Source organism: Zingiber officinale, chromosome 9B (genome assembly GCF_018446385.1).
Source record: "Zingiber officinale cultivar Zhangliang chromosome 9B, Zo_v1.1, whole genome shotgun sequence".
NCBI lineage: Eukaryota > Viridiplantae > Streptophyta > Magnoliopsida > Zingiberales > Zingiberaceae > Zingiber > Zingiber officinale.
This window is the reverse complement of record NC_056003.1, coordinates 105,235,305-105,307,393: the sequence shown is the minus strand read 5'-3', so window position 1 is coordinate 105,307,393 and position 72,089 is coordinate 105,235,305. Positions and strand designations below refer to the sequence as shown.

The 72,089-nt window shown below is 38.5% G+C and overlaps 3 protein-coding genes across 7 annotated transcripts; 1 reads left to right on the top strand and 2 right to left on the bottom strand.

The window, feature by feature from the left end:
* Positions 1-17,458: 17,458 nt before the first annotated feature.
* LOC122022438 lies at positions 17,459-22,529 on the top strand. The gene is made up of 5 exons (XM_042580443.1): positions 17,459-18,045; positions 18,218-18,664; positions 19,518-19,588; positions 19,935-20,444; positions 20,936-22,529. Exons 1-5 carry the CDS (start codon positions 17,934-17,936, stop codon positions 21,659-21,661), a joined length of 1,866 nt encoding a protein of 621 aa, XP_042436377.1. The 5' UTR covers positions 17,459-17,933; the 3' UTR covers positions 21,662-22,529.
* A 191-nt stretch (positions 22,530-22,720) lies between these two features.
* Positions 22,721-40,105, bottom strand: LOC122022437. 5 transcript variants are annotated; one of them, XR_006122975.1, is made up of 6 exons: positions 36,802-40,105; positions 36,084-36,691; positions 35,752-35,961; positions 32,670-32,941; positions 32,384-32,532; positions 22,721-23,015 (listed from the first exon to the last, which is right to left on the bottom strand). XR_006122975.1 is itself a non-coding variant. In XM_042580441.1 (6 exons), the coding sequence occupies exons 1-6, from the start codon at positions 39,938-39,940 to the stop codon at positions 32,469-32,471; spliced, it is 4,224 nt and encodes a 1,407-aa protein (XP_042436375.1). In that variant the 5' UTR covers positions 39,941-40,105; the 3' UTR covers positions 32,178-32,468. The 5 variants fall into 5 exon arrangements, 4 of the variants coding, with proteins under 4 accessions (XP_042436375.1, XP_042436376.1, XP_042436373.1 ...); XM_042580441.1 differs by lacking the exon at positions 22,721-23,015 and having other exon boundaries at positions 32,178-32,532; positions 36,802-37,317; positions 37,387-40,105; XM_042580442.1 differs by lacking the exon at positions 22,721-23,015 and having other exon boundaries at positions 32,178-32,532; positions 36,802-39,568; positions 39,659-40,105.
* Positions 40,106-42,080: 1,975 nt separating this feature from the next.
* LOC122023386 (protein KINESIN LIGHT CHAIN-RELATED 1-like) lies at positions 42,081-46,786 on the bottom strand. The gene is made up of 3 exons (XM_042581461.1): positions 45,941-46,786; positions 44,710-45,618; positions 42,081-42,553 (listed from the first exon to the last, which is right to left on the bottom strand). Exons 1-3 carry the CDS (start codon positions 46,660-46,662, stop codon positions 42,319-42,321), a joined length of 1,866 nt encoding a protein of 621 aa, XP_042437395.1. The 5' UTR covers positions 46,663-46,786; the 3' UTR covers positions 42,081-42,318.
* Positions 46,787-72,089: the final 25,303 nt, after the last annotated feature.

The window sequence follows — 72,089 nt, the reverse complement described above, 5'->3', positions numbered from 1 at the left end:
AAGTACCCTATATTAGTTTTCATGTGATCAACCAAGTTATGTTAGGTCCTGTATTGTTTTGATGTTTTGTGTCTGAGTATGTAGGAACTTAGGACACAAGAAGTCAAGTAAAAAATATAGCTAGCGAGAATGATGACATAGAAAGTGAGTCGACGGGCTCGGTGCATCCAAGAGATGAGATGTTATGGAAGAGTACATCAGTTAACAAGCATGCAGCGCATCTGAGGGACAAGAAGCCGAGGAGGAAGCATGCTCGAAGAGAAGACCGGAGTTGGATTTGAGTGAGCTCAATTCCGAATGGTCGGAGCCAAGCAAGCGGGATATATCTAGCAAAGGCACCTTAGGATCAAGTGAAGGCTCCTCGACCACCATGCGCTAAGGCACCTCAAGCATCAATGAAAGCGCCTTAAGCAGAGGCACAAAGGCACCTTCCAACGTGGCAGAAACATTGGCGATCGTTACACTTAAGATAAAACTTTATCCACACTAGAGGCGCCCTGGATCTCTTTGGAGATGCCTCCAAGCCATGTCAGCCAATGGTAACCTTATCCTAAGTGGCTATTAAAAGCCTCCTAGAGTTAAGAATTATTCAACAACAACTTATTTTCCTAGTTATTTCTAAGCTTGTCAAAGTCTGTAAGAGGCTACTTTGCCTTCATCGAAGGAGTTTTTACTAGTGGAGTTTTTTCATTACCTTGGATTAACAATCATCCCAGTTGTAACCAAGTAAACCTGTTTGCCTTCTTACTCTTTCTTTAAGTTGTTGTTTTTATATTAGTTGTCTATTTTTACTAATATTGTGCCCTTTCTAAGTTCAAAAAGTAAGAGATTTCTAACTTTCTTTTCAGGCTATTCCCCCCCCCCCCCCCTCTATTCAGCCCACTGTCTCAGAAGGACTGACCGTCAACTGAAGCAGCAAAGAGATGCATGGATCTAGCATTCACTCGCCAAAGTTCAAGGGCGAGTTCACGATATGGAAACACCGAATGTAGGTATTTTTTAAAATAGACTCTGATACTTTGTTAATAATCAAGTATGGTTTTGTAGTACCCAAAAATCAACATGGAAAAGAAAAAGAAGAATATCTTTGGAATAAGAATGGGCAAAACGACTTCATAGTGAACGACAGTGTGGAATTCCGCCTACTTAGTGTGCTACCATCTCAAGAAGTCAACAAAATCAACGTCTATGGATCTGCCAAAGAACTCTAGGAGAAGTTCTTGGAGTTACATGAAGGGACCTTAGAGGCCAAACTCGCAAGATGAGATCTGCTCTAGAACTAACTCAACAACCTCCGAATGGAAAAGGAATAATTGGTCGCTCATCTACATGCAAGAATCAAGCAGCTACTCACCAGACTCGTAAACCTTGGAGAACTGGTAATGAATCAGGAGTCGCTAAGGTATGTGTTGAATACTTTTTCGAGAACACCTGAGTGGACATCTATAGTAGACTCATTTTACATCTCCAAGGACCTTGAGGTAAGTACTTTGGAGAATTTATTTTCAATATTTGAACTTCATGAGTCGAGATGTGTAGATTTAAGAAACAAAGAAGAAATGTTAGCTCAGAACTTAGCATTGAAAGTAAACAAAAAGGATGAACTAGAGTCAGATTCTTCACTCAACAACGATGAAGAAGCATTTTTGGTAAGAAAGCTAAATAAGATTTTTAAAACTAATACATTTAATAAGTCAGAGGCCAAGAAGTTTCTTCTGGGAAAGAGGAAAGTCAATGCTATAATTGCCAAGAAGGACACATAAAGGGCAACTGCTCAAAGCTGAAGAAAAGGGAGAAAGAAAAAGACAATGGGCTAAGATAGACGAAGCACAAAAATCTAAAAGCAACGTGGGATGAGTCATCGTTAAAGTCTAAGATCGAGGCCTACGCCGGACTTACACTTATGGCAAATCATCAAGAAGATAAAGATGAAGCAAGCTCATCCAAAATAAGTATCGAGAGCATCGATGAAGGGGGAGCTTCGAATTATGAATCTGATACGGTAAGTGAGGTACAACTCTTATCTCTTGATCAGTTGTATGAAAGTATAAAGATACTATCTACATCATTATGCAAACTATGAAATAAATGTATGGATTTAAAAATAAAAAATAATGAGTTAAAAATAAAATTAGCTAAAGCATGTCCATTAGAACTTTTTGACAAAGTTAAAATGGAAAACTCTAAATTAAAAGATCAAATAGAGATATCGAAAAAGAATGATGCATGCTCAAATTTTTTGACAATTCCAAATGTTAAAAATAATGGAGGACTAAATTGGTATATTATGAATTATAGGAGCTAAATTACAAAAATAACTAAAAATTATGTTTCTAAAAATATTTGATAAATCCAATAGATAAAAACTTATATTGGGTTCCCAAATTATACTTAGTCTGATTTAACTAATTTTTATATGCATGCTCAAAATTTAATTTGCTTTAGTTTTAATATTGTTTGTGAAAATTAATTAATAGACCTTCTATTTACATTTTTCTCTCAAATTTTTTTCTATAAAAAATTAAATTATTATTGGCTAACATACAAATTTTCAAAAAAAAAAATTGCCCTTTATATTATTTTTTATGAATTTTCTAAAATAGTCATGTTTTTAAAATTATAGTTATTTTTAAAATTAACTTTTGAAAGAATTAATTTTTCTGTAACATAACATAAGATTTTCTATTGATAGAAATTATTTCAAAAATATTTCAACCATTATATTAATTTTTATAAATTTTTTACCGACAGAAATGTTTTAACAATTACAAATTCTTGAAAAATTTATTTCTGAAATGTTTATTTTTTTTTATAGATAATCATTATATTTCAAACACTCAGAAAAACTAGCATAATTTTTTGAAGTATAACACTATTTTTAAATATTAAATTTTTAAAAATATCCATTTCTGTCTCAAAATTTTATTTTGATAATAGAAAAAATAATTTGCTCATGAAAATTTTTATGCTGATTTAAAAACTCATATTTAACATTGACAAAAATTTTTAATATTTTTCAAAAAGTTAAAATTATTTTAAAATTAATTTTAAGAAATCTGAAAGTTAATTCTTAAAAATCAATTTATCTACGAATTTATTTCGGTAAAAATCTACAGTTTTGAGATGCTTGTTTATGATCCCTAGAAAAATTATTTAGATTTTCTTTCTAAATCTACCTATTTTTCCCTTAGTTTTTTTTATGTGATCAGAGGGGGAGAATAACTAGATGATTAAATTTAGGGGAGGTTTTATTTATTCATTTCTTTAATTGCTATTTTATTGTCTTCATCTTATTGCTATTTTATTTAACACTTGCACTTAAATGTCACATTTAATTTTTAATTGCATTTTCTTTTATCTATTTAACCCTAATCTTAACTAGGGTTGATGCACATCAAAAAGTGAAAGATTGTGCATGCCCCAAGTTGATTTTGATGTGATCAACTAAGTTAGATTAGGTCTTGTGCTGTTTTGATGCCTTGTGTCAGAGTGTACAGGAACTTAGGAATACATCGAGTGGAAGATGCTGCTAGTGAGAATGATGGCACGGGAAGTGAGTCGATGGGTTTGGTGTATCCGATGGACGAGGTGCTGCGGAAAAGTATACCGGTTGACGAGAAGGAAGCATGTAACGCATCCGAGGGATGAGAAGCTAGGGAGGAAGCCTGCTCGAGGAGAAGACCGGAGTTGGATTCAAGTGAACTCAATTCTTGACGATCGGAGCCAAGCGAGCGAGATCGAAGAAGATCAACTTGAAGGTTGATCTTGAAGACCCAAGGCGCCTCACTTGTATGGAGGCACCTCAGAAGCCCTACTGTTGGAGTTGTCCAGGAAAGACGCGAAGGCACCTTAGGGATGAGAAGGAAGCGTGTGACGCATCCGAGAAATGAGAAGTCGGGGAGGAAGCCTACTCGAGGAGAAAACTAGAGTTGGATTTAGGTGAGCTCAATTCTGGACGACCAGAGCCAAGCGAGCGAGATCAAAGAAGATCAACTTGAAGGTTGATCTTGAAGACCCAAGGTGCCTCACTTGTATGGAGGCACCTCAAAAGCCCTGCTGTTGGAGCTGTCCAGGAAAGATGCGAAGGCACCTTAGGGACAAGAATGAAGCATGTGACGCATCCAAGGGATGAGAAGTCGGGGAGGAAGCCTGCTTGAGGAGAAGACCGGAGTTAGATTCGGGTGAGCACAATTCCGGACGACTGGAGCCAAGCGAGCGAGATCGAAGAAGATCAACTTGAAGGTTGTGTTGGTTGCTACTCGGAAAACCTAGAGGTTCCACTGTACAAAAATTTTGTACAAAGGTCTGAACCTTTTCCTAGCTACCATGTGTTCTTTTAAATTAAATTTTGGATCGCCTGCGAAACTTAACACGTTTGATCCAAAACTTAATCTATTTGTTCTTTTAGGTTTTGACTTGGATCTCCTGCGGAACTTAACACGTTCGACCCAAGTCACCTTAAGTTATTAATTCCATTAAATATTAATTTCCATAATTGGTTCCCAGTACTGGCGTGGCGAGGCACATGACCTTCTTGGATATGGGAGCAACCACCACCGACTAGACAAAACCTTTTATAGAAAGCTAATATTTAATTTCCTAAAATAACTTTAGGTTAACCGAAAAGAACAGTCAAATCACAAGGAAAAGAAAAAACAAAAGAACACAACATCGAAAAACATATTCGAAATTCTAGAATCGTAAACCTCTTGTATTTGGTATTATTTCCATAAATAACTAGTATGATGCGGAAAGGAAAAATTACTAGTTATACCTTTTAGAAAGACCTCTTGATATTCTACCGTATTCCTCTTCTAACCTCGGATGTTGTGTGGGCAACGATCTTCCGAGATGAGAAATCACCAACCACCTTCTTCTCCTCCTAGCTAGGTTCGGCCAACAATAAAGAAGCTTCACCAAGGAAGAAGATCAAAACACCAACCAAGCTCCAAGAGATGCTAGCTTTCCCTTCTTCTTCTTCTTCTCCAAGTAGTATCCGGCCGCCACAAGAGCTCCAAGCCTTTGAAAGTTTCGGCCACCACAAAGAGGGAGAGAGGAAGAGGATGGTCGGCCACTCCAAGGAATAAAAGAGGGAGAGAATTAATAGATGTTGTGTCTCTTGAAGGCACCCTCACCCCTTCTTTTATATTCCTTGGCCTAGGCAAATTAGGAAATTTAATTACAATAAAATTTCCTTAATTCCCTTGACATGATTTAATTGAGAAAAATAAAATAAAATTTCCCCAATTAATCTCTAATGGCCGGCCACATTAAAAGAGGTAAATTAGACAAGTTTTAATCAATAATTAAAACTTCCTAATTTGTTTCCGGAAATTTTAAAAATTAAAATTTCTCTTTAAAAATCTCTTCATGGTTGATAAAAGGAAATTTCTATAATTTTAATTTTACAACATGTGAATAATTTTTAAAGAGAAAATAAAATATCTCACCAATCTACAAATAAGGAAAGAGATCTAATCTCTTTCTTTAATCTTTTGTAGATCTTTTACAAGAGAGATATTTTAATTTTAATTCTCTTTAATAAATTATTTCTTCCACATAATAAAAATCAAAATTAAAATTCCTTTTTAATTTAATTTGGCCGGCCCCCACTAGCTTGGGTTCAAGCTAGGGCCGGCCACCCCAATTTATACCTAGGCCGGCCCTAGCTTGGTTCCCAAGCTAGCTTAGCCGGCCCCCTATTGGTGGGTATAGAAGGTGGGTATAGGTGGGTATAGGTGGGTATAGTACTCTATAAATAAGAGGCTACGATAGGGACCGAGAGGATGAATTTGTTTTGGTCTCCCGATAAAATTAAGCATCCCGTGTTCGCCCCGAACACACAACTTAATTTTATCAATAATAATTCATTCCACTAGAGAATTATTATTGAACTACCGCACCAATCCCAAATTACATTTTTGGGCTCCTTCTTATTATGAGTGTGTTAGTCTCCCTGTATTTAAGATAACAAATGTCCACTAATTTAGTAAGTTACTGACAACTCACTTAATTAATATCTAGCTCCAAGAGTAGTACCACTCAACTTCATCGTCATGTCGGACTAAGTCCACCTGCAAGGTTTAACATGACAATCCTTATGAGCTCCTCTTGAGGACATTATCAACCTAGTATCTCTAGGACACAGTTTCCTTCTATAATCAACAACACACACTATAAGTGATACCGTTTCCCAACTTATCGGGCTTATTGATTCATCGAACTAAATCTCACACATTGATAAATTAAAGAAATAAATATCAAATATATGTGCTTGTTATTATATTAGGATTAAGAGCACACACTTCCATAATAACCGAGGTCTTTGTTCATTTATAAAGTCAGTATAAAAGAAACGACCTCAAATGGTCCTACTCAATACACTCTGAGTGTACTAGTGTAATTATATAGTCAAGATAAACTAATACCTAATTACACTACGACCTTCTAATGGTTTGTTCCTTTCCATTTTGGTCGTGAGCTACTGTTTATAATTTATAAGGTACTGATAACATCATCTTCTGCATGTGACACCACATACTATGTTATCTACAATATAAATTAAATGAACAACTACAAACAAATGTAGACAATTTGACCAAATGTGATTCTTTATTCATAATAAATATTTATACCAAAAGCTAGGCTTTTAGTATACACTCTAACAATCTCCCACTTATACTAAAAGACTAAGCTGCCATATCTGCTGCCATACATCTGATTCCCATGCCTTTCAAAAAGCTCTTGCCTTAAGGACCTTAGGTTATCATCTGATGCAATCTAGGCGACAACAACTTCTCCTCGTTATACAATTTCTCGTATTGGGTAGTACTTGCGCTCTATTGTGTTTACTTGCCTTATAGACTCATGGTTTCTTCGAGTTTGTTACTGCACCATTATTATTACAATAAATTGTAATAATCTTTGGACAAACTAGAAATCATATCTAAGTCTATTTTGAGGTAATTAAGTCATTCAGCTTTTATGACTACCTCAGAGGCTTGCCATATACTCAGCTTCTATGGTGGAGTCCAGAAAAACACCTATGCTTATCACTCTTCCATAGTTATGACTTTTCCTCCTAAAGTAAACACAAATCCCCGAGGTTGACTTATTATTGTCCCTATTCGATTGGAAGTCAAAATCCGTGTGACCCATAGGGACCAAATTAATTGCCTTGTAAGCTAGCATATAGTCTCTAGCGCCTCTAAGGTACTTTAATATATGTTTTACTGCAGTCCAATGTCCTTGTCTAGGGTTACTTTGATATCTGCTAACTATGCCCTTGGCAAAACAGATTTCTGATCTCGTGCATAGCATACATTAGGTTGTCTAACTGCCGAAGCATAAAGAACTGCCTACATATCCTCAATCTCCTTTGATGTCATCGGAGACATCTCTTTAGATAAAGACACTCCATGCTTAAAAGGTAAGAAACCTTTTGAGGAGTTTTGCATGCTTAAAACGAGCAAGGATTTTCTGATGTATCAAACTTGGGATAAATAAAATATATTTTTTCTTTCGATCCCTTATTACTTTGATCTCAAAAATATATACATTCTCCCAAGTCCTTTATATCGAATTATTTGGACAACCATACCCTTACTTCTGACAACATTTTGATATTGTTTCCAACTACCAAAAATGTTATCTACGTATAGTACAAGAAATACCACCACGTTTCCATCACACCTTTTGTATACACAAGACTTATCCGTTTACTCAATAAATCCATAGGTCTGGATTACTTTGATAAATCGAATGTTCCAAGACCTTGAAGCTTTGCCTCAGTCCATAGACTGATTGAGCTTGCACATAAGATCCTCTTAGCTCTTTGCAATGAACCCTTCTGGTTGCTTTATATGGATGCTTTCATCAAGACTTCCATTAAGGAATGCTGTCTTGACATCCACTTGCCAAATAAATAAAAGAATCCGGATAGACTTAAGCATGGCTACCAGTGAAAAAGTTTCCTTTTTCATCAAGCCTTGCTTTGAAAGTTACTACCTTCCTTTCTATTCCTCTTTTCCTATTATAGACCTTTTTACACCCAAAGGCTTTTACACCATTTGGTGGTTCTACAAGTTTCCAGATTTTATTAGAATACATATATTCTAATTCTGATATTCATTACTCTTTGCCAAGATGTTGCATCTTTATCTTGGAGTGTTTCGTCATATGTCCGGAGATCAGGTTCATGTCCTCCAGGGATCGAGTCCAAAAACTCTCCCAAAACATGACTCTTTTTAGGTTGCCTAACAACCCTCCCACTACGACAAGACACTTTCTGTAATTGTGTATCATTTGTGATACGTGTTGCAGTTTCCTTGTGGTATCTCATCTTGTACAGTTGGTACTAGATTAGACATGCCTTTTATTATTTCCTTAAGAACAAATTTTCTTATGGGCACATGGTTACATAGTCCTTTTCTAAAAATCGGTCATTGATACTAACAATGATCTTCTGATTTTTAAGACTATAAACCTACTTTCATTTTACTAAGATAACCCACAAACAAGTGAATTCCTGTTCAACTTATCATTGTCTCTCTTCTGCATATGTGCTGGACTTCTCGAATCCGAATATGCTTCGAAATAGGCTTACGCTTATTCAGCAATTCTATATGAGTAGAGAGTTCTGACTTTAGAAGGTACTATATTCACTCCTGTTTCCAGAGTATATCCTTAAAATGATTTTGATAATATTCTTAATAACTCATCAATCTACTTATTTCCATAAGAGTCCTATACCTTCCTTTTCCTACACCATTCTGTTGGGGTGTACCAGGTGCAGTTAGTTTGGATTGAATCCCTACTTCTGATAAATGACTCCTAAATTCTCCCAAGAGGTACTTGCCACTACGATCTTACCGTAGTGTCTTGATACTTTTACTTTGTCATTTCTCCACATCAGTCTCGTACTCTTTGAACTAATCAAAGCACTTAGACTTGCGGCACATCAAGTAAATATATCCGTAACTCAAATAGTTGTCTATAAAATAGATGAAATATTTGAAACAACCTCTTGCCTGGATGCTCATAGGATCACACAAATCAGAATGAACCAATTCCAATATATCTTTGACTCCATACCCCTTAGACTTAAAAGCTTCTTGATTATTTTTCCTTCCAAGTAAGACTCGTAGGTTGGAAAGATTTCCACTGCTAATGAACCCAAAAGTTCATCAGCTACCAATGAATCCTACTTAAGTTAATATAACCTAGCTTTAGATGCCAAAGATATAATTGGTTCATTTCCGAAGGTTGCTTTCTCTTAAAGTTAGAAGATGTGTTACTAATTTCTATTTGTTGCATCGTGGGAGTTATTGGATTATAAATTTTCAACCAACATACCAGAATAGATAACTTCCCTATTTTTCTTGATAACAACTTTGTTATCAAAATAGACACAATGTCTATTCTATAATAGTTTAGAAACTGAAATCAGGTTCTTTCTAAACTTAGTATGTAAAGACAATTCTAATAATCCATATTTTATTCCTATTAGAGAATAAACCTCTCCCACTGCAACATACAGCAATGCCCATGTGGACGGTGTTTTTATTTTCATTTAGTTGTCGGGTTTCTGGAACCCTGCAATAAATTACGGACATGATTAATGGTATCTACACTCCAGGTTCTGGTAGATAACACCACTAGACATGTTTCAACTAATGAATTAAATACACCTAAATTGTTCTTAGTTCTAAGAGGACAGTCTACCTTAATGTCCAAATCCTATTTCCAATCAATTATTATTGGGACCACTAAGTCTATCCTAAAGTATATCAGCTAGGGATTGACCATCATCCTAAGAATCACAAAAATATTTGGTTAAGACCAACTCCTTAAAAATCCCCATGAATTTTGTATGCCACGTTAGTGTGGACGTATACAAATTCAAAGTGGAAATTTTATCATTTAATTTTATTATCTCGTCAACCTTACTTTATGACGAATAAAATTAATAGTTGGTCTATCTTTAATCAAATATTTGGTCAAGACTCTAAATTTAAAATAATATTGATTCCTCTAACAATACTATTTAAATTTACCAACACCTCAAAACACCATGAATTTTGCATGCCACGTTAGTGTGGACGTATACAAAATCAACATTTGTAAGAGGAGGGTTTTACCCATTAACTATCTTGTCAACGTAACTTTATGACAAATAAAATTATCTCAAACACCGTTAATTTTGTATGCCACGTTAGTGTGGACGTATACAAAATCAATCATTTGTAAGAGGGGTTTTAACCCTTTAATTTTATTATTTTGTCAACCTAGTTTTATGACAAATTAATAGTTGGTTTCATTTGGTCACACAAATAATAGCAGTGACTCCGATGGGGAGGATACTATTAGATGTGTCTAAGTGTATACCATTACTTGACACTAAGTCCATTAATAAGATTATGCCCCTTCCGTTGGGGAAGATCACACGCTCTTAATTAACTTCCTATAGTCATCCAAAAATGGAAGTCTGTTCTAGTGATCCACAAACAAGCTCATCCGTTATGGAGGAAGGCTCTCAGAAAAACGCGCAAGCTTGTTTGCATCACTTACAAACCAGTAATGGAGACCATGGGATTTACTTAAAAATCCCTCTCCCACTTAGTTATTTATAAATGAGGAATTTTAACTATGCTAGCCTACTAAACTTGTAAACTAACATGCACACACAACACAATATAAAAGCAATAAATAGAAAAATCTAATTTTCAACTATTATGACTTTTATCTCTGGTTGTCCTCCGTGTGTTGTCATCCCAAGCTGCTGCCATATTTGGCCAACGCCACCGGGTCTAGCTGTCGCATCCATTTTGCTCCTAGTTCCGCTGCGCCTTTGGTCCTTAGAAGGTTCCACGCTTTGCAAGATTCGATCCGCGATATAAATAGAATTTTACATTTTTGATCCTATATTCCATAAAAGGAATGTACATGTATCTAGATCAAAAATAAAATCCTAATAAAATTAAATACAGCTCCTGCTGTATTTTAATACAATCATGCACACACAGATAAATGCCCTTGACATGTCCATGGGTCCAATCACACACATAATAACTAAAAGCCATAATAGTTGGATCCTGCATCCACAAAGTTAGCACATCCTACTATTAACCTGCCTAAATTATGTATGACATGTGCATAATTAAACTAATACCAAATACACAGAGGCAAAACCCTAGCTTTGATACCAATTGTTGGTTGCTACTCGGAAAACCTAGAGGTTCCACTGTACAAAAATTTTGTACAAAGGTTTGAACCTTTTCCTAGCTACCATGTGTTCTTTTAAATTAAATTTTGGATCGCCTGCGAAACTTAACACGTTTGATCCAAAACTTAATCTATTTGTTCTTTTAGGTTTTGACTTGGATCTCCTGCGGAACTTAACACGTTCGACCCAAGTCACCTTAAGTTATTAATTCCATTAAATATTAATTTCCATAATTGGTTCCCAGTACTGACGTGGCGAGGCACATGGCCTTCTTGGATATGGGAGCAACCACCACCGACTAGACAAAACCTTTTATAGAAAGCTAATATTTAATTTCCTAAAATAACTTTAGGTTAACCGAAAAGAACAATCAAATCACAAGGAAAAGAAAAAACAAAAGAACACAACATCGAAAAACATATTCGAAATTCTAGAATCGTAAACCTCTTGTATTTGGTATTATTTCCATAAATAACTAGTATGATGCGGAAAGGAAAAATTACTAGTTATACCTTTTAGAAAGACCTCTTGATATTCTACCGTATTCCTCTTCTAACCTCGGATGTTGTGTGGGCAACGATCTTCCGAGATGAGAAATCACCAACCACCTTCTTCTCCTCCTAGCTAGGTTCGGCCAACAATAAAGAAGCTTCACCAAGGAAGAAGATCAAAACACCAACCAAGCTCCAAGAGATGCTAGCTTTCCCTCCTTCTTCTTCTTCTTCTTCTTCTCCAAGTAGTATCCGGCCGCCACAAGAGCTCCAAGCCTTTGAAAGTTTCGGCCACCACAAAGAGGGAGAGAGGAAGAGGATGGTCGGCCACTCCAAGGAATAAAAGAGGGAGAGAATTAATAGATGTTGTGTCTCTTGAAGGCACCCTCACCCCTTCTTTTATATTCCTTGGTCTAGGCAAATTAGGAAATTTAATTACAATAAAATTTCCTTAATTCCCTTGACATGATTTAATTGAGAAAAATAAAATAAAATTTCCCCAATTAATCTCTAATGGCCGGCCACATTAAAAGAGGTAAATTAGACAAGTTTTAATCAATAATTAAAACTTCCTAATTTGTTTCCGGAAATTTTAAAAATTAAAATTTCTCTTTAAAAATCTCTTCATGGTTGATAAAAGGAAATTTCTATAATTTTAATTTTACAACATGTGAATAATTTTTAAAGAGAAAATAAAATATCTCACCAATCTACAAATAAGGAAAGAGATCTAATCTCTTTCTTTAATCTTTTGTAGATCTTTTACAAGAGAGATATTTTAATTTTAATTCTCTTTAATAAATTATTTCTTCCACATAATAAAAATCAAAATTAAAATTCCTTTTTAATTTAATTTGGCCGGCCCCCACTAGCTTGGGTTCAAGCTAGGGCCGACCAATTTATACCTAGGCCGGCCCTAGCTTGGTTCCCAAGCTAGCTTGGCCGACCCCCTATTGGTGGGTATAGAAGGTGGGTATAGGTGGGTATAGTACTCTATAAATAAGAGGCTACGATAGGGACCGAGAGGAGGAATTGGTTTTGGTCTCCCGATAAACTTAAGCATCCCGTGTTCGCCCCGAACACACAGCTTAATTTTATCAATAATAATTCATTCCACTAGAGAATTATTATTGAACTACCGCACCAATCCCAAATTACATTTTTGGGCTCCTTCTTATTATGAGTGTGTTAGTCTCCCTGTGTTTAAGATAACAAATGTCCACTAATTTAGTAAGTTACTGACAACTCACTTAATTAATATCTAGCTCCAAGAGTAGTACCACTCAACTTCATCGTCATGTCGGACTAAGTCCACCTACAGGGTTTAACATGACAATCCTTATGAGCTCCTCTTGAGGACATTATCAACCTATTATCTCTAGGACACAGTTTCCTTCTATAATTAACAACACACACTATAAGTGATACAATTTCCCAACTTATCGGGCTTATTGATTCATCGAACTAAATCTCACCCATTGATAAATTAAAGAAATAAATATCAAATATATGTGCTTGTTATTATATTAGGATTAAGAGCACACACTTCCATAATAACCGAGGTCTTTGTTCCTTTATAAAGTCAGTATAAAAGAAACGACCTCAAATGGTCCTACTCAATACACTCTGAGTGTACTAGTGTAATTATATAGTCAAGATAAACTAATACCTAATTACACTACGACCTTCTAATGGTTTGTTCCTTTCCATTTTGGTCGTGAGCTACTGTTTATAATTTATAAGGTACTGATAACATCATCTTCTGCATGTGACACCACATACTATGTTATCTACAATATAAATTAAATGAACAACTACAAACAAATGTAGACAATTTGACCAAATGTGATTCTTTATTCATAATAAATATTTATACCAAAAGCTAGTCTTTTAGTATACACTCTAACAGGTTGATCTTAAATACCAAGGCGCCTCACTTGTATGGAAGCACCTCAGAAGCCCTGTTGTTGGAGCTGTCCAGGAAAGACGCGAAGGCACCTTAGGATCAAGCAAAGGCGCCTCGACCACCAAGCGCTGAGGCACCTCGAGCATCATCGAAGGCGCTTTAAGCAAAGGCTCAAAGGTGCCTTTAGTTCGCATAAAGGCACCTTCCAATGTGGTAAAGACATTGGCGGCCATTACACTTAGGATAAAACTTTATCCACACTGGAGGCGCCCTAGATTCTTTTAGAGGCGCCTCCGAGCCACATTAGCCAATGGTAACCTTATCCCAGGAGGGTATAAAAAGTCGCTTAGAACAAGGAATTATTCAACAACAACTGTACTTATTTTCCTAATCATTTTTAACCTTGTCAAAATGTGTAAGAGGCTACTCAACTTTCATCGAAGGAGTTTTTATTATTAGATCTTTTTCATTGCTTTGGATTAATAATCATCCCAGTTGTAACCAAGTAAACTTATTTGTCTTTTTATTCTTTCTTTAAGTTGTTTTTATGTTAGTTGTCTATTTTTACTAATATTGTGTCTTTGCTAAGTTCGAAAAGTAAGAGATTTCTAACTTTCTTTTCAGGCTATCCACCCCCTCTAGGCGGCCTCACCGAACCTACAATAACCAAGTAAAATTCTTTTATGCACTTACTTATTTGTTTATATTTTTGTGTTTAATTAATATTGTGTCCTTGTTTTATTCAAAAGAAAGAGATTATTCTAACTTTTTTTCAAGGCTATTCACCTCCCTCTAGCTGACTCACTTGGTCCTACGAGGAGTTTGATGTATGCTCAAGTATGTAGGCATCTAGATCTTGCATACATTGTGGAGATGTTGAGCAGATATTTGAGTAACTCTGGACTAGAGCATTGAAAAGCTGTAATGAGGGTTATGCGGTATTTGCAAAGAATCAAGGATTGTATGTTGGTCCCCGTGGGTGTTTTGATGTGATCAACCAAGTTGGTTAGGTCCTGCTGTGTTTGATCCCTGTGTCTGAGTGTGCAGGAGCTTAGGAGTGCAGGAAGTCGAGCGGAAGACGCAGCTAGCGAGAAGGACGGCACGGGAAAGGAGCCGACAGGCTCGGTGCGTCCGAAGGACGAGAGAGCTGCGGAAGAGTACTCCGGTGGGCGTGAAGAGCGTGCGCGGCGTTCGAGGGACGTTAAGCCAGGACGGAAGGCTGCTCGAGGAGAAGGCCGGGAATTGGGTTCGGGTGAGCCCTATTCCGGTTGGCCGTAATCACCCAAAAGAATGGAGCATAGGAAGCCAACGCAAAAGGGTTGGAAAAGAAGCTGTGCCGGATAAACAGCTCAAGGAGCCTTCAAGCTGCCTTGAAGGCGCCTTCAAGGCTGATGAAGGCGCCTTAAGCCTGGTCAAACAGTCCGTTTGCACAGCGGATAAAGTTTTATCCGCTGACCGAGCTAGAGGCGCCTTAAACCTTGTTAAAGGCGCCTTGGACCCTTGGGATAGGATTTCCAGGACCTATATAAAGGTTCCTGGAACTAAGAAATAAAAAATAACTCAAGCAATCAATTGTGTAGCCATTCCTAGCAATAGTTCTAAGCTTCCAAAGTGTAAAAGGCTTCTCCACCTTCAGTAAAGGAGATTCTTTTTAGTGCGCTTCTCATTGCCCTGGATTAACAACCTCCTTGGTTGTAACCAGGTTAAATTCTTGTTTCTTTTCTGTTTACTGCTTTATTTACTATTGCACTAATTGAGTTGAAAGCACAAGGAGGGCATAGTTTATTTTTGTTTTCAGCAATTCACCCCCCTCTTGTCGGCCTCCGCTGCACCTACATTGCATACTTACATATCGGAGATTAAGTGATCTAGAGATGATTAGATATTCAATCTTCAATTTTGTTGAATGCTTAGATAGTTGGAATTCTATCTCAAGTTATGTCTTTATAATGACCGGAGGGACTATATCATGGAAAAGAGCTAAATATATGTTAATAGTCACTTCCACTATAGAGATAGAGTTAATAGGTACTATGAAACTTTCAACCATGGGATATATATACAGAACCTTATCACAGAGTTATATATCATTGGGGGTATTGATAAATCATTAAGGATCAACTGTGATAATAAAGTTACATAATTGTATTATAAGAATAATCATAGTTCGTCGAAATCTAGACACATCGATATAAAATTTCTTGTGGTTAAAGAAAGAGTTTAAAATGATCAAATTATGATAGAATATCTAAGGACAGATTCCATATTAGTGGATACGCTCATCAAGGACTTGTCACCCAAGGTATTTCATCAACATGTGCTGAGTACGAGAGTTCTTCCTTTTGATGAATAGCAATTTTGTATGAATCTGTATCTGTGTGATGCTCTATATTAATGAACACATATATTTTTTAACTTAGTGTATGTACTAAAGTTTTACATGTATATATGGTTTTGACTATCTGAACATGAGGACATCATGATTTGCTATTGTAGTTTTGCATATATTTTGTAAATATTATGTGACTCAATTTTGAGTTATAATGTTGAATTATGATTTACTATTACAGTTAAGTATAAGATTTTAGTAAATATGATTTAGACTTAGTTTGGATCATAAGAAGGACTTATTGAAAATGAGCACGTATAGATTACATTTTGTGTCATTAGTATAGTACATGTTCACATTTGATCTATGTTTTTAACGATATTAATATTGTGATTGTTGTTGGATTTTGTTACAGTTATAGTAACTTTGACTTCTTTACTTCTGTATTAATTGATTTAATGGAACAGATTATTTAAATGAAAACTTAATCTATAAAGCTTTGGCATGTTGAGCTCAACTAATGGGTTGTGTAGTTTATAAGGGATCAAGTATAACCTAAGTGGGAGATTGAAAGATTAAGTCCACATAGATAAACTACATCTAATTAAGTCTACATGGGTGAGCTTAATCTCGATAAGATGGACTTACATTTGATTAACACACATAACTAATTGTTATTAAGGGACTAAATATCAATTAAGTGATCTAATGTTTTATACATGAAGGATGTTTAAGATATTGGATGTAGATTCAATGTGTAGATCCGTTAACCCGGTTTATTAACATTAATGAGTTGTTAATGATGTATAAATTTTATGTGGATGGTCCCTATAGAATGAACTTGATATATAAGTAAAAAAGCTCATTGATTAGAGCATCTTCTTTAACTCTTGGATTCAAGAGAGCTTCTACTTTTCTCCATTGAGAAAGACTGGATTGCCACCCACTCCTATAGAAGATCATTCCATGCTTACAGGAACTCTGACGAATAATAAAATCAATAGTTAATGCGATGAATTTAGGTTAGATTGTTCGTCTATCGTTGTTTTCTGTTTCTATCCAATGTAGAATTATGGATGATGACAACTAGATCCTTAGAAGTATCATATGATTTTGTTTTGATGTATCTATATTGCTTTTACTATGATTCACATTTTAATCGCTATAAGATTACAACTACTTAATATATTGTAACAATTATAAAATTATAATTGTTATAATATTATAATAGTTATGATTTTATAATTACTATGATATAATTTTATCAATAATATTTATAATTGTTACCACATAAATATTTTTATAAAAAGAATTAAAGAAGATCATCATAAAAAACTCATTTTTGAATTCTGCCAAAAACAAATAATTATAGCATTTACAACTCATGTTAATTTAATTTAATTTTATTTTATTATTATTATTTTTCGTACCGAAATTAATTTGTCAATTAGATGTAGTGTGAGAAACCCAACAAGTCGCTATCTACAAAGAAGCCAAAACCTAAACCCGAACGCCAAGCGCACCACGCACTTCCCGATTCCCCATTCTCTTCCTCCTCAAGTCAGACTATAAATTTTGGAGATCTGAGGTTTTCTTCTCCATCCAAAACCCCCCTTTTTCCCCATTTAATGCCCCCAAATCTCTCTCTCCTGGCGCAGCGAGTCAGCGGAGGAGTCGGTCGCCGCCCCCCTCTCCGCAATCCTCTGCAAAATCCTTCCTTTTTTGCCCCCCTCCGATCTCCGCCGCATTAATTGCCCGCTTTCCTCGCGATCATCGTCTCCGCTGATCCGCTGATAATGGTGCTGCGCGTGCCCTCTGCCGACAAGGTGATCTCCGCCCGAGCCCCCCTCGCTGCTGCTGCTGCTGCTGTTGCTGCTGCGCATCATGTCAGCGCGCGCCTTTTGCAGAAGGAAAGGTCGCGGCTTTCGCTCTGCTTGTGCGCCCTTTGAAGCTTCGTTGTGAAATCGGGAGCTGTTGCTCGAGATGGAGGTGGATGGTGAAAAGATGCAAGATGAGGAGGGGCTGCTGTCTTCGGAGATTAAGAAACAACGGAAGAATCCGTCTCAGGTCCAGATCCTTGAGAACGCGTATGCAGGTGAGTGGCTCTCTTGCTTGTCATTCTTTTTTCAGCCACAAAATCTGATTTTTTTTCTTTTCCCCCCTTCTTCTCTTTTTCAATTGGTTGAAGAAGAAGAAGAAGAAGTTTGTCTTCCACTTCAGTCGACTTTTCTGTTTTTTCTGATTCGTACTCTTTTTGATCTGTTTAGCGGCGTCGAATCCATCTGCTGCCGCCAAGGAAGACTTGGCCAAGTTGACTGGGTTGGACTACAAGCAAGTCCAATATTGGTTCGGCAATCGCAGATACATGGACAGACATGGCCCTCGGAGGTACAGATCCAGATTTGAGGGTGAAGAGAGATGCATGAATACGGATGGTTTTTGCAGTCCCAGCTTGAGTTACAACTCAATGTCATTTGCTGACTCCATGGCTGGAACTGAATCCTCAACTTGTAGGAAATCTGAGATGATGCAACCGTTGATGGCCGCAGGTCCAGTGGTGATGTCAGTCGATTTTGGCACACATTTGCCACGAGAGCTGCAAATGATCGTTCTACACGTTGAGAAAAAGCTAGGGCAGCCTGTGAGAAGCGATGGACCAATTCTTGGTGTTGAGTTTAAGCCTTTACCACCTGGTGCTTTTGAAGCTCCATTAGGTATCAAGATTATTCATGATCCTTTTTGTTGTTGACGGTTATTTTACCCATGCAAAGTAGCTAGGACAAAGACAACTACAAATCCCATATTGATCTTGCCAATTCTTTTCATAATAATGGTTCATGTTTGTTATTTGTGTTTGTTTATGAATATTACAGGTGTAGACAAAGCTTATTATTTCCAGCAATGGCAAAATTTGAATTATTGGTTGGAAAGACATGACACTGGCTCTAATATCCTATTTAATATATTCTTTTCGGTGTATTGTAAATAAGTGAAAAAGTTCTTGTATAGAAAATGTTGGCACATGGAGAATTTACAGGAGTGCATGCACTCCTTTCGTGTTCAGTTTGCTTATTGAGTTTTAAATGCCTACAAAGTACATATTAATACTTATGTTTCGCATTGCTGGCTTGATTGCATTATTAGAACCATATCTCTGACTTAGGCTGGTTATAAAAAAAATGCAATCCACATCCCATGTCTGTGGTAAATTTGACTATGATGGCTTTTGAACAATTTCTGAACTTGAAGTTTAATTCCTTTCATGGATTCTCTGTAATTAACTTGGACTCTGGTTTGTTATCCTTTGTTTCCAAGTTTGAAGTTAACACAAACAAGGTGTTATATGCACATTTAAACCCAAATAAACCTTCTTAACTTTATATATGTAGAATATGGAGCCACACTATATTATATGTTATGGATATGCCAGTACTTACTGAAATATCCATTTCTAAATTTCTAGTCCTTTTAACTCTTTTAGTAGCCATAACCTTTACCTATTGCTTCTACAAATCATTTCCATTCTTGTTGCTTTAAGTTTCTGATTTCATCAATTGGAAAATGCAGCACAGCATAGGGTGCCACAGCAGTCTTGTGATGGAAAAGTATCTGAAAGACAAACTATGAAATCAGTCAAGGTCTTCATCTCTCTCTTGGTTTAATAGATTACCTATTTGCAACTTGAATGTTTATTTAGTGCCTTGAATTTGTTGATTGATATACAACAACAACAACAACAATCAACCTTATCCCACTAGGTGGAGTCAGTTATATGAATCTTTTCATGCCATTGAGCTATATCTCCTATTATATCATCATCTATACTTAAATAAATTTTATCTTGAATTTGTTGTTGATTGATATGAAATAGAATTTTCAATCAGATATTAGCTACTACTCCTGGTTGGCTGAAAGCGTTACTTTTAGTTTGGCTTGTTAGACAAGAAATTTAATTGCAAAACGTTTATCTTTTTCCTTCTACAGCCGCACACTTCCTTGCCCACTTCTGATTGTTGTCTAGGGACAAACTTGTCTGATGGTGCAACACTGGTCAGTCAAGATGTTGATGCACTTAACCTTGATGGTTCTCCCAGGGATCTCCAGGAATATCAGTTTTTTCCAATACAACCGAGCTGGATAAATAGTAATGGAAGGGTGAAGAAGGCTTGCCTTTTATCTTCAGTAAATGATTCATTTTGTGAGGTGCCACAACCATCTTCTGGAGGACAGAATTTCACTGAATATGGATATGCATCTTCAGCATCTCCTTGTCAAGGTCAGCAAGTAAATGGTACCAATCAATGTCCAAGAGACAAGAGAATGAGCATTTCTTCAGATTTAAGTGGCAAGCCAAAAGCCCCAAATCTACTGTATGCAACAAGTACTGCTTTTGATCTTCAGTCCAGGAATCATCATTCTATGCAAGTGGACAATCAGCTTCTATCATCTGACAAAATGATTACCTGCCATCCCAATGAGTGCACAAGGGAGAAGGTATCTTGGGCCATGAATATGGTTTACCCTTTTTGGGGTTAACTTTCATTTATTGATAATTTTGATGTTGTATTCCCATAAACAAAGTTAAGCTAAGAGAGATAAATAGGATATGTTTAATAAATAAATACTATTTGGGTCAATTAAGAGATGCAACTTAGCTAGAACGTCAAATTTTCATATGGATACTTATCATTGTTGTCATCATCACTTCGTCATCATCAAGTTATGTTGGCCCCTCCATTTTAGTCGACTAGTGAATCTTATCCCTTCATTGAATTCAATGTGTATGTTAGGAATATTTAAATTAGTTAAATTATCTTTTACTCCCGACAACCAATGTTTTTTTTGGCATCCCTCTGACTCTTACCCTTTCTTCTCTAATAGATTCTACTCTAACTTCATTTTATATGATAACTGTGATGTTTACCTTAGATTATCCTGCCTTTTTTAAAAATATTTCTCTTCTTAAATGTTATCTGTAATTGCAGATACAATTATCGGTATCTACTGGTAGCAATGATAACCTGCAGCATGATTGTACAAAAACTCATACAATGATTGATTCTAAGAAAGAAAGGGATTCAAGTGTTGCTGATGTTGGACTTACCAAGTTAAGACAAGAGGATCATGGTCAAAGTGGAGATGATACTAGTGACCTTCAGAAGGGAAGAAGAGAATATCAAAACTCTACTGTAGTAGTTTTTGAGGAAGCAGACAACGGGAAATGTAAAAAGCGCATGCAGGTTGGTTGTCGACGTGCATATGGTCGTTATTTTGTGAAGCCTCGAGCAACACCAAAAAGCAGTAATATAATTGAAGGAGATTCAAGGATGAGCTATTTCAGCAATAATTGTGCCAGAACTCTCATTGCTGAATGGATTGAACGAGAAAAAAAGGCGGTCTATCTTGAACATGACAATGAGAATGCTCTCTCATGGTCCACTGGATCTGATTCAACTTGTAGTGAAGGATTTGATGATCTGGTAACTGAAATTGGAAACTGTGATGCCCAGATCAAATCTGCTGATCATTGTGTCATGTATACAAAAGGGGATGCTGTACACAAGAATCAGAATGGGCGGGAAGTCATGGATGTTGATCAGAATATCATGGATGATGAGGATGGTACCGATGAGGAAGGCTATAATGAAATGAAAGAGGATGCTGGGTTCAAGAATACGGCTTCACCTCTCTCTTCAGAGCAGACTGTTTAGCATGCACATGCAAATCTGTAAATATGGAAAAACCCATTGCATTGAATTGCTATTGCCTTTGGTCTTTTTCTTGAATTCTTGTTTTCTGGACGGCTATGGTGCTGTCTACTTGCTCGAACTGCTTTATATTGAAGAGGAAGGAAATATAGTTTGGTCAAAGGGACATTCAGCAATTGCTTTGCTCTAGCAGCTGGTTAGTATTCTACCTTGGAAGCTATTTCTGGTATCAGTGTCAAAGTAGCCAAAGGTATTGTAGCTTGTACAGATTACGGTTCTGTTATTCTCATCGCGTGAAACTATTCCGCTATGCTGTTGAATAGCTTTCTTATGGTGCTTCTAACAGCAAGCATTGATAACCTTATGCATAGGCATTGCCTTCTTTGGTCAAGGAAGACACAGCAGCATGTACACAGAAATGTATCCTCATGTGAGGGAAGATCGACCAATTGTGTATGTATCAGGTTTGCATTAAGATTAAGGAAATTCTGACTAAATAAATCTCACATAGCCAGTCAGCAGCTAACTTTTTATATCAAGGATATGCTTCCCATGGTATTATGATTTAATTATTCGGGAAGAGACTCCATCCTTATTAAAGTTAAAATGAGCCTGCAACTTCAACTAGAATGTCTAAGGGGCAGCATTCTCCACTCTCTCCTTGTAAGGCCACGAAGAAGATGAGATTTCAAAATGATATAGTGGTACCACGAGATTGTGATTGCTCAGTGTCTCGGTATGAAAGATTTTAGACACCATGTCACTTTCACGAACACCATGTCAACAATTTGTAATCGGTTGATACATTGTACCAGTAAATTATGCTTACTAACTTGATTTCTTCTTGTGTATGTAATATCAGTTGAGTCGACCATTTTACTTCATTGTTTATACTGTTCCATCTACCACCTTAGTTCAGGTTGAAGCAGGGTAAAAGAGCTTTGCACCTCGATACATTCGAAGAAAAACAAGTGAGGACTTTGTTCTGCATTGCGAATGTCAGTATAATTTCTAACAATTTCTTTCTCTTTCTCAGTACTTGTTCTTGCTCTTAGAAAAAATTCTTTCTTCCACCATATGCTTATGAAATTTCCAAGTTTGCCATCATTTTAATCTTAAGTGCCCTCGTGTACTAGTATCAGTTGCTGTGCCTGTAAGATGCAAATTTTCCCATTAGTGTTGTAAGGATCATGGAAGTTTAGGACCCAAACAGCATCTGAATGTCGTAAAGCACAATCATAAGACTGTTAAAAACAATGCAAACTTGGTCGCAGACAGGCATCCATCTTGTGTGAGTGTTAGTGTTCCTCCCGAGCTCTGCCATGGTTTCGGCTGCTGCCGGCAGCATTGCCATCATCTGTATGTAGATCTAGATGGTTAGGGTTACTAGAATTTAAGGCAATCAGTTGGTGCATAAAATAAGGAGTTACATCAGTATGGAAATCCTTGGACTTTTATATATATATATATATGATATCATACCCGACGATTCTTGTGCGACGAGGGCACGATTTCATTATAGCAGTTCTCCGTCATTTGTTTTTGATAATTTTTTACCTTAGTAGTGCCTCATCAGAATTTATAAAATTACACATCTATCCCACTCATAGTTTGTAGAATCGCGATCCTACGTAGAATCGATTTAAGGTCAGGATCGGATCGGTCAGGATCGGATCGTAGAATCGTACGATCCTACCAAAAACCCTTAAAATCTTATCATACATGATTAATAATTAGAAAAATACTTAAAAAACTCATTTACATATAAATAGATAACTAATTTTGCATATATATGCAATCATTTACACTCAACACCTTAGATTACATTACTACATGTACAAATTTAAATTAACTAGTAATTTAACTACTTTTCTCACATAGTAATAATATTTATATTTTCATATCATAAAATGAAAGAATATAAAATTTCTATTAACACAATAATAATAATACATTCAACGTCAAAAATATTTTCTTGGTTTATAAGATGATCCAATTTAAAGGCCAATAAAGCACCTAACGTACATAACAAAAGTTATTGGATCCTTTGATTCAAATATGAACGTCGAAAATAATCTTCTAAAGATTGGTTGATGTCACACAATACTAGACAATAGACATCCAAAAATTCATCATTTTGGGGGGAAAATGACAGAATATTATTGATAAAAAACTAACTCAAAAATAATTAAATATATGTTTAAATAATTTAAAACCCTAACAAGATGAAAAAATATAATAATAAAAAATAAAATCTTCTAGGCATCCGAAAAGGATTTAAATAATATTTTTTAGGTTTGAAATAGGGTGGTTAAGGATAAACTTTGAAATTTATTAAAGATCTCTGAACGAGCTTTGATTTGATATATTATAGGCCCCGTGGTTCAATCCGAGTCAAGAGTTATGACCTCTCAAAGCTTCCACCGATCCTGCTCCGATTCTGCTCCGATCCTGTTACGATCCTACCGATCCTGTTCCGATCCTACCGATCCTACCGATCCTGCTGCGATCCTGCTGCAAAACTCGATTCTGCACGATCCTGGATCGATTTTGGGTCTTAGGATCGTAGGATCGTACGATCCTACGATCCGGATCGCGATTTTGCAAACTATGATCCCACTAATGCAGTATGCATATATCATATCTCTCTTCCGACACATGCATTGCTTATAGCAACAACATTTTCGTAATTATTATAACTATAATTATTTTTCACGTTGTTTTGTAACTGCTACAACTATCATCTTTTTTATGTTATAATAACTACAGTTGCATAGCTACTACAACTACTATGAATCCGTAGCTGATATAACTATATAGTAAACTTTTGAATGTCACAACTTTTGACTTAGATATAAGAATGAGATAATTTTTTTTTTTTTTTAAAATTATAAATCTCTGAACATCTTATTATATCTTTTATTATAACATCCTAGTAACTATGAGATATAGATGCTTTAACATTAAGCGAAATTATTTTAATTTAATCAAAATTATAACAGATAGAGCACAAGTATAAAGCTTTTTAATATTTCAGAGTGGAATGTCTTAGAGGGATTGCTAAGGTGATAACTTTGCCTTTTGCTCCAAAAAAAAAAAAAAAAAAAAAAAAAAAAACTATTTAACAACTAAGTTAAATTTTTTAAAACTTAAGTTAACAATTACGGTCATAGTTGTGATAATGTTAAAATGATTTTGACTATGCGCGATTTTAATTAAATTTGAGTAATTTTAATCAAAGTGATTAAAGAAATTATAATTATAATGCTTTATTTGTTATAATTTCTGATCCGGTGATGAGGAGGGCCCGGTCAGCAGGGTAGTCAATGATATGGTGGAGGTCAAAGTCAAGTTGGTCAATGCCCCGGTATTATCGTCCGATCGGGTAACCCCCTTTCCCGACTGGGAGGAAGAATCGCCGAGCCTACATGAAGCAGATGTTAGCACAGCTCGGTCATGTACCCAGCTTCCGACGCTCAAACAGACAAGGTATGTGCCGAGCGGCCAGCCCGCTCGGACTCACATCGGCAAAACAGTGACGACCGAGCAGACTACATTCAGACATAGCTTCTCCATTCTGCATAGCAGCGGAGTCCAGACGGTGGGATGTTGGCCGAGCGGCCATTCCGCTCGAGCCGAGGACAAGATCGTCCGGACGACCAATAGCTGGTCGAGCGGCTCTTCCGCTCGGCCGGTAACAGACAAAAGGAGGATCAGAGGATATCCTTCTGGAACCTGTGTCACTGACAGACGGCATGCTTGGCGGCACGGTCAGGCAGAAGATCGTACGACGGAAGATTCCGCTATCTTGTCAGAGATATGCTCGGATCGTTAACGTATAGTGTGAAGGACAGTTTTCTGACACGTCTCTTCAAGGTATGCTTTGAGGAGCATGCGCGCCTCGAGAAGCATGCACACGCTCCCCGAGAGTCCTATATAAAGACTCTTAAGTTTCGACAGAGGTATGCATAATCTCTAATGTAGCTACAGTTACCCTGCCATTTTGCTTCCTCGTTTCTTCTACATCGCCGGTGGTTAACATGAGCGTCGGAGGACCATCGCAGGGGAACCCCTCCCCGGCTCGGCACTGACGTGGCTGTGGTTGCAAGTTTCACTGACGAGAAGTCCACCAACGGTCAACAGGAGCACCACGTCCCCAGCATCCATCGCCTCGACTCTCGGACAGGATCAAATTTGACGCCGTCTGTGGGAACGCATCTGCATCCGAGCCAAGAAAATAGAAGAAGCTGGACGACTTTACACCGCGACGTTCACTCAAGAGGAGCTCGACGTGCTAATACAAGCGCGAGCGGCAAAAATCGTCGAGCGGCGACGTTAAATGAGGGATCATCATCAAATCGTCGAGCGACAACGTTAAACGTGGAATCATCATCAAATCGTTGAGCGGCGACGTTAAACCCCAATCTTCACCAACGGTCGAGTGGCGACCTTAAACCCTGATCTTCACCAACGGTCGAGCAGCGACCTTAAACCCCGGTCTTCACCAACGGTCGAGCAGCGACCTTAAACCCTAGTCTTCGTTAAATCGTCGAGCGGCGACGTTAAACTCGAGTCTTTACCAACGGTCGAGCGGTGACCTTAAACCCCGATCTTCACCAACGGTCGAGCAGTGACCTTAAACCCCAGTTTATGTCAAATCGTCGAGCGGCGACGTTAAACCCCAGTCTTCACCAACGATCGAGCGGCAACCTTAAACCCTGGTCTTCACCAACGATCGAGCGGCGACCTTAAACCTCAGTCTTCACCAACGGTCGAGCGGCGACCTTAAACCACAGTCTTCACCAACAGTCGAGCCACGACCCTAAACCCACGACTTCATCAAATCGTCGAATGACAACAATCAAGCGCAAGTCCTTATAAATGGTCGAGCGGCGACCTTAAACCCGAGAGGTACAACCCTACTGATTTTATCAGCGGTCGAACTACGACCTAAGCTCGAATATACTGTCCGCTCGGGATGATGCAGTCAAAAACTCGCTAATAGCGAAGAGAGCAAGACAGACTGGTAGTTATGTTGATTGGGGGATTAAAAGTGAGCATATGAGCAAGGAAAATTTGCAGAAAATAAGATCTTTCATTAAGAAGAAGTGGAACAGTCGAGCGGTTGGCGTGTAGACATACTTCAAACATTTTCTTACAAACTCTTCGCCTCACTCAAGATAATCGAAGACGTCATCAGGCATCGAGTCATTGAGCTGGCTCCGATTGATGACGCTGCCAGTCAAGGCCTCGGGGAGGTGACCGTTCGCCTTAAGCTGACCGATCGTCCTGTCAACAGCCAATTCAAAGGCTCGGACGATCCGATGGACGACCTTGTCGGTGAATTGGTCCGAGCAGAGGTACTCCTGTTTCATCACTACAAATCGGCTCGGTTCGTCTTGTTAATAGACCGTCAGGGCAAAACGGGAGGCCTCTAGGGCATCTTCGGCATCCTTGAGCTTCTTATTCAAAGACTCCTCTCCAGCTACTCGACAGACGCGCTCAGCGATCAGATAGTCCTTAGCTTCTTTAAGCTTTTGGGCGAGCCGCCAAGCCTCCTGGTTCTTTAGTTCCAGGTCGACGATGGCTCGCTGTTTCCTTGTGGCGGCCAGCTCGAGCTTTTTATCGTAGGTCTTCAATTGTGTCTCGATCTAGCCCAGCCTGATAGTCTGATCGGCAAACTTCTGCTGCTCAACCATAAGGAGTTGTTGGGCCTTCTCCAGATCGGCCTTTAGCTCGGCGACCGATGACCCTTGGGACGAGGACGCTCCGCCAGAGATCTTGAGCTTCTTGAGCTCGTCCTCTACAAAAGCAAGGCACTGATACATGGCCACGCTCTCCACCCAGTACTGCTAGCACAAAAAAATAATAATAAATTAGCCCCGATCGGAGGTAAGGCATAAATTGATTATTGAAAAACGTACTCCCGTGGACATCTGCAGATGGCTGTTGCCGAGCTGCCCGGGAGACATCGTGGTCGCTCGAGCCCTCGCCTCCTCCCAAATACCGAGGACTGGCCCGCGGATCAGAATCTTGTGTTCAGGGATGGTCGGACGGGCGCACTGCTCAAGGTAGTCCTCCGTCGGAAGGTTGAGAGTCGCTGTCACCGATCGTCGGGCGCTCGGGTCAGAAGAGGAGGAGACCGCTAGACCCGGAGGAGCGGCAGTAGACGCCGGATCAATCCTGGACACCAGTGGTCTTCGTAGGGTTTGGGGCGGCGGCAAAAATGAGACCGGGGGAGCAACAATGGCCTCTGACGGTGGCTCGGCTAGAGATGGTGTCCGATCGGACGAAGTGGCTTCCACTGTTGGGGCAGCCACAGGGGAAGAAGTGCCGACCCGCTCGGCGGTACCCACGACCGAGGTGGCGGATCAAGAGGTGTTTTCCGTACGGCGCCTCTTGCGCCTAACGAGTGGCAACCCATCATCTGAAGACCCGGTACCTTCGGTCCGAGCGATGGGTTGTGCCTCTAGAGTTGGGAGCGGCTCAGCAACTTCTTCGATGCTGGCTGTCTGAACGGCAGTGGGGGTCTCCCCGCTCTCGACATGCGTGCCTTCGTGGGAACCGATTGGCGTCAAGCCAAGGCTCGCCATTTCCTTGGCAGTGGTCGCCTCTATCTCAGCATCCTTCAGCTTCATCGGTCGGTCGCACACGCTCGCATCATGATTTTGCCTGCAAAAGGAAAAAAAAGCAAATCAGTTAGACTCTAAAGAAAGGAGCCAAGAAATTTCATACCTAAGCCGCTCGGGAGCCTCGTGCGAATCGGACTCAGCCTGAAGATATACATAACGCCCTCTAGCAGCAGCTTGTGGATATCATATTTCTGACCAGCCAGCAGGTTCGCGGTGTGAAGGTAATCCGGTCGGCTCTTGTACTTCTTTAGGTCAGGCTAAGGTGGTAGTCTGACCTGGCATTGGGTTCGGAAGCTTGGCCGTTTGAGAAGTCGCATGAAGAAGAAATACTCCTTCCAATGTTATTTGAAGTGGGCAACTTATCAAAATATATTATACCGACCTGAGACTGAAAGAGACAGGTCCCCAGCTCGGATTGCTTGGGGTAGTAGAAATAATGAAAGACTTGAAGGGTCAAAGGGATGCCGTGCAACCAGAACAGGACAACAACGCCGCACAGCAAACGAAAAGAATTTGGGACGAGTTGCAGAAGAGGAACACGGAAATAATTACAAACTTTGATGACAAAGGGGTGGATAGGAAATCAAAGATCGGCCGCAAACTGGTCTCGGAACAAGCAGATGTTGTCGTTCGGCGGGTAATTTGCCGATCTGACGAAGAAGCCAAAATGACCTCATCTCATGATCATAAGGGATTCCAAAGGCGTTTCTAAGAATTTCAGCATCGAACCTGGTCTCCATGGTAGAATACCATAACCCAGGCGAGGGGTCCGACGACTGTGAAGAACTGAGCATTGCCGGAAAATAAGAAAACAAAGAGTTCGACGGAGAGACATACAAACAGCAAACACCGTGAGCACGGGAGAAATACAGACAGCTACGAGGGTCGCAACAAATCGAAGATAGGAAGTAGAGAGGATTCGAAGGAGCTTACAGAAGAGTAGCCGATGTTGGGGAGAGCAAGCGGTCGCCGGAGCACTGGTCACGCAGAGGAACGCCGACAGCTATTGCGGAGGAGGCAAAGTAAGAAGATGAAGCCACCGCCGCAACTTTATAAAGCTTGAGCTCGGCCGACCAGGGCCGTCCGATCTAGGTCACAAAAGTCGAAGCATAGATCCAGTCGTTGAATTCAAACCGCCAAACGTCACATCAATGTCTGTCGCTTCGAGCGTGCGGTGACGACGATAATGACACGTGGCACACGCCTACAGGGCAGCATTTAATGAACGTCATTAACAAACGTGGGTGCGTGCTCGGCTTTAATGGAGATGATTCACACGAATTCCGAAGGGAATCGGATGATGTCAGCGTTGACCGCTCTCAGCCAAGGACAGAAACTGCAAATTGCTCCAAGTGCGAGTGTGCGAAGTACCGATCGACCTCAATGAACAATCTCAGGGCTACCCGACACCCTCGGGCAGACCGGTCGGGGTCCAACCAGTACCACGGTCGATCTGCCAACCGATCTCCAGACTAGCTCATCCAGTCAGTCGGACTTGCAGCCTCTTCGACTAGACTTGAGGGGGAGGCATGTGATCCGGTGATGAGGAGGGGTCAGGTCAGTAGGGTGGTCAATGACATGGTGGAGGTCAAAGTCAAGTTGGTCAACACCCCGGTATTATCGTCCGATCGGGCAACCCCCTTTCTCGACTGGGAGGAAGAATCGCCAAGCCTACATGAAGCAGATGTTAGCACAACTCGGTCATGTACCGAGCTTCCGGCGCTCAAACAGACAAGGCATGTGTCGAGCGACCAACCCGCTCGGACTCACATCGGCAAAACAGTGACGACCGAGCAGACTACATTCAGACAGAGCTTCTCCGTTCTGCATAGCAGCGGAGCCCGGCCAGTGGGATGTTGGCCGAGCAACCATTCCGCTCGACCCGAGGACAAGATCGCCAGGACGGCCGATAGCTGGCTGAGCAGCTCTTCCGCTCAGCCTGTAATAGGCAAAAGGAGGATCAAAGGATATCCTTCTGGGAACCTGTGTCGTTGACAGACGACATGCTTGGCGGCACGGTCAGGCAGAAGATCGTACAACGGAAGCCTCCGCTGTCTTGTCAGAGATATGCTCGGGTCATTAAGGTATGGTGTCAGGGACGCTTTTCTGACACGTCTCTTCAGGGTATGCTTTGAGTAGCATGCACACCTCGAGAAGCGTGCATGCACTTCTCGGGAGTCCTATATAAAGACCCCTAAGTTTCGACGGAGATATGCATAATATCTATTATAGCTACAGTTACCCTGTTATTTTGCTTCCCCGTTTCTTCTACAGCGCCGGTGGTTGACTTGAACGTCGGAGGGTCATCGCCAGGGAATCCCTCCCCGGCTCAACACTGACGTTGCTGTGGTTGCAGGTTTCACTGACGAGAAGTCCACCAACGGTCAACAGGAGCACCATGTCCTCAGTATCCATCGCGTCGACTCTCGGACAGGATCAATTTCATTATGATTATAATTGCTACAAAGTAATTATGATCATAATTACTCATTTTAATCAAAGTAATTTTAATAAGTTGAAATGGTTTTAATTAAATTGGATCATTTTTTTAATTTACTTTAATAATTGAAATAGTTAGGATCATAGTTACCACAATAACAACTACCATAAAATTATGGAGCATAACTTTTTTTAGTAAACGAAGATGATATTTAGTTTTAAAAAAATCCAAAAAATCGTTCACTCAGATGATTCGAGTAATAGTTTTGATCCATTAGAAGCTTCAATTTAGAATTGTAAATGTTATTTTTCAAAATTAAGATGAAATTATTATTATTATTATTAATTGGTACAAGTTATTATTATTTAGAACTAATCACCTCCAAAATTATTTGGCTTAACCTAGATAATTGGTGCCAATTAATAATAATAATAATAATAATAATAACATCGACTAATCTTGAAAGCGGTCAGTTCAGTCTCACGAAAATTTCCTACTAGTCATCAGAATAAATCGAGAAACGCTCACAGCGGATAACCCATCGACACAACGTTCTTAGATTAACCACTCATTAAAAAAAAAATCTTCCGTTAATTCACAAGTTGAGACTCGATCCTTAAATATCTAAAAAATTGAAAAAACATCCTATCATTGCACCATTACCCTTGGGGCAACTAAGATGAAATTATTATTATTTTTTAATTGATTCTAAATATCTAACTTATGCCGATTAATTTTAAGAGTAACTGGCACGATCCTACGAAAATTTTCCATAGGCTATAAAAATAAATCAAAAAGCATTTGCAACAAATGACCTATTAACCCAGTGTTCTTAGATCAACCACCTATTAAGAAAAAATCATTCATTAATTCATCGAAATTAAGGCTCCATCCTTAGATGAAATTAAAAAGGCACCTCCCGCTACATCATTGTTCCAAGGCAACTAAGATGAAATTATTGCTTCATGTTGTGGACGTTATGTTAAAATGGAACAATCTTGCATGCCCTATAAGTAGATTATTGCATTCCATAGGTCTGATTCGCCTCATAATAATGATTAATGAGCTCCTCGCCCGCTTTGTTAAGCCATGCTATGCGAAAAACTTAATCTCACTTATGATACGGCATTCGAACTTTTACTGAAAACTACATTTCCGAAACAGAGTGGTGAGGCTGCAGAGAGTCCCCGGCTCATGGAGTACAAAATAGATAAGTCGATAAATCAATGCTCAATTACTCAAACGATCATGAGTGACCAATAAGGGAGTCAATAACATCGATGCTCCAAAGATAAGTAAAAGAAACTCGATTCCTCAATCAAAAGTGAAGATAAAGATACAACCATTTCTTACGAATCTAAAGGCACAATAAGAGAAAAGGATAACAAAGAAACTGTGAAAAAGATGACTAAAACGAAGAACAAACTGTATAAAAGAGAGCTCATCCTTGTTTCAGCAAATTCAATTGTTAATGAAATTTAATATCTATTTAGAGTAGTTTTCTCTCTTAAGAGCAAACTGGTAAATTTCAACTAAGTAGCATGCAGGGTGGTAAAAACAATGGAAATTGAACAAACCTAGACGCTAACGTTTACTCAATGGATGGATCGAAAAGGGCAAGAAAGTGAAGGAATGGGAAATAAAAATGCTTACATTCAACATAAGTGTATCTATGGATGCACTTTCAGTCGGGATTTAAGAACAAGAGCATTCTGCACACGCTTGCGCATTCTACCAATCATGATGACTCGGCTGGATTTGCATGTTTTCTAGTCTTCTTGCGTGTTTTTGTTGACCGTCTGCTAGCAGAAGAAAGAAACCAACTTGAGAAAAAAAAAGTTCACAATCTCTGCCAAAACTCCATTGCAATGCAAGGCGGTATTGTATAGCGGTAACGATATTCAAGCTAAGAGTAAGCATAAATTGGGCAGGGGAATACCTCTTGGTGGATTTTTCAGCAGCAGCAATACCCTTCGTTAATGTGTTTATACTTCCTTTCTTGGTGGATTTTTCAGCAGCAGCAACCCCCTTCATTAATGTGTTTACATCAACTGATCGCTCATGCATGATCTTATCATGATAAAACTTGCTTCCAATCTCTGTTATTTCTTCCTCTACTTCTTCCAGTGTCTGGTCCACGTTGAGCTTGATCTGCCCATTTCTAATAACGGTCACACTAAATCCATTGGCTTTGGCTTCTCTAAAAGCATCCTGCAATGAATTTATCAGTTTCATAAGTGACAACAATACTTCTAAGCATGGTTACAGAAGAATCACTGGGAAGAAAACGCACTGTAAATTTGGCTATCAATTTATATCACAACAACAAGACCTCTTAAGCTGATCAGATCATTTGAACAAGGCTCTTAAAATTGATTTAAAATTTTCATAGTGAGGAACTCAGTCCAATGGTCTCCAGACAGGAGTAGCAGGGAGAAGATGATTTATGTAAGTTTGCTATTAGTGATGTACTAAAAGTGCTTTGGTGCTAACAAGCACTAATGGAACAATTCTAATGCCCACAAGACAGGAGCAAGTCAGGCAGATGGAAAGGTTCGACTCCATCTTTCAGTTATATTTGGTACAAAATATTCGAAACTAGCAACTTGCAGTCTTAAACATTTCGAACAATCACCCAAACATGATCAACACATTCAACATAGGATGTTGCACTGGGTTCTCAGTAACCTATGATTTCTTGACAGACAATTTTCCATGCATATGAGTCTAAATACAAGAAAGCATATAAAATTTAAGAACATAGAACCTATCCAAGAATGAGATGTCATTTTTGGGGATTAGAAAGTCGAGAACTGTGCATCATCTTCCAGGTTCTCATAAGCAAAAAATAGAAAGTAGTGCATCTCAATTTGAGGTTGCCTATAGGAACTGCACTGGTTTCCCATCACAAACAGCAGCAGCCGAAGCTTATTTTCTGAAAAAAAAAAAAATTAGGGTCTATGCATACAGTTCATGAGACTCCAATTTTGGTTCATTCATGCCAGCACCAAGAGGTAGACAATTCTCTTTATAGGTATTGAGAAAAGAAATATTTAATTAGACCCTTTATAGTAGTTTGAGCTATTGAGATACATAATTGATAAATAAAGTTTCACATGTATCAACATCAAAGTCCAATGTTCAAATCTTACCTATCAAAGTAAAGTAAACTCAGTATTAAGGTCTCTCATAACAGCTAGATAGATCTTCCAATTTACACACCAGCTCTTCTGTAGGATTGTCATGCTAGAGAAGATCAGGAAAGAGGTTTGGCCAAGAAGGATTGCAATACGGTATCTCTCTCTACTGCCATTATTCAAGGTTGGCAGGCAAAGATCTCGTTTCTTGATCCCAAGGCCTTATGTATTGCGCTTGAAATTTGCGTTCACATTATCAGATGTTGCCATGTGTCTGAGCCATGACATTAACCATGAGACAGACACAGTTCAACTATGTCAGGTTGGGTCACAAATTGATGACGTGGTGGGTTTGAAGAAGGCAGGCCACTATTACAAAGGCAACGGAACAGGGTCATGGTGGGATATGCATTGAGCTTCCATTGCTCAAAACACAGTGGTGTGACACTTGAGCCGTGCACTGTTTATCTTGTCCTTGCTTCTTCCACAAGGCACCACGAGACTATAAATCTCTTCACAAATGAACTGGGACGATTGGATGGAAAACTTCAAGAATCCCATTGGCACTTTAAAATTTAAGTTGTCCACCTGTCAAGTAGCTTCTACAAAATCTATTCACAAACCTGGTAAGGGACTAGCCACTACCTTGCATGGACGCCATGAGGCTCTTAGCATTGTGTTCTTTCCACCAACTATATAAAGTACACTTCAAAGCTGCAGGTCAGCTTGTCGAATTTGACAATCAGGCCCATGAGTAGGTGCAACTGAACCACTTATGTGTTCTTTCTCATAACATAGTAGGGAAGACCAAGCACATTACTTGTGTTGGTCATCCCATACATGAGCATCCTTGTATGCACCCACATGTTCGGTCAAGTCAAAGCTCCCATCATATGTGTACATACCAAATACTTGGATTTCTTCAAGATAGGCTTCTCCTAGATCCCATATGAGTAAGTTCACTGCAGCCAATGCCTCCACTCTACTGGGTTCAGAGTGGCAGGTCAGGAAGATGTTTGTCTCATCCCTCCAAAGCGGAGTGGGTCATACCCTACAGGGTACCTCGAACTCCTCTTCTAACCTATAGCTGGCCATGCCTTGAGCCTCTTTCCACCATGTTGTTCATCAATCAGAGTTGTGAATTCATGCAGATCCAAAGTTGCCTTGTCTACTGTTCCTTTGAGGTTAATGGCTCGACATGAAATAACCACTCCGAGTTCACTGATCGATGTGGTCCTTCTCTCCAAAATTCCACATCCACTGTGTTCCCCTACCTAGTGCACTAATCTGTTAAGGTCTCGTATAACATAGGTAGACCTTGATTAAGGCACTGGAGTAGGTCTTATATAGGGAGATTAGGATGGCTGAGGAGGGTTATAATGGGGCATCACTATCTACTACCACTATTTATGACAGCAGGTGAAGACCCCATTTGTTATTCCAAAGGTCTAATTATAAGCTTTGGAATTTGTCTTCACACTATGAGATGTTGCTGCATGCTCAGGCCATACCATCACCTAGAGATAGGAAGTAGTTGGGTTGACGTCAGGATGGACCATGGACTTGCAACATAGCAGATTTAAAGGAGGCGAGCCCATTATTATGAAGGTGGCGCAACGGGTTCATGGTGACACTCAAGATTCAATTGCTTGAAATAAAGTTGTGTGATTATCCTGTATCACCCACCTACACTTGGAGGAGTATTAAGAATATAAATAATTGGTTCATGATTAGTCATTCAACTTTAATAATATTTTTGCACAAAACACCATATATAGTGTGCTCATAAGAAAAAGAATGTCAGAACAATTTTATAAAATCAACTACAAAATAAGGGAAATTACAAAAAACATGGTTAAATACAGATACTAGAAATTTTGCTACCTTTGGAGGCCGAGCAACAACAAAAGCTTTACCACTTCCAAGCATATCCATGTGTGCCTGTAAAATATAGCAGAAGTTCTTAGAGTCTCCCGCATCCTCAAAAGCAATCACATGATATTGCTTCGGGTTCAGTTCAAGATCCTCTGCCATTTCGAGTGAATAAAATCCCACTTTTGGAACACCTTCTTCAATAGTATATAGTTCAAGGCACTGTAGACAGTAATTTGAATCAGAAATAAATAGTAAGCAGCTGGCAATGACAGTAAAATCAAAATGACTAGACGAATAGCTTATGAATTCTATGAAACTAACAAGGTCAAATAATCATTTACCAGAACACATGGAAGATCTAACCACCATAAGTAATCTTCTTCTTTTTCTTCAGCATATTCTCTGTATTTGCTGACAACTGCTGGTACACCGAACATTTCAACTTCCCGTTTAACCTTCTCCAATTTCTTTTCAATGTACCTACGCCTTCTTGTGGGCATCTTTTTCATCAAGTCAGCCATATCTTGAGTATCTTTCTCAGTGATCCATCTGTCCAAATCCTTTCCCATCTCTCTCATAATGGCTTTAATCTCCGGATCTTTCTCTGCATTATAAACTTCAAGGAAACCTTGTGACCATTTCTTGGTATGTTGCCAATGTTCTTTTCCATTCTTTTTTCCTGGCCTTATATTACCATCACTGCTCTCAATTACTGATTTAGATTTCATGGAAGATGCATCTAGTGACAACCTTCTGATGCCATCGACTGAAGAACTGGAAACGCCCTCAGAATTAGGCAAATTTTCTGTTTTTTGAAGTTTGATTTCTGCGGCATCCTCCTTAGTAAAGATTGGTTTTTGATATCTAAGAAATTCAGGATTTCTGTCAACTGGAGGGGCTTTCCAGCGGGGAATTATTTTTTCCAGTGGATCATGCAAGCTGATACCATCTGATTTAAAGAAACAAAAAAATAGAAATACAATAAATCCACAATATTTATCTGAACTTAATAAAGTTTAGATTACATGACATGGAATTACAAGAAATGGATATAAACACCTGCTCCATAATCAAGGTTTTCAATTCTGGAGTGTACCCATTCATGGGCACGTAAAAGCTCTCCGTTCACCTTTTCAACTTTGCTTTCTAATCCCTTGAAGAAGAGAATCTTATCTTCAGCATCCATAGAATCAAAAGGATCCTTACCTGCCAGTTCATTGTCTCGAACCTGAAATACAATTCGCTGCAACCTTTCATCATTCATCCATTCAAGTTCATTGTCAATGTCTGTCAACCTCAGTTCACTCATTTGGGCACTCAAATTTGGTTGCTGTTGCATATTCTCTTTCGCTACCATGTAATTTTCCTTGAAGCCAGTCCTTATTTTAGCAATCACTGGCTCCAATTCCTGAAAGTTCTCTTCAATCCAACTCCTTCCAGCATTTAGTTGTTTTCCTTCATCAGCGAAGCCAATCTCACCAGAATTAGTACTTGAATTTCTTGGACTACTGGTGTTCTGACCTTTATTTGAAACATCAAAAGCATTGGTAGCAGACTGTGGTGGTTCTAATTCTCCTAACATATCACCAAATTTAAGATTAGTATCCAGTGTTTCTGTAATGGACTGCAAAGAAGGGTCAAAACCTGATAGAGTAGAACTTTCATCTTGATCCAACTTGGATGTTCCCACCACCTTACTTTCTGTAACTAGAGCAGATTTATCAACTGGAATTTCTGACTCGTTAAATTCAAACTGAAGCCGCTGTGTCTCTTTAGTAAACTTGTTCATGTCCTTCAGACCAACTAGTTCTTGGGGTTGACCTAGTTTATCATCTTTAAGAGGATTCGTACTCAATGTCTTCACCTCATAAGTACTGGTTGCAGGGTATTCTAATTTTAATTTGTCATTCAAAGTGCATCCATCCCTCTGATCCTCCACAACTTTTTGTTCCTCACTCAGATCCCTTATTTCTGGAGTGCTTGAATCAGTTTGCAAATCAACACTGTTTACAGCCTCAATAAACATCTCTCTCGAATTCAATTTGACACCAGTCTTAGAATCAAAAGGTTCAAAAGATCCACTAACACTGCTGTCTGTGACAAACAGTTGATCAGTATCATCAGACAAACCATCAAAAATTCCCCCTCTCATTTTGTAATTCTCCATATCCATAGTTACCTTACTTTTCATAGCATCATTCACATTTCCTTTATTTATGGAAAAATTATCTACAGTAGGTCTTTTAAGAATAGGAGCAGCAATAGAGCCATCATCATAGAGATCCTTGCATGAATCAACATGGAAATTTTCTGATGTTTCAACCAAATTAAGGTCTTCAATGGTTCCAGGACTTTCGTTATTCATACCTTTATCCTTATACAAGTGATTCAATGAACTAACTCCGGCTGATTGCCCCCCATCTTGCACTTCTTTGTCAGACTGTAACATATCATATAGCACAACATCTCTTTTGGCAAGGAATTCCCTAGCTTCCTTAACTGATGTTATGATTCTTGGCTTATTTTCAGATCCACTTCTAGTGCAAACTTCAGTTGAGTTACTACTGTTTATTCTCTCTTCAGCAGCAGAACTATGCAAGGCATTCTCTATGTTTTTGGTGTCAACATTATTTGATCGAGCTCCGCTTGAATATCTTATTGCTTCCTTCTGGCGGTCATCGTCATTGTTAATTCTGTTATCATTATCTTGTAGTGAACTTGATGATTCTTGATAGCTAGTACTGCTTAAACGTTCAGGACTATTATTTCCAGACAAGCCCTTGGTCTTTCTATCCACATGAAACTCAAAGCCAGTATCTTGATGCATATGTGGATTCTTCATGTAAGTTATATCAACATTTGAAGCTTCGCCATTAGATTCAATTTCTAAAACAGCATTCTTCTTATTAACAAGACGTGATTTATAATCATTTGGTGACACAGAATCAACTTCAATTTTCTTAGAAGTTTCAGGTTCAGAAATATCCTGCTGCTCTTGTTCTCTTATCCTCCTTGCCATTTCTCTAATTTCTTTTACTTTCTCATTAAAATCAGGAGTTTGGACATATAAGTCACTAGATGAATTTATCATGAATGATTTCTCTGATGATGTTTTTGCTTCGATAATGCTCTTCATTAGTTCATTCTGATCCAACTGTGGCCTATTGAACACAGGCAACTCAGGTGTATCATCAAGAACTTTGATGCTCCCCTTCTCCATATCCTCCCTCTCCATCCGAAGCTTTATCTTTCTCCTCAGCATTTCCGCCTCTTCCCTAGACAATTCTACTTGCTCATTCTGCACAAACAACTTCATTGTGGCCCACAGAACGCAGAAACCACATAACAATGTGAAAGCCCTATTAGGAAACATCTTCAAAATTGGCTGAACCTGAAGAGAGACTGAACGAAGACCTTCAGAAAAAGATGATTTCTTTTCATGTGGAATAAACTTAACCACTGAACTATTTTTGGGAAGTGCATACTCTCCACTCTCTATCATTCTAGCAATAAGATTTGCACGAAAAATCTTAGAATTTGTAACAGTAGACTCCTCCAACTCATCCTTCTCTTCAAGAGACCATGCATGGACTCTGCTTCTTTTAATGATTTCATCCTCATTCACAAAGACATTAACAACCTTCTTATCCGAATCTAGATAAATCGTGAATATATGACCGGCCCCTACTCCCCAAAACTCTGAATCCACCTTGTACTGGTCAACCCAATTCTCCAATTTATCCTGCAAAGCAGATTTAGTTTCTGGCAAACTCCCACCCTCGAAGCATAGTTCTTTGCTCACTTCATTCTTGCCCTCAGCATCCATCTGTGTGCAAAATCCCTCCGCTTGATGTTTGCCATCCTCGGACGGCTCCAAATCAGTAACTGAATCCAGAGAGTCAGGAACTCTACGCACCTGCTCTACAGGAGAAGGAAGAAGCTTATCCCTCAGCGTGTTGCGCCGCTGCCTCAACGGCCGTTGTAGTCGTGCTGAAATTTTCAGAATTCCACCACTGCTGTTCCTAGCAATGCACGGGCAGGCCCAAGATGGGAATTTTCGGAAAAGAACGGAAGAGCTTCCGCCTTCTGTCAGCTGATTCTTCTTCAACGGAGCCGATGCGGAAGGAACTGACCTGGAGGAAGAGAGTCTGCAGAAAAAGTTGGTACCTTTGAGCCATACCGCGGCGGAGGCATCCATGGGAGGAGGCTTCCAGGCCTTGTGGGAGTTGTCTTGGTGAGGGAAGATTGCGCATGAACGGCGGGAGCGCCGGCGGAGGAGATGCTAAAACCCCGACATAAACACCCGGATTAGGGCGAAGATGGGGCGATCAGATTGGGTCGTGTCAAACCACATTTTCAATGAATTTTGATCATTCATATTCAATTTTCAAGTTATCATTCTTTTATTCGCCCATAAGGGCAAAAATTTTGCTACAATTGATCGTTCTTATATTTTCGCTTCAGCCTAAAGAAAATAGGGAGTATTGTGTAAATAATTGGAATTTTTATGAGATTTAATGAAAAAATATATAAATTTTATAAGAAAAAAATGAAAAGACATGAGCATTCATTAATAAAAAACCATTAAATTAACTCGACTCCGTCATAGATTTAATCTAAAAATATCATTACTTTTGCCCTCAGGCTAAGGACTATATGATTTTCATCTATGTTAGGTGTATTGCGAATTAATTTCCTTTATTAGGAAGATAATTATAGGATATTGCGTCGTTCGTATCAATAATTTTTTTTTATAATATCGAGGCTACTATAACATAACATCTAACACAATATTTTTTAGTATTGTATTAACAATTTATTTTAAAGTTATTTTAATGATGTTTAAATAATTTTGACTAAATTAATAAATAATATTTAAAATTTAAAATTTAATTACAACTATATAGCAGTTACCTAAATAGCTACAACTGTTTAAAGTGATTTTGATAGATTTAAAATTATTTTAATGAAGTTCAAGAAATTTTATTCAAATTTGTAAAAAATATTTTGATATAATAACATTTTATATATAGTAATTTTGATTAAATTGAAAATCTATTTTTTCATATTATAGCAATTACTCATTAGGTGCATATGATATAGAAACTAATTACTATAACGGGAATTTATAATTTAGAGTTTAAAATTTTAAGATATTTTTATAACAACTATCTAAATACCTCCTATAACTATTTGACAATTATTTCAATTAAGATTTTGATAAAGTTTAATAATTTTAATAAGATGATAAATAATATTTTGATATAATATTATTTTATCTATAATAATTTAGATTAAAATGAAATAGTCAACTTTTATGTGTTGTAATAATTTATGAGTAGTTAAATGTTCCGGTAGCTATTGAGTAATTCTCACAATAACATTGAAAGAAAGAGTATTTTTTTATTTAAAAATTTGATAGAAAGTCCTTTTAATTTTATTTTTAAAATGAAACATCCCTTATGACGATTTGTATAATTTGGAATGATGTTTTAATTTTTACTCAATTTTATATATTAAATAAATATTTAATAGAATAATAATATTTATTATTAGTTGAGTTCGATAAAAAAAAATTAAAATTTAAATAGGCTCGTATTAAAAAGTTTAAATATAATTAACATTTTCAATAAAAAAAAATTAAATCAATTCGATAAATATGTAAAAAAATTTAAACACGTTGACTCACCTTATTTAGCGTTCTGGTCAATTCGTTTGACTACGAGCTCACAAGATCCCGACCAGAGCGAAGTCTGCGAAGACCATGAACACAAGCTCACCGTTGCGCTCAAGATTCACCTCTTTATCTATTCTGCAAGTTCCTTGCGGCAACTGAGGTAAAGGAGCGATGGACGATGGTGCCGAATTTCGTATCAGATCCTCATCTGATCGTGTGTTGGTGGGACTCGGTGCCGGTACTCACTCGCCGTCGTGCTACAGGCCGATTTCCCGCATGCCGATCTCGAGGTCCGCTGCAGCGACGAGGAGATCGAAGGCCTGCACCGGCTCCAGGATGCCAACCAGCTCCCGCAGCGTGCGCAGGTGAAGCTCGTCGGCCCTGCCTGCTCATGACGCGCCCCACCGCCGCCACCTTGGCCTCCATCTCTCTCTGAGCCCGACCACAGGAACGGCTCCGCCACGCCCTCCTGCACCGACGCCATCTCCGCCCGGACCTCCACCTCCTCCCGGACCGTCCGCCCCTGGAGCTCGTCGATGCAGGAGGTCCGCCGGCTGCTGCTCAAACCGGAGGCTCGACTCGGAGTAGAGGAGACATTCAGAATTAAACACTGCCAAAATGAACAATTGCATTAAGATGGAAATGAGAAGAGGAAATGACATCTATAAAGAGGAATTTATTTGTTCAACACAACAGACTTCTTTCACAACAAGAGTTTCACACATTCCAAACATAAAACAGTAAATCATCCAAGGATTACAAATGAATTAAACGAGAAAGAAAACAAAGGGAAAAGGTTATAAGGCTCAGAAGCAAGAAATCACCAAATTTCTATACTGAACTCTTTACAGATGCATTTTTATATTACAAAGGAAGGCAGTGAAAGGTTTTGCTCTGTCTCAACTTTTAAAACCCAAGCCAGGCCACCTCCTTGTAACCTCCTTTTTGATTCTTTGTGAATTAGTCACTAAGAGGTTCTCAAGGGACTTTGGTTTCCTGTTCCTCGTTCTGCCTGCTTCCTTTAAGAGCTCGGCTAGCCTTTTCTTCTCATCGTCGACATCAGGGTTTGCTGTTCCAAGCTTCTCTTCCCTTAACTTAAGCACATTCTCCAGAATCTCAATTGCTTCTTCCACCCTATCATCAGCACATTAAAACGAGGAAATATTTACAGATTTATCATACGAATCATTTCCTAAATCGTGGGAGTTAGTAGGTTCTGAAAAAGTAGATAAAGCATTAAAATAGCAACTATATAAATATGATAAACATTAGTCTTGAGCACAAATTCTCTGTTTTCTCATGAATACTTACAGTTAAATAAGACCAAGAGAGAGCCATTAAATCTTTAAATAACTGTTTAAAATCATAACATATAATCCCCAAATTGTTCTGAATCTGTCGTTCACTTGTACCTCTCTTATTGCTAAAACATTATAGGAAAAAATTTACCAATCACATACACAACAAGATATAGAGTCTATAGGGTTGATTGCATGGATTACTCCAGTCACTTAAACCTACTAATTTCAAGGAAGAACTGAGCAAACTAAGATTTACAAATCTCCCACGTTCATCTACTTATTTTGTACAAGTTAACATAAAGTATTTATTTTTAAGTGGCAAATTCTGACTGTGTCAGAATTAGGGGTGTAATCGAGCCGAGCCGAGCCGAACTCTTGGATGTTTGAGTTTGACTCGTTTATAATCGAGCTGAACTCAAGCTTTATTTAACAAATATATTCATGGCTCACGAGCTTATTCGAGCTTTTATCGAGCCTAAACAAGCTTAATAAATATAAATTATAAATTTAAATATTCATTAAAAACTAAATTATATATTTTAAAAAAAATATAATATTCTTGTTAAAATTTATAATTTTATTCTAATAAATAAATTTAATATATTTGTCTATGTTTTTCATAAGTAGAGTGTAAAATCTATAAATTCAATATCAAAACTATTATTTTTTTTATTTAAAAGTTGATTTATAAATTTAACGAACATGCTCACGAGCTAACGAGCTGAATATTGTGAAACTTGAGCTTGGTTTGTTTATCTTAACGAGCCTCATTAAACGAGCTCAAACGAACTTTTATCGAATCGAGATTCGAATAGCTCACGAGCGGCTTGGCTCATTTACACCCCTAGTCAGAATTTACCATTTTTCACTCTAATACTATACTTTTCATAGGATGGCTGAGTTGGGAAACTGACTTCTGAATAAGCTATACACTATGCAACTAAAATTTAAAATTGGAACAGTGGAACATTGGCACAAAAAATGTGGCTGTAGAAATTTCTTGCGATCCACTTTGTTTTGTCATTTGTTGTTGAAGCTTGGAGACTTTATGCCCATTAGTCTCGTGTGAAGAAGTGCATTGATCCATTACATAAATAGAAACTGATCACTTTCCTAACAGTTTGACCTTAAAGTGATTTGCCAAACTTACATTTTGTCTAGTCAGATTGTGCTAACATCAGTGGAGTTAATGACTGGTCCTATCAACAACGAGTGTGGTGAAATACTTAAGGGAGCAAATAAGAGGATTAGAGGGATGAATGTTTTTGAGATGGGCCTCTAAGTGTCCACAAATTATGTTCTGGATTTAGCCAGTAGACAAACTAAGGAGAAGGCCATCTTCCTCTAGGATTAGTCGGGCGAAGTCTGAACATCTAGATTGTAAAAAAAACAAGTGTGATCCAACGACCAGAAGACTTCCTTAGAAAGATGGTTCAACTTTAGAGTTATTGCTTTTAACTTTCAATTGAGTGAAATGGTTATTTTGTATTCATTATTTCTAAAATTACAAATAACTGTAAGAAGGAACTACTAGCACAATAAACTTTTACATTTTTTTTTAATAATCTAAATGTCTGATTGCCTGATTAATCCCGGAGATAGATGGCCTTCCCTCCTAGTTTGCCTATCGAGTAAATTCAGAACACAACTTATGCAAGCTCAGAGACCCATCTCCAAAATATAAGCCAGCCTTTTAGATTTCTACTTTGACCACGCATAGCTCAGCCTTGACCGACAACATGGCATATAGACCAAATATATACAATATGCTAATGAGTGATATGCAAACAAAACGAGATTCTTCTTGGCAGTAATTCAAGATTTAAAGCTGCAGCAGAGAAAGCAAAATCATGATTTGTCTCGTCGTATGCTACCTTATAAGAAAACTTATATTATGCATGTAACTACTACGCTAAGAATTTAAATTAAGGAATGAAGAGAGAATAAATAACAACTGAAACTAGATATTGGAGGCAAAAATCGCCGTACCTTCCCATGGCATCATAAGTTGCAGCGAGATTACTATACACCCCAAGGGTATCGGGGTGAGACATACCGCTTTCCAGCTCAAGAACTGTCCTTGCTTCCTCGAATAGCGCAGCTGCCTCGTCGATCTTAAACAGTTGAACGCACGATAGCCCCATCTGGTTCAGCAAAACTCCAAAGAAAGCAGATTTCCTCTCCCCGCTTGCCCTCAATTTGGACACGGCACTTTCGAATGAGCTCCTTGCTTCCCCGTATCTCCCAACCATGTAGTACATGACACCCATCTGGGCCTCTATCCCGGCCACCGTGCTCCACTGCCCCGGTGAATCCTCCAGAAGTTTGAGCGCCTTCTGCAGCAGCTTCAGCGCATCCTCCGGTTCACTCATTGCCTCATAAATGGCAGCAATCTCCATCATCCCTCCAGCAAGATCCTCATTGGATGACCCAGGCACGGGCTTCGCGTAGATCCTCAGCGCATTCTCGCAGTAGGATTTGGACTCACGGAACTTGCCTGTCTTGAAGTATAGATCTGCAAGGCGGGCGAGGACGGCAGCGACGGACGGGTGGTTGTCGCCCTTAGTGGACTTGAAGACAGTAAGGGCCTTCTGGTAGGAGAAGACGGCCTCGTCAAAGCGGCCAAGGGCGAGGTAGGTGTCGCCAATACCAACATCCACAGCCGCAACGTCTACATCCTGAGAGTTGGCAATGAGGACCATGGAAGCAAGGACGAGGTGCTCAAGGGAAGCTTCATAGTCGCCTTTGGCCTCGCAGATGAGGGCCATTAGGCGGCGATCGGCGGCTTCCTCCAGGGACGCCGGGGGGCTGTGCTCGCGGTGGATCTCAAGAGTCTTGCGGCATAACTTCTCGGCCTCCTCGAACTGCATCGCTTGGACATGGGCTTCTGCCAAGTACCTAACATGGCGATCAATGGACGAGCGATCAGCATTGTGCTTGTCGGAAGGGGTTCGAACTTTAGCAAGTGAATTTATCGAAACGAAATATTTGCAGGTAAAATCCAATGATATTCTCAGTCACTAGCGGCCACAGAGTCAGGTTAGAACGGCGGAGAGACCGTCTCGTGCCAAAATGACGCCAGACAAAGGCATCTACTGATGAAGGCAAAACCCTTCCGATAGATCATTTTGAGAGGGGCGGCGACAGGGTGGAAACGACGCCGACGAATGTTCGAAAAAACGAAGAAGTGACTGTTGAAGTTTAGTATCGGAAGACTCACCTGCAGGTCTCGGCGACCCTCGGGTCGCCTTGCCCAAGCGCCTCCATCTGGATCTCGAGTCCCTTAGTGTAGCACACTATGGACTGCTCCATCCGCCCGGCCACGGCGTGGGTGTCCCCCAGTTGCATGTACCCGGAGAAGGCGGCGAGAGCGTGGTCAGGCCCCCGCGCCGGGTCCGTCGCCCCCACCGCTCTCTCCAGCGCCGCCACCGCCTCCTCGTGCCGCCCCAGCCCGCTATAGATCGCCGACGCAACGTGCAGGCTCATTGCCAGCTCCAGCCGTCGCTCCTCTCCCCCGGATCGCTCCAGCGACCTTGACGCCCGCAACGCGTACTCCAGTGCCTTGCTCGGCCCCTCCCCGGACGCAATCGCCCCCCGCGCCAGCTTCAGCAGGAACGGCCCCAGATCCGGGTTATCCAGCGCCGTCTCATCGATCACGGCAGGGAATAAATCCCTTGCCCCTGCGCCGGCGGCGGATCCTGGCCTCTCGAGAGAGAGCCTCCGCTTCCCAGCGGAAGAGGAGCCGCGCTCCACGGACCTAGCGCGGGCGGAGGAAGGCGTCGGCGACGGCGTTTTCTTGGGAACCGGCGAGGCCGCCCTGGGCTCCCTCCCAGGGTCTTGGTTTTCAGCGGGGAGGAGGATCTGGGCGCGTGCGTCTCCGCCGTCGGGGACGTCGACACGGAGAGGAGGCGGTACTTCCGGCGGAGCGACGAGGCCGGGCATCGTGGCGGCGGCGGCGTCGGAGGAACGGAAACTATGTTTTCTCCGAACACGAAGAAGGAATCGATTCAGCAGAAGGATTGCGGATTACAGATCTGGCCGTCGCCCCCTCTCCCCTGGGGTTGATAGAGGAGCCAAAACAAATAACACTCTTCTCTTCCGGTCTCGATCTCCTTCCGTCAGATCAAGATCCTACGGTCAAATAAAAAAGGTAAAAGATAAAAGGAAGAAGGTGAAACGAAAGTGTTCCAATGCATTAAAAAACACAGAAGTAAAAAAAGGCAATTGATGGCCGGTCCGGGTGGAGCCCAGGCCAACCGGATTGGCGGACTGGCGTAGAAGAAAAGAATAATAATAACGGTGGTTGGGTAGATAAGAATAAGATTTACCCACTATCTTCTCTGCCTGGGTCGCGTAGCGACAGCCAATGGCATACAGGACAAGTCACTCACATGTGTTCGGATATTTCATATTTATATGGCAAAGATGCTGACTGAGCCTATTTGTGCCGTTTGCTAAATTTCTCACCCAACTGGCTACCTTGAATAAAAACGCAGCCTACTGGGTGAGTTTTCTGCTTTTCTTTTCCTCCCGGACCCACCACCCACTGGGTGTGAGTGTGACTGAGAAATAATCATGAAAACTAATTAAATGCAGATAAATATATAAGTCAAAACGCTCATTATTAAAAAAAAATATTTTCTAAACTTTTTTTATTTTATTAAATTAATATTATTGTACTAATTTTAGTAGTTTAAATCATTTTAGTTAATTTTATACTACTATTGGTCCGATTATAACAGTTTTTATTAAAATATTATAATTGCATTAAAATAATCCCACGATCATTTGTAATGGCCTACCTTCGTCGTTGGTCATCTTCCTGTCAATTTTTTTCAAATAATTCTACAAATTAAATTTTCACCCATCTCATTTTCGAATTCCCTTAATACCAAGCATGAGTATCAATTATTCAAATGAATTTTTATAAAGTTATTTTTAAAATAAAAATAGAATAAAATGTTTTTCTTTTAATTTGTTTTCGACATGCATGATTCTGATTTTCTTTTTTGAAAAAAAATACTAATTAAAGAAATTACCCAAACAGAAGATATGTAATTGAAAAAAAAAAGGAAAAAGACGAAAAGATAACCGTTTGTGTATTTTTAAAAACAATTTGGTGCGATTTAAATATTTTCCATCGTAATAATTGTCCAACATTATTAATATCCATATTTAATAATAGTACATAAAAATATTGAAAATATGTCGTTATCTCACTGAAATGACCGCATAACAATAGCTTCTATGGGGCCTCCGGATGTTGGATAAGCGAAGGGGCTACTACCAACATTTATTTTTTTGCCCTGAATACGGATCGGGCCCGCATAAATTTGCAAAGCAATAATTAATGTTATTTAATTTAGTAAAGGCTAGCTACTACTTTTGTTTGCAATTAATATCTTATGGAAATTAATACGGGGAAGAGGTCCGATTTGTGTGTTTGTTATTGTTAGAGATGCAAACGAATCCCCGTTTCTGTTGGATTTTGTTTTATTATGATTAATGGATTCCTTTTACTTGTGTTTGTTTGGTCTCGAAGTCCACATTTTGATGATTAAGCCAAAGAATAAAAAATGATAATTTTTAATATTTATCCTTGAGAGGAAGGGATGAAGGACAGAGAGTACTCTCACAAGTCATAATAATAAATATTAAGGGCTTTTGATATTAATTACTCAATCGAAATCGAAATGATAATGGATTTAATTGAAGGATTAATCATGGAAATTAGTGATTGAATTGTTAGTGCTTGATATAAATATTGGAATAGATTGATGTTGTTTGGTAGTTGGTACGAATGAAAGTATGTAATGGGAATCAGTCAAATTTTCAATTTTACCTTTACCGTTAAACAATACAAGAAAACTGGAAACAATTATGATCAACATAGTTTATTATTGTTTATTTATTTATTATTTATTATTTATTTTTTAAAAAAAGGTAAACAAGTTGTTTTAAAAAAAACTTCTATCGAGTCATATATCTCAAGCATGATAGCCATATATATTTCATATGCATATTAGCCATATATCACAGTACAAGTGAACACAACACATATCTTCAAAATAAATCATTATCAATAAACACGACTTAGTTACTATACTAATTCTTCAACGGACTATAATTCTATTGAATGTCTTACCCTAAACAAAAGATACACCACCATTCTAAAAGTAGAGAAAACATTCAATTAATTGAATGGTAACTAAGCAATCATTCAAAACTCGAATACTAAACAAGATAAGTTGAAGAAATGTTTCTAGAATTTTCAAAACTAGCATATTCAGAATCTATAATTACATGCAACTGAAAATAAAATCTTCTATTTCAGACGAATCTAAGCTGAACAATAACTCAACTTTCATAGTATTTTTATAAATTTCTTGAGCCGTCTTGTACTTGTTCTTCCCACTAAACTCGTGCTTACCCAACATCTCAAGAATCTGTGATATGAGCTAACATTTTGCATAAAACAATCTACATCATTGAGTAATTTGAAGTCATAGTCAATTTTTTGCATAGTTGCATTCCTGGCCTTCTTTGAAGTTTTTTCAACTCTATGGATAATTTCTTTTTCTCCTTAAAATGAGATGCTCTAGATGTAACAAATGGTTATTGATTTGACATTGAATCAACTTCAACTCCATTATCAGTAGTTATATTATCATCTATTCTGCACAAATCGGTATCAACATCAATATTTGTTTTGTGATGTGCAACCATTCTTTTGTAAGATGGCATGTTATTGTGTTTTGCCATATATCATCTCTAACTACTAAAAATCAAAGAAATGATACATTGAAAAGGTCTTTAGCTTTGGAGTGACCTTATAAAAAAAACAGAAAACAAAAAGCACCTCTGGATAATTGAACAATGCTAAATCAAATTATAACCCACAAACAATTTTTATTAATTTAAAAAAAAAAACATAACATTCAAAGGTATAATGAACCAAAATTAGCACAAAAGTTTATGCTCAATATTGAGATATAGGAATTCATCCTGTCTGAAAACGATGAAGACAATTGGCTAGAAATGCAGCTTGATGGTTGACTATATGAAGACTCTATTCCGCCCTATAAAACCAAGGACATCAGTGTCGAACCAAAGAATAGTCCCCGGCGTTGGTCCTCTGACGTTCAAGTCAGTCACCGAAATTCTATAAAAGAATAGTAGAAACTGTAGCAACAAGAGTGTGATCGCAGAATAACGCATACTTCCATGCGTGCATGGACCGTCTTTATATAGTGGTCCTATAGCGTACGTGCATGCCTCTCAAAGTGCGTGCACATTTCCTCATCTTTCTTATGAAAAGACAGACTAAGAAAGTTTCTCTGACATTATTTCTTAACAGGACGTGCAAATTCTTGACATGACAATAGAAGTTTACGTCGTACGATTTGCCTGTTGGTCATGCCTTGCTGTTAGTTGCATCAACTCCGAGAAGGATACAATGAATTAAGCAAGGGGTCCCACTGTTTGGCCGAGCAGAGGAGTACTCGGTCGGGATTCCCCATCCGGTCGCTCTAGATTGTTCTTTTCCACGATCGCTTAGCTCGGAAGATTGTTCCTCGTACGGTCGGACAGACGGACCGGTCGGACTAGCCCTTATAGGGTTGTCATAGTTGCGAACATCTATTCTCCTCTCTTTAGTCGTCTGACTATCCGGTCGCTGCTTATCGCCCGACCGGACGAACAATCCGGTCGAACGAGCCTCCGGGTGGCACTATGATATTGAGCCCACCTTTCATTGAGTGGGCGGCATGCCTAATCGGATTCTTCAGGCCCGATCGGCCCGTTGTCACTCGCCCGACTAACTTTGATGACCCGACCATTCCATACCTTTGACCATCATAATTTTAACCTACTTATTATACTTTGCATCTTACTTTGGACTCCTTTGCAGACATTATAAATACAAATTTATAAAAGGTGTATTAGGACCGAAAAGTAGCTAGAGGGGGGGGGGTGAATAGCTTCGCGTGTGCTCGTCGTGCTTCGTTGCTTGTTTCTTCAAAGTGATGCGCAGCGGAATACAAAGAAACAAACTACAACAATGCTAACAATAGGATTTTACTTGGTATCCACCTCATAAGAGGTGACTAGTCCAAGGATCCACGCACACACACACACCTCCACTAATAAACACTCCTTTTCGGTAACTACCGAAGGCGGAGAAGCCCTACAAGACTCTCAATACAAGTAGAAGAAAGGGTAGTAAAGAATAAGCAAAAGCTTACAAGAGATGCAGTAAAAACCCTAGCTTCTTCTTCTTCTCGTTGCAACTCGCCTATTGACTTGGATGAACTTCCAAGAACCTTCAAGAACTGGCGGTGAGGAGCTTAGAGAGTGCTGGGGAGGAGCTGTGATGAATCTCGAATGAATCGGTGAAGTTCTGCCGAAGGAAATGAACGCCTGCGGCTTAAATCGACGCTAACGGTCAAATCCCGATCGATTGGAATGCTCCCAATCGATCGGGGAGGCTTTGGATCGATCCACGGATCGATCCAGAGCGCCTCTGTGCTCTGGAAAAACTTCTGGATCGATCCACGGATCGATCCAGCACTTATCGCGTGAAGCAGCAGCGTCCCAATCGATCCACTGATCGATTGGGACCTCTGGATCGATCCACCGATCGATCCAGAGGAGTTCTGTTCGCGGGGACTCACCGGATCGATCGGTGGATCGATCCAGATCTTCTGGATCAATCCACGGATCAATCCAAACCTGCTGGATCAATCGGCTGATCAATCCAGATCTTGGTTTTTGCCCAAAACCAAGCCCAAAGTCCCCTAAACCAACATCTAGTCAACCATGACTTGTTGGTACATAAGACCTAGCATCCGGTCACCCTTGACCAACTAGGACTCTCTCACCAAGTGTCTGGTCAATCCCTTTGACCCACTTGGACTTTTCTCTTCTTGCCAAGTATCCGGTCACTCCCTAAGACCTACTTGGACTTTTCTTCCTCATGCCAAGTATCCGGTCAATCCCTTTGACCTACTTGGACTCTCACCAGATGTCTGGTCAACCTTGACCCATCTGGATTTCTCTTGCCTGGCTTCACTCACCAGGACTTTCCCAATTGCCTAGCTTCACTCACTAGGTCTTTCACCTGACTTCACTCACCAGGATTTTTCTCCTGCCTAGCTTCACTCACTAGGTCTTTCACCTGGCTTCACTCACCAGGATTTTCCTCCTGCCTAACATCCCAGTTAGGACTTCCCAGTCAAGTATCCGGTCATCCTTGACCTACTTGACTCTTCTTCAATCAACCTTGCATTGTCAAACATCGAAATCTAAACCAAGACTCAAGCTTGGTCAACCAGGTCAACCTTGACCTGAGGAATGTTGCACCAACAATCTCCCCCTTTTTGATGTTTGACAATACCAACACTATCACTTACAATACCACATGTAAGTTAGGCTAATCTCATAGCCTAAACCTTCTTCATGCCACTAGGTAATGAATGCATAAGTTAAGCCCTTCATTCTCCCTCTAAGAGGGCAAACTCTCTCTAGGTGATAAAAGCCTAACTTACTCCCTTTCATTCTCCCCCTATTGGCACACATCAAACCATGCCCCATTTTTGGGCACACATCAACATATTCACTTGTTGAAAACTCTCCCCCTAAAGAGTTGCTCATCGTCGTTCACAACTTCACTCGTTGTGATCAACACGATAATGAAGGTCTCATACCCTTCATTAACCTTAACCCTACATTCTCCCCCAATGTAGGCAAATGCCCATCCTTGAGCATTATCCACTTGAAACCACTTGAACAATGAGGATATCCACTCCCCATTAAAGTTCAAACGCTCAACCTTGAGCATGTTCTTAACGGAAGGTTAACCACCTTCCAAGGTTCATGAAAAATAATTTTTATGTCTCTAAAGAGTCCCTCCCCATAAAGACATGGTGATAACTTCTGTCATTGCACCAACAATGACTTGGAATCCCCAAAACTTTAGGAAACCCAATTTTAGAAGTTTTGAGGTTCAAATATTCAAAATTTGAAACAACCTCAACCTAAACTTCAACTTAGCCTTCCTTAACCAATCCATCATTGTTTTCCACATGAAAACACCCTTTTTATGTATACAAATATATTTTCAGGGGTTTGGAATGGTTACCTAGACTAAAATAGGTTCAAAATGCTGAAAATAAGCTTTCCCAGCCAAAATCAGCATCTTCAATTGATTGGAGTTGGGTTCCAATCGATTGAACCCTGCTGAATCGATCCACTGATCGATTCAATCTTCTTGGATCGATCGGCTGATCGATCCAGCGAGCTTCTGCTCGCGAGAAATGTCTTCTCAATCGATTGGCTAATCGATTGAGGCACTCCAATCGATCCACTGATCGATTGGAGGCCTGAAATTGCTGAAATTCAATTTCAGCCAATTTCAGAAACCCCTAGAAAATTCTACAAAATTCCAAAAATCGTAAAAATTTTTGTAGACATTATTTAGGGTATAATTTATCATGGAAAAATAGTTTTCTATGAAAATACATCATATTTTCAAAGATTGACACAAAATTGAGAACTTGCAAAAACTTTAGTGTTTTCTTCAAGTTTGTGTCTAACTATTCAATGGTGATTACTATCAAAAGATAGCCTTCACCAAGGTTTTCCAAAATCATTTTAAAAACATTTTTAAAACCAATATCCCACCATGTTCCTTGGGCTTAATGCACATGACTTGTACATTAGCTTTCCCAATGATGGGAAAACACATAACTATGTGTTTTGATGAACTTAAAACTCAAGGAAATGCACTAACTCAGCATGTTGAGTTTTGTTCGTCTTCCTAACATCTCACTTGTATCTATTGTGCATAAAACACATACAAGTCATCTTATAGGTCTTTGTGAGATGTTAATTTTGGTTTTGCTCTAACCTAAGGTTCATGCATATTTATCTAGTCATCTTGTGGATATTGACCATCCACCTAGGATGTCATTTGGTATGCCACTTGATGATAACTGCCATTTGTCCTTAATTTTAAGGAAATAACATAATGCATGATAATGTTATGACATACATCAAAAAGAAATAATTTTCAGAAGAAAATTTCCTATAACTACATGATGTATGTATGTCATGACATGGTATTTTTGAGTTTTTCATAATAAGTCATGAATGCACAAATAAAACATGATGTCATGGCATATAATGGGCAACCAAACATGGCAAGATTTTGCATAATTAAAATATACCTAGATTATCTATCTAAATATCCTTAACCCTTAGCTAATCCTAAAGCATAAACCCTAGATTGCCTAATTTCCTTAGGAAAATGCCAAAACCCAACTTGACATTTCTTTAATCTCTTGAATTAATTATGCCAATTAAAAATTTAAAACATTCCTCAAATGTTGGCATATTTCATTTTCCCATAAGAGTAATCACTTTAAATTAAGGCTTAGATTTGCCTTAAATTCCTAAGACAATACCAAAGTCCCAATTTGGTATTTCTTAACACTTGATTTCTTGTGCCATTTAAAGTCATCTCAAATTTCTTCCTTTATAGCACATTTTACTCTTTCCAAGAGTAACAATAAATCCATTTCATTTTCAAAGGTTAACAAAAACCTTGAAAATACTCCTTGAGTGTCAATTTCTTCAAAGTTGGGTTAACTACCCTTCTTCTCAGAGTTGACACTCTCTAACCCATCTATGGGATAGAGAAAATGCTCCTAGGAACCCAAAACCTATTGGTGCTCCTTGGATGCTCTAGGTATTCACTAGGGATAACTTCCCTAGATACTTTACTATTGACCTTGTGTGGTTTCTTAGAAGTCTTGGTCACTTTTTCTAGGTCAACTCTAGGGATTGCTTCCCTTGTAACCTTCTTTGTGACTTTCTTAGACTTCTTAGAAGTCTTAGTCACATTTGTTGCAAAAATACTCTTAGGGATAACTTCCCTTGTATTTTTGGCTTAACCACTAGACCTAGGGTTGGTTCCATAACTATATGGAACCCTATGGTAAGAGATTACATCCTTCTTAGCCTTTGGTTTGTATCCCAAACCCCTATGGCCATTAGATGACCTTTGTGCTCCTAGACCTAGGCTATGCTCATTTTGCCCTTTTAGGATATTTCCATCCTTTTTAGGGTCTTTTCCATTTTATCAAGCCTTGACCTCAAGACTTGATTTTCTATCACTAAGTCCTTAGTTTTTGGTTTTCCATTAAATTTATGAGCATTTTTATTTCTAGGCTTGTAGCTAAGGTCCTTAGTGTGTTTGCCTAGATTTTTATCTACCTTCCTAATCCTAGGTGTGGTAGTTTTAGCATGGTAAGCTACATTATTTTCCTTAATTTTACCATGCTCTCTATTCTTATGGTAAATAGCATTAAAATGATATAAGTTAGAACTAGCATGCTTTTTACCATAATGTAAAGGGATAGGCTCAATAAAAGTTACCTTCCTTTTTACCTTAGAGGCTCCCCCTTGACTTGAGCTTCCTCCTTGAGCCTTGACCATCTTCTTCCCCTTAGGGCATTGACTCCGGTAATGCCCCTTTTGATTGCAAGAGAAGCACACAATGTGCTCCTTGCTCTTCTTTGTTCCGGGGATGGTCTCCTTTGGCTTCTCCTTGCCCTTAGGTGCCACTTGGCCCTTCTTCTTGGCCAATTTAGGGCACTTGCTTTTGTAGTGCCCATGTTCCCTACATTCAAAACATATAATATGATTCTTATTATTAATTGAACTATTTATACCTTCTTGTGTAGGGGTGACACTTGCTCCTCCATTTGATATGAATGTAGAGGCTTCCTCTTGATCCGAAATCGATTTCCCTCTAATTGATTTATCTTGACTTGTGGAGGTGGAAGCTTCTTCATCCTCTTCTTCTCTTGACCTGGATGTGGAGGATTCTCCTTCTTCTTGATCCGGTGTCACCAAGAGTTGCTCCCCCTCAATCCTAGAGGTGGAGGCTTCACCTTCTTCTTCATCCTCTTGTACATAAAACAAGGAATATGCTCCTTCCTTGCTCTTTTGATTACACTCCCTTGAGAATGAAGCTTCTTGGATTTCCTCTTCTTCGGAAGTTGAGCATCTCTCAACTTCGGAGTCCTCCTCTTGATCTTGCTCCAATGAGTCACCCTCTTTGGATTCTTCTTGGTTAGGTACAGTGGAGGGGATCTCATGAGCCTTTTCCAATTTGCTCCATAGCTCTTTGGCATCTTCAACGTCTCCAATTTTCTCCAAGATATTGCTCGGCAATAGATTGACCAAAAGCTTGGTCACTTTGTCATTGACCTCACATCTTTGGATTTGTTCTTGGCTCCATTTGCTCCTTTTGAGAACTTTGCCCTTTGAATTCCTTGGAGCCTTAAAACCTTCCATTAGAGCAAACCATTGCTCTATCTCCATCATCAAGAAATTTTCAATTCTTGATCTCCAAGAATCGAAGCTTGTGGATGTGTATGGTGGAGCCACCCTTGTATCAAATCCAAGTCCATCTTGGAATTGCATCTTGAAGTTGAGCTTCTTGAATTCTTTGACTTTGATGAATTTGCTCCAACTTCTTCACCCTCTAGCTTTGCTTGTTATGTTTGCCCCTTCCGGCGGTGATTCCGGTGAAGAGCAACCTTGCTCTGATACCACTTGTTAGGACCAAAAGTAGCTAGGGGGGGTGAATAGCTTGTCGTGCTTCGTTGCTTGTTTCTTCAAAGTGATGCGCAGCGGAATACAAAGAAACAAACTACAACAATGCTAACAATAGGATTTTACTTGGTATCCACCTCATAAGAGGTGACTAGTCCAAGGATCCACGCACACACACACACCTCCACTAATAAACACTCCTTTTCGGTAACTACCGAAGGCGGAGAAGCCCTACAAGACTCTCAATACAAGTAGAAGAAAGGGTAGTAGAGAATAAGCAAAAGCTTACAAGAGATGCAGTAAAAACCCTAGCTTCTTCTTCTTCTCGTTGCAACTCGCCTCTTGACTTGGATGAACCTCCAAGAACCTTCAAGAACTGGCGGTGAGGAGCTTAGAGAGTGCTGGGGAGGAGCTGTGATGAATCTCGAATGAATCGGTGAAGTTCTGCCGAAGGAAATGAACGCCTGCGGCTTAAATCAACGCTAACGGTCAAATCCCGATCGATTGGAATGCTCCCAATCGATCGGGGAGGCTTTGGATCGATCCACGGATCGATCCAGAGCGCCTCTGTGCTCTGGAAAAACTTCTGGATCGATCCACGAATCGATCCAGCACTTATCACGCGAAGCAGCAACGTCCCAATCGATCCACTGATCGATTGGGACCTCTGGATCGATCCACCGATCGATCCAGAGGAGTTCTGTTCGCGGGGACTCACCGGATCGATCGGTGGATCGATCCAGATCTTCTGGATCGATCCACGGATCAATCCAAATCTGCTGGATCAATCCACGGATCAATCCAAACCTGCTGGATCAATCGGCTGATCAATCCAGATCTTGGTTTTTGCCCAAAACCAAGCCCAAAGCCCCCTAAACCAACATCTAGTCAACCATGACTTGTTGGTACATAAGACCTAGCATCCGGTCACCCTTGACCAGCTAGGACTCTCTCACCAAGTGTCTGGTCAATCCCTTTGACCCACTTGGACTTTTCTCTTCTTGCCAAGTATCCGGTCACTCCCTAAGACCTACTTGGACTTTTCTTCCTCGTGCCAAGTATCCGGTCAATCCCTTTGACCTACTTGGACTCTCACCAGATGTCTGGTCAACCTTGACCCATCTGGATTTCTCTTGCCTGGCTTCACTCACCAGGACTTTCCCAATTGCCTAGCTTCACTCACTAGGTCTTTCACCTGGCTTCACTCACCAGGATTTTTCTCATGCCTAGCTTCACTCACTAGGACTTCCCAATTGCCTAGCTTCACTCACTAGGTCTTTCACCTGGCTTCACTCACCAGGATTTTCCTCCTACCTAACATCCCAGTTAGGACTTCCCAGTCAAGTATCCGGTCATCCTTGACCTACTTGACTCTTCTTCAATCAACCTTGCATTGTCAAACATCGAAATCCAAACCAAAACTCAAGCTTGGTCAACCAGGTCAACCTTGACCTGAGGAATGTTGCACCAACATAAACTAGCTCACAATGTCAAGATGAAAATAGATAAGTAAATTAAGTACACCTAATAACATAATTGCTTAAAATACATCGCCAGCACATGCAAACACTTGACAATCCAAAGTAAATAATGTTCCAAGTACTTTTATCAAAGTGAACAATAATGAACAGAAGAAGGAAACACAAATTAGTTGTACGTGCCTTAATCCGTGTTTCTTTACATATTATCTTCTTTTCGATATCATTCTAAATACAACGACTTTGTCTACATATTTTATTGATAATATGAAATTTCTTCTTTAAGATTTTAATCCTAGAATCAATGTGAGTAATAAATTTTATTAAATTTGATAACATTTGAATTATAATTCTTCTTAGCTCGTCATGTAGTTGTTCTTGAAATCTTCATCGATTTTTCAAAGAGGATTGATTGTCCTATTTTATTACCTTTTCTCTTCTGATCAGAAAATTTTATTTTTACCTCTTCTGCATGTAACTTTCTTCTCCATAAAGTCATCAAGATTACACTCCATCCTATTTCATATCAAGGTCAAAGGAAGAGTAACTATTAAATGTGAAACAGTATTAAACCATGTTTAAAGAAAGTTGATGATACATAAAGCATTGACTACAGTCACGATATAATGCATAACATTAGGTATAAAAGCTTTCACAAAGGCGAATACAAAGAAAAATAAACAGCAAGCATCACACCAATCATAGTCATTCCATATCAAATAACCCATTTTACCAATTGTTAAATATTTGGAGAATTGGAGTGCTAATTATTCCTAACAGTTGTCCATTGATCAATTGGGATAATTGTTCGTATGTACTCTCTTTCACTCTCGTGATAATTTTTATCATCTTCACTTTGTTTATCTTTACCAGTTATACACTCTTGATGATCACACCTCAAGAATTTATGAATCAAGTTATATAGCAAACAACAAACAATAATAATGCAAACTTGGGTTTGCATTAGACAAAATGAAGGGGAAGCTATGATTTTCCAACGTCCCATCAACAATCCAAAACATCTCCCAATAACATTTTTTGCTCTAGAGTACTTCATGTTAAAATATTCTTCTATTGTTTCGAGTTGGTGACCATAAACTCATTGACGTGATACCTATGTCTGTAATAATGTGCAAGAAATCCATCTAAATTGTAATATTCAGCATCTACCAGATAATAACATCCTACACTAAGGAAAATAAAGTAAATGCAGGTTTGTAGGACCGTTGGTGTTGCTGGCTAGAGGGAGGGTAAGTGGTCTTGAAAAAAAGTTAGAAAAATTCCCTTGCTTTTGAACTTAACAAGAATATAATATTAATTAAACATAAATAAAACATAAACAAATAAGGGACTCAGAGATTTATTTGGTTATAACCTATTTGATTATTAATCCAAGGTAGTTTAATGATCCATTAAAAAGACTTCTTCGTTGAAGACGGAGTAGCCTCTTGCATACTTTGAAAGCTTAAGAAGGAATAAGAAAGTTGTTACAATGGTTGTTATTCATTTTCCTAGCTCTAAGGTGTTATTTATAGCCTTTTGGAGAAAGTTGTCGTTTGCTGACGTGACACTGGAGGCGACTCCAATAGCATCCAGGGCGCCTTCAATGGATTAAACTTCATCCACGTAGTCAACGATCTTCAACGGCTTTGCCACATTAGAGACGCCTTCAATGTGATTGATTGGAGGTGCCTTGGTTACTGTTCATCCAAGGTGCCTTCAATCAACTGAGATGCCTTCAATACCGTTCATCCGAGGCGCTTCAGGCACATTTAGGGTTGTAAATGAACCGAACGTTAGTGAACAAGTTTGGTGTTCGGGTTGGTAAGAGCTTGTTTATGTTCGTTCAATACACATAAGATCGATTAAATAAACAAGATTTAACAACTCGTTAAACTAAACAAATAAGCTTGAACACATATGTGTTCAACTGATTAAGGTTCGTGAACAATGTTCGTGAACAACATTCATGAACCATATTCATTAATATAACTCTTATCAATATGGTAAATAAATAAAATAAAATAAACAAATAAGTTTGAATTATCAAGCTCAATAACTAATCAAACAAGTAAAAGTTTTAAACAATCAAATAAATTTAAATTGAGAACTCGATAATATCTAAACGAACCAAGTCAAGATTGAATTGAAAGCTCGATAACATCTAAACGAACCAAGCTCGAACCAAGCTCAAGTCAAGCTCAAGATCATAAAAAATAAACTAAGTCAAGCTTGAACAATTATTTCAAAAGCTTGGTTCATTTTAGGCTCGGCTCGGCTTGATTATCTTATCAAACAAGCTTGAACATCCCAAAGCTTAACTCGGCTTGACTTATTTACAACCTTAGCCACATTGGAGGCGCCTCAAGTCCTGAATTCAACAGTTTCGCTGTTGAAGCTCAAGATGCCTCCAGAGCCATTGGAAGCGCCTCGAGACTGTTCATCCGAATGGTCAATTTCCGTATTGATCATTCTTTTCCCCATGCTCACTTGGGTGATGCTTCGGCCATCCAGAATTGAGATCACCTGAATTTAACTTTGGCTTTCTCCTCGAACACACTTCTTCCCCAATTTCTCGTCTCTCGAATGTATGACACACGTTCCTTCTCGTCCACTAGTGTACTCTTCTACAGCTTCTCATACTTCGGATGCACCAACCCCGTTGACTCGCTTCCCATCTCAGCCTTCTTGCTCGCTACGTCTTTCGTTCGATTTTTTGTGTTCCTAAGTTTCTATACACTCAAACACAAGGCATCAAAATTGTACGACCTAACTTAACTTGGTTGATCACATCAAAACTAACTCAGGGTACTTATAATCTCTCCCTTTTTTTATGTGCATCAACTCGAGTTAAGATTACGATTAAACAAAATAATAGGGCAATTTATTGCAATTTAGTACATAAAAAATAAAATTACAATTTAGTACTGAAAAGAAGTTTGCAATAATGTAAACTCAATTTTTTCAATCTCCCCCTTAACCCTCTATAATTTCTTCCCCTTTTATTACATCAAAAATAAGTAAAAAATAAAACATAACAGAAGAAAACACAAAAGAAATTTTTAAGGGTTTTTTTGCAAAGTATCTAAATTTTTGTATTTTTACCAACATAAGTTTCTCAAAAATAATTGTTAAGAAATAACTCTTAATTTTCTAAAAATAATTTATTTCTTTAATCTTTAAAAAATCATAAAATTTTTTATCAATATTAAACAGAAGTATTAACATCATTAGAAAATTTTTCATGAGAAAACTATGTTTATTTTAACTAAAATAAATAATTTTCTATAGAAATATGAAAAATATTTAAAGATATATTCTGACTTTGAAAAACTTGTTACTTTTTTAAGCATATAAAATATAATATTTATCCAAAAAATAATTTTTTTAAAAATAAATCTTCAAATATTTTTAATTATCAAAACATGATTTTCAGGAAAAAAATTCATAATAATTTATTTATTAGTCAAAAAAATACAAAAAAATAATCTTTTACTACAAAAAATTAAGATTTTTAAAAATCAAACAATAAAGTATTTTTTTAATTAAAAAAACTATTTTTATTAATAAATTCAAAAAAAATCGTACAACAGTAAAAAAAATTATTAGCGCATAATATTTTTAGTTTTCATAAAAAAAATAATTAGAAAATATGAATAGAAGGTTTACAAAATAATTAATTTTACTAAAAAAATAAATCAAGTAAATTAATTTTCTAGCATACACATGAAATTAATTTAACAAGAGTACAAATTTTACTATCCAAAATAAGGATTTACTAAGTATTTTCTAGAAATATTATTTTTAATAATTTTTGTAATTTGACCCTTATAATTACTTAAATACCAATTAAGTCTATTATTATAATTTCTAAAATTTGAACTACAAAGAATGTTAGGATTTAAGTATGCAGAATTTTCTAATAATTCCATTTTACCTTTTAACTTTGTATTTTCAATTTTAAGTTTATTAAGATTTCTAACAAACATGCATATTTCTTCTTTCATTTATATATTTTGTCATAGTTTGACAAAGTTATCTACTTAGCATTTGTAGAACTTCATATAATTGATCAGAGGGAAGGTTATTGTTGGATCGTGAGCACATGACAACGGGGTGAATCATGTGATTTTAAAAATACTGAGTTGCGGTGGAAATAAAACTAAGGAATAGAAATAAGAAAAAGAAAAGACAAGTACTAACACAAGTAATTTTTTACTTAGTTCGGAGCCTTCGATGACTTCTACTCCAAGGTCCAAACTCGTTGAGTGCGTTCATTGGACAATCACTATCAGATTGAAAATAAGTTACAAATTTTTAGTACAAGAACTATTAAATGAAAGATTATAGATAAGAAGAAAGTATGAATATAATTCCTTAATCATAGGTTGTCGGATTAGCTTTTTAGGATAATTGGAGCCTTATCGGAGCAGTGCGCAAGAACAAAAGTTGTAGCAAATATTGTGTTTAAGCTGCTGGTCAAAGCCTCATTGTATAACCCCGTCTGGGTGCTGGATCCCCTCTCAGGTGCCTGGACTATGCTGACATAGTGAGTTCTCATTGAAACTTCATGCTCGGAGTTTATCCACCTCCGGGCGCCCAGACCACCTCCGGGCACCTGGACCTCTAACGTGGGGTGGTCAATCACTATGCTTCAAGTAAGAGTGAAGATGAGTTTTGCTGGTCCAAATGGCTAGACCAACCCCGGGCGTCCGGACCGCCCAAGTACTTAGCTAGGCACCTACCTAGCCTCATCGAGGTTAGACCAGGCGCCCGGGCCACTCTTTTTTTTTTGTCTTTTTTTTTTGTCTTCCTTGCAAAAAAGAGTAGTCCATGCAAATATAATATAGAAAGTAAGCGTTTTGACAGCTTTTGGACTGTCCAATCCTGATTTTGAGTTTGGTTGAAACTCTTGGTCAGACCGATGCCTATTGTTCCCTCAACTGGGGACGCGTCCTCACTAGATCTCTCCTCCAGTTGCTTACCTCCACTTACCAATCATATACTTCCTTGATGTCAAATCCCTTGACCCACCAGGACTTCTTGCCAGATTTTGACCAATCTGAACTTCAGCTAGTTGTCAACCCAACTAGACTTTCTTCTACCAGATCTCAACCAATATGGATTTCCTTCTACCAAATCTCAACTAATCTGACTTTGTGCTAGCTATCAACCTAGCTGGATTTTAGCCTGGTGTTTCATTCCTCTAGACCCATCAAGTCCTGCACACTTGGTAAAAAGTTAGACAAATAATATATATCTAACTTTAATCTACTTGTCATACGTCAAAACATGATTATCAGTGCAATCTGTACCAATAATATCTCCCTTTTTGATGTAATGACAACCTGAGTTAAAGTTAGAAAAATAAAACAATTAAGCAAACATTAAACATGTATTGCAAATTGAGTAAAGTGAGTTAATTTTTCTAACCTAACCCACTATTCTCCCCTTTGGTATACATCAAAAATTAATGCAACGTATTAAGCAGAAATAACAGCAATTCAATCAAGGAGTTGGTTTATACCAAACTAAAGTTAGTTTTTGAACAACTTAAATAAAGTTTTAGCAAAATAAACAGATTTTGCAAACTTAGTTTTTCAAACAAGTTTTCAAATAGTGATTTCAAGTTTTTTAATTTTGAAAACAAGTTAATTTTTAAAACAACCATTGCAAATAGAAAATGCTATCTTTTGAAAAAAAAATTTGCAAGTAATATTTTCAAGTAAATAAAGTTTACACAGGTAAAGTTTTTTGTTAAAAAAAACTCAGGTTTATTGTAGGGTGGAGTAAATGAAAATTTTTTCAAAGTAATTTTAAAGGAGCTTTTCAAAATTTACAAAAGATTTTCAAAATTTTGAAAATTGAATTTTGCAAAGTTAAATTTTGCAAAGTATTACCAAAACATCATTTTTCGAAAATGTCTTTTAAAACAGTTTTCAAAACATTTTGCATAAAGATTTTACAAAAAACTTTCAAAGAAATTTTCAAAATATTTAAGGAAATTTTGAAAGGGATTTTTAAAAACAAGACATTTTGCAAATGTTTTTCCAATGTCTGAAAATTATAATTTTCAAAAATAAAATATTTTGCAAAGATAAACTTTATAAGAATTTGATAAAACTTTTCAAAGTATTTTCAAAAACATCTTTTAAAATATTTTCTAAATTATTTATCAAAATAGATATTATTGTTAACCATTTGCAAAGTTAGTTTTAGTGAGGTTTCAAAAGAGTTTTTTAAACCAACACTTTGTAAAAATAAGAAAACAAATTTTGAGATAGAACTCTTTTGAAAGTAGTTTTCAAATATACTCCTCCTGAACCTGATTTTGTTAAAAATAATATTCATCTAAAAATTATTTTTAAATATCTAATCTTTAGTTACTAACTATCAGAAGATAGTATTGTTCACTTGGTTAATCAAGTTAAGTATTAATGTCGAGTTAAAAATTTATTGAAAAATGACTACTTAACTTGATCAATGTATTGTTGTCTTTATAGCTCAGACTTATTTTAATGTACTGATATAAGCAAATGAAGTACAGGTAAAAGACCTACGAATCTCACGACATTGTAAGTTTTTAAAAATACAATCAAGGTAGACCTAGTGTGTTTGTGAGATGCTTGTTATCTAAATCTATAGAATCATGCTTTTTAGGGATTTATCCTAGACTAAGGCTAAAATAAATTTTGAAAATACTAGGGAAATGAGAATTTTTAAAAAACATAAGAAATGAATTTCTTAGAATTTACAAATCACTTGAAAATTTATTTGATAACAAGAGTCCTAGTCTATTGTGCACATTTTTAGTTTCCTTCTTATGTTCCTAATGTTTTATTAAGTTCAAGTTAAGTTTGAATTACGTGTATGTTTGGATTAATAATTCTTAGCTATTAATTGAGATTTAAGTTAATTGATTGATATGAATTATGTTAGTTTGAAGTTTTAATTAGGTTGAATTAAGTACTAATTAAATTAAGTTTTCAATTAAGGTTATCCTAAATTACCAATTAAGATTAGATTAATTAAAATTAAGTTAGATTAATATTTAGTTAACTTAATTTTAAAGCTTAAGTGGATTAACATATAGGGTTTAATTCAATTAATTTTAATTGTTTACTTATTAATTATTTAATTAAGTTAATTAATTTAAGTAAACTTTAAGTTTAACTTTATTTAATTAATATAAGTTTAATTAGTGTTTTTGATCTTATTTTAGATCTTATTTAGAATTAATTAATGTTTTAGTATATGTTTTAGTTAAATATTAAGTTTAACTTTAAATTTTAAGTTTAAGTTTAAATATTAATTTTAATTTAATCTTAATTTATTTTTAATTTAATTTTAATTTTAATTTAACTTATTTTATTTTACCTTATTTTATTTTATTTCAATTTAACTTATTTTATTTTATTTAATGTTAATTTAATGTTAATTTTAATTAAATTTAAATTTATTTTAATCTTTATTCATCTCACATGATCTATATTTTCAATCAGGAAATCATATAATTTTGTGAGATGAGTTAAGTTTGAATTTCAGGATTTTGTTTAACTTGTGTTAGATTCAAATTTAGCTTTGGATTCAACAAACAAACATTCTTTGGATAAATATCTAAGCTATGGTGAGTTACCTTGACATCATTAGAGTAATTACGTCTTCAAAATTTTTTAAATAGTTCTGCCTACTGAACTTAGTACAAAATTTTGGTCTAATCAGCTAGGATTAGTGAGAGGTAGCTTTAGTTAGTTCCACTAAGTCAAATGTACCAGGTCAACACTATATCTTTCTAGACATGCATACATAGAGTTTCCCTAACCTACTATCATCCAAAACTTCTCTAGTACTATTTATCAAGTTAAACTTTTGTCCCTAATTAAACTAGTCCTAATTACCCAGCTAAAATATCTAGCTCTTTTTAATTCCCATATGTAGCTCCTTTGGACTTCTCTACAATTGATACTTCACCTTAATTCCTAATTAGACTAACCATAAAGAAGCTAACTCATCCAAACAAATCAACCAATCTATCTACAACTTCACTCAATATAAAACAAGTCTTTAATACATAATTTCCTATTAAAGAAGCTGCACACCACTGAATTATCAGTTCTAGCAAATTATAGAAATGAAGAACTCTTGTCACTTCTATATCATGCTTAAAAGTCAAAGATCAATCCTAATGAAGCCATCAGAAATCTTCAATATCTCTCCCCCACACTAAAAATTTTATCCATCTCAAATAATCCAACTCATCAAGAAAATCAACCAAACTCTCATGGAATGAAAGCAAAGCAAGGTGATAAAAGATTTTTTTTTTTTATTTTATATTTTTTTGAGTGGATTATTCAACTAGAATTTGGAAGGAAAAGAATTCATAGGATAGGGAAGGAAATATCTTTCATCATGTTCATACACACAAATGGCATTGTGATTTTGAAAAGAAGCAAAGCAAGTTCTAGAGTTAAATTATCATGAGTGCATATCACACAAAAAGAAAATAGAGTATGGGCTTTAGGTAGTCTCCTCTAGGTAATTTTCAATAGTCAAACTCAATTAATCAAAATAGAATCCATCACCACACTAATCAATAGCATGCAAGTAAAGCATTCAATTATGTAAAGTAACCTAGAACTTGATGGTCAAACTTAAAGAATTTCTACCATCTTAAAAGTATCACTAGAATAATTTTATGAAGAATTTTATTTAAAATGAAATGTTATGTAGACCAAACAAAGTACAAAGTATAAAGCAAAATATGGAAACAAAATGTGGAAGTAAAGGAAAGTATGTAGTAAAAGAAGAACGAAGAACGAACTCGCCTTTATTCCAGGTGGTTGTATGAGATTTAGAAGTAGGAGCCACGCTGGTAGTGAAATGATCCTACCCGATGGTCGGTTAAGAAGTACATCCACTTAGGAAGTGGAATGCTATTCATTGAAGTCAAAACCTCTCCTCCCACCATATACTCCTTGAAAATTTGCCCTGGAGGTTGAAGACGGTTCAATTGAAACAACCACTCTGGAAGTCTATGCAAATGGAAAGTATAAATCTCCCGCACGCATGCAAGCTAAGAAAAAGATGAAATAATGTCAGTCTCTATCAAGCATGTATCTGAAAATGAATTACAATCAACAAAATCAATTATTGGTACCTTTCTGAAATTTTCTAATGAATCACAAGAAATACTAATCTTGTCGTGTTGAAAGGTACCTAGAGGTTCTAGAATGGTGACTGCGATCTCCTCATAATCAAGCAGTGGTTCAAGCTCTGGTTCAAGTGATACTTGGGGTATTACTTCCAATGTGCAATCCCCAACAATTACATCATCAACATCTAGTTTAGGTGATTGTTCAACTAGAAGAGATGATTCTTGGGATATTGCTTCCACTATGCAATTCCCTACACTCTTCTCATCATCAACAATATCTACAATAACAATATTAGCAGAGTCAGAAATCCTTACAACTACAACATCACAATAAGAAATACTAGAAGAGTCCTGTAGAGTAATGGAAATAAGATCAGGTCTGTCAAAAACACAATAAACCCTCTTCTCACTGAAGTATGGTGCTTGTTGCTGGCTAATAGATGATGCAAATTAGTCTAATTGAATCTATAAATGTTGTATTCTTGCAAAATTTTGTTGTTGATGCCCTATCATTAGCTAGATAATCTTCCGAAGGTCCTGTGTTGAACTAGGAGCATGAACTTCATCTTGAAATGTTCCCCAAGGAGTTGGATCACTCTGTTGGATTGGATGTGGCCAAGTAGGTGTTGAATAATCCTTAAACCCATATGAACTCTGATAGGCTGGGTATGGCTCAGTAAATTAACCTTGTGTGTCTTTATACCTGCAATGTGTTTGATTCACCTAATTAGAATTATAGGAATTTGAAAATGACTCATACCTATTTAGCTGCTCCATGGATGGATAGTATTGAAGTTCAGGTTGATAATACTGAGTTTGAGGATGATAATACTAAGGCTCAAGATGATAGTATTGAGATTGGTTAAGTTGATAGTACTGACTCTCCATCCTACCTCCAAAATATTGATAATATGGATCCATGGTCAAAGAAATTTCTTGTTCTTATACTAACACACTAGTAAATAAGATCAGAAGACACAAGATCATATAAGATCAAATACATAGATATATGAACATTAAAGTATTTGACAATATTTTTTTTAATTTTTATGTAAAAAGAGAAAATCAATTCTAAGATTATCAAATACTGCTAACATTCCCCGGCAACGACGCTAAATTTGCTAAATCCAATTTTGTCATGAAATGGGTATTAAAAGAATTAAATGACCGAATTCATTCTACACTAATGTAGCATAAAGATGACTCGGGCCGTCTCCCAACGAATGTAACAATGATGGTATCTTAGGATTAATTTGTTATTGCTTTTTAGATTTTTGATAAGAAATTGGAGTTTTGGATTTCATTGAGTTCTTAAACTACTGAATGAAATAGAAAGACAATTATGAAATTAAATCTAATGCAATAAAAGAGATCCTATCTATCTATTAATCATGAACCCATAACATTCTGTCACTTTATGCCATAGATTACACCATTAACAGATCCAAACATATTGGAAACTAAACAAGAACTAAACAAGAACAAGATAAGATCAAATCAAATAATTCAGATTCTTGCAACCATATAACATCAAAACAGATTCAGTTTTAGATTTCATCAGTGGAGCTAAATGTTAGGATCGATGGTCGCAGCTAGAGAGGGGGGGGAGTGAATAGCCGCCCCAAATCGTTCGTTTCTTTCTACAAATCAAGGTTAGCGCAGCGGAAATAAACAATAGAAACGACAACGGAGAATAGCAAACCTCAAACTCGTCGATGTAACGAGGTTCGGAGATGAAACTCCTACTCCTCGGCGTGTCCGTAAGGTGGACGAAGCCTATCAATCCGTCGGTGGATGAGTCCCCGGAAAATCGGCTAATAAGAACACTCCTTCTGGGTGGAGAAACCTCGCCACAGAAACTTCTTGCAACAGCAAGAAAGGTGTACAAAAATACAGCACAAAACAGAAGACAATATGAATGTACAAAACAAAGCTTGCCTACTGTTCTTATCGACTGGAATCCGAAGCAGCAACTTCAGGAAACTCACAGTAGCAGCCGATCAGTCGAGGAAAGCTCACCCGAAGCTTCAAGAAGGAGCTCACACGAAGCTCAGTAAGCTAAGAGCTCAGCAAAGCTCGATCACAGTCAGGAGTAGGAAGAAGAAGAGAAGCTAGCTCGAGAGAGACCACTATAGAAGCCCTCGAACTCCTTTTATAACCTGCACTCAACCTGCACTGTACCTGCGAAGAACAGAAGACAGAAGACTAGCCGTTGTGAGCCAACGGCTAGGGCTGGACCGATCAGAACATCTCCTGATCGGTCCAGGAAGACCCTGATCGGTCCTGGGGACCGATCAGAGCTTCCTCTGATCGGTCCAGGGACCGATCAACATGCATGTCCCTTCCTTTTCTCCCGAACTTCTTGCCTTCTGATCGTTGTTTCCTGATCGGTCTGCAGACCGATCAGATAACACTCAGTAGGCTACTGTTTGGTTACTGATCGGTCACCAGACCGATCCAGATACCCAGTGTATCACTGGATCGATCCACTGATCGATCCAGAGCTTGGTTTTTGCCCAAACCAAGTCCCAAACCTTCCAAACCAACATCCGGTCAACCTTGACCTGTTGGTACATCATGCTTAGCATCCGGTCACTCCCTTGACCTGCTAAGACTCCCCACCAAGTGTCCGGTCAATCCCTTTGACCCACTTGGACTTTTCTCTTCGTGTCAAGTATCCGGTCACTCCCTTGACCTACTTGACCTTCTCAACACCAGATGTCCGATCACCCTTGATCCATCTGGATTTTCCCTTGCCCGGCTTCACTCACCAGGACTTTCACCTAGCTTCACTCACTAGGATTTTCACCTGGCTTCACTCACCAGGATTTCCAATCTGCCCGGCTTCACTCACCAGGACTTTCCAACTGCCTGGCTTCACTCACCAGGACTTTCCCACTGCCTGGCTTCACTCACCAGGACTTTCCCACTGCCTGGCTTCACTCACCAGGACTTTCACCTAGCTTCACTCACTAGGGTTTTCACAACTGCCTGGCTTCACTCACCAGGACTTTCCCACTGCCTGGCTTCACTCACCAGGACTTTCACCTAGCTTCACTCACTAGGATTTTCACCTGGCTTCACTCACCAGGATTTCCAATCTGCCCGGCTTCACTCACCAGGACTTTCCACATCCGGTCCAGAGAACGAGCTACCGAGCCCTCTTTGACCACAGTTCGGGAAACGAGCTACCGAGCCCTCTCCGACTTCCATCCGGTCCAGAGAACGAGCTCCCGAGCCCTCTCTGACCACAGTCCGGAGAACGAGCTACCGAGCCCTCTCCGACTTCCCATGTGCCAAGCTTCCATACTTGGACTTCTCCGTGCCAAGTCTCCATACTTGGACTTTTCCCGTGCCAAGCTCCCTGCTTGGACTTTTCACCATGCCAAACTCCCTGCTTGGACTTTTCCCATGCCAAGCTCCCTGCTTGGACTTTTCCTGTGCCAAGCTCCCTGCTTGGACTTTTCCTGTGTCAAGCTCCCTGCTTGGACTTTTCCGAGTCAGGTCAACTCACCTCGGGTCAACCAGGTCTGTTAGGACCAAAAGTAGCTAGAGGGGGGGGGGGGGTGAATAGCTCGTCGCGTTCGCTCGGTGCGCTTTGTTGCTTGGCGTTGCTTGTTTCTTCTTGGATGTGCAGCGGAAAATACAGAAACAAACACAAAACGCTAACACTAGGATTTTACTTGGTATCCACCTCACAAGAGGTGACTAATCCAAGGATCCACACCAACGCACACACCCTCCACTATGAATAACACTCCTTTATGGTAACTACCAAAGGCGGAGAAGCCCTACAACACTCTCAATACAAGAAGAAGAAAGGGAAATACAAGTTAAGCAAAAGCTTACAAGATGTGCAGTAAAAACCCTAACCCTAACTTCTTCCTCTTGCAATAGATCCGCCTCTTGACTTGGAAAGCCTCCAAGAACCTTCAAGAACTGGCGATCACGTGCTTGTAGAGAGCTGTGGAGGAGCTGGAATGAATCTGAGAAGAGCTTGTAAAAGGATGCCGAAGACCACGCTCGCCTGCGGCTTTAAACCCGACGCAACGGTCGGATCCCGATCGATTCGAATGTTCCGATCGATCGGGAGGCTGGATCGATCCACGGATCGATCCGGCGCTTGCTCAGAAGCGCGCTGGATCGATCCACGGATCGATCCGGCGCTTATCGCGCGGCAGCATCGTCCATCGATCGGTGATCGATCGGATCTGAATCGATCCACGGATCGATCCGAGCTTCTGAAGAATGGATCGATCCACCGATCGATCCACGGCTGAATCGATCCGATCCAGCTCAATTTTGCCCAAAACCAAGTCCCAATCCTCTAACCAACATCCGGTCAACCTTGACTGTTGGTACATCATGCCTCGCATCCGGTCACTCCCTTGACCTGCTAGGACTCCCCACCAAGTGTCAGGTCAATCCTTTGACCCACTTGGACTTTTACTCGTCGTGCAAGTATCCGGTCACTCCATTGACCTACTTGGAGTTCCACGGATGTCCGGTCAACCTTGACCCATCTGGACTTCCTTCCTTGCCAAGTATCCATCAATCCTTTGACCTACTTGGACTTCCTAACACCGGATGTCCGATCATCCTCGATCCATCTGGATTTTTCCTTGCCTGGCTTCACTCACCGGACGCTTCACCTAGCTTCACTCACTAGGGTTTTCCATCCGCCTAGCTTCACTCACTAGGACTTTCACCGGCTTCACTCACGGGACTTTCACCCAGCTTCACTCACTAGGATTTCCTTAGCTTCACTCACTAGGACTTCCTAGCTTCACTCACTAGGACTTTCACGGCTTCACTCAGGATTTCCACCTAGCTTCACTCACTAGGATTTCCTTCTGCCTAGCTTCACTCACTAGGACTTCCTAGTCAAGTATCCGGTCAACCTTGACCTACTTGACTCTTCTTCGATCAATATCTTATTGTCAAACATCTAAACCCAAACCAAGACTCAGCTTGGTTAACCAGGTCAACCTTGACCTGAGGGATGTTGCACCAACAATCTCCCCCTTTTTGATGTTTGACAATACCACAATAACACTTACAATCCCACATGTAAGTTATGCTAATCCTATAGCCTCCTTCTTCATGCCACTAGGTAA

What these genes read in the sequence shown, in the direction of transcription:
- LOC122023386 (XM_042581461.1), bottom strand. Translation starts at nt 46,662, where the DNA reads ATGCCCGGCCTCGTCGCTCCGCCGGAAGTACCGCCTCCTCTCCGTGTC. An exon ending in AGGGTCGCCGAGACCTGCAG is followed by an intron (nt 45,619 to 45,940) that starts GTGAGTCTTCCG and finishes TCGCCATGTTAG; the next exon opens with GTACTTGGCAGAAGCCCATG. An exon ending in ACTTATGATGCCATGGGAAG is followed by an intron (nt 42,554 to 44,709) that starts GTACGGCGATTT and finishes TGCTGATGATAG; the next exon opens with GGTGGAAGAAGCAATTGAGA.
- LOC122022438 (XM_042580443.1), top strand. Translation starts at nt 17,934, where the DNA reads ATGGAGGTGGATGGTGAAAAGATGCAAGATGAGGAGGGGCTGCTGTCT. An exon ending in CCTTGAGAACGCGTATGCAG is followed by an intron (nt 18,046 to 18,217) that starts GTGAGTGGCTCT and finishes TGATCTGTTTAG; the next exon opens with CGGCGTCGAATCCATCTGCT. An exon ending in AAACTATGAAATCAGTCAAG is followed by an intron (nt 19,589 to 19,934) that starts GTCTTCATCTCT and finishes TTCCTTCTACAG; the next exon opens with CCGCACACTTCCTTGCCCAC.
- LOC122022437 (XM_042580439.1), bottom strand. Translation starts at nt 39,940, where the DNA reads ATGGATGCCTCCGCCGCGGTATGGCTCAAAGGTACCAACTTTTTCTGC. An exon ending in AAACCTTGATTATGGAGCAG is followed by an intron (nt 36,692 to 36,801) that starts GTGTTTATATCC and finishes TCTTTAAATCAG; the next exon opens with ATGGTATCAGCTTGCATGAT. An exon ending in TTGTTGCTCGGCCTCCAAAG is followed by an intron (nt 32,942 to 35,751) that starts GTAGCAAAATTT and finishes AATTCATTGCAG; the next exon opens with GATGCTTTTAGAGAAGCCAA.